General features: G+C 42.8%; 1 protein-coding gene and 1 long non-coding RNA gene across 4 annotated transcripts; both read right to left on the bottom strand.

The window, feature by feature from the left end:
* Nucleotides 1-16,158: 16,158 nt before the first annotated feature.
* On the bottom strand, nt 16,159-17,040 carry LOC111250478 (uridine phosphorylase 2-like). Its single transcript, XM_022805809.2, has one exon. The coding sequence runs from the start codon at nt 17,038-17,040 to the stop codon at nt 16,159-16,161; it is 882 nt and encodes a 293-aa protein (XP_022661544.1).
* Nucleotides 17,041-30,284: 13,244 nt separating this feature from the next.
* On the bottom strand, nt 30,285-43,907 carry LOC147758785 (uncharacterized). Of its 3 annotated transcripts, none has more exons than XR_015318451.1 (3): nt 42,731-43,907; nt 39,757-39,869; nt 30,285-30,860 (listed from the first exon to the last, which is right to left on the bottom strand). It is a non-coding gene; the product is annotated as an uncharacterized LOC147758785 (long non-coding RNA). The 3 variants fall into 3 exon arrangements; XR_015318450.1 differs by having other exon boundaries at nt 39,757-39,874; nt 42,731-43,905; XR_015318449.1 differs by having other exon boundaries at nt 39,757-39,874; nt 42,959-43,892.
* Nucleotides 43,908-70,455: the final 26,548 nt, after the last annotated feature.

The following is a 70,455-nucleotide window of genomic DNA, read 5'->3' as shown; positions in this document are numbered from 1 at the left end:
TGCCAGATGCTCGACACAGGCCCGGACTGCTCAACGGTTTGCTTTAAAAAAATAGTTGCATTTTCGAAAATGTAGCATTCGGGCGTATTCGCTTTTCTTTGACCCCTACGAAAATTCACTATAAATGCAATAAAGCGATGAAGGTTTGTCGTATTTTGCGAGAAAGATTTCAAATAATAGAAGAGAGCAAAACTATAAAATGAAGAGAGAGAGAGAGAGAGACTGAAAAATTCGATCTGTCGGACAAAGCATTTCAGAACAGTTAGCGATATCCTCCAACAGTAAATCGGCGGTTAAACGTGTCAAAATCGCTAGAAAACTGTTGCAATTGAAAAACATCAAATGAAGAATGAAACACACAGCAGTCATTTTCACCAGTTACACCATATACCATAAAATATGATACACGCTACAGTAAACATCCCTAGAATAACGGAAACCGACCATAACGCCAGACAAAATAGATTGTCCTGTATATATGGACTCGTAGATGTCAAATGGTAGTGGACAGGAATCTTCACAGGCCTTTGTTCTGGAAAAAAGAAAAAGGGAAGAAGCAACAGATTCTGAACATAGTAGTGCCACCTGTGGCCACAGCGCGAAGCTGACGTACGCCATACACGGCCAAGACTGCTAGCGCCAGCTGGTGGCACTCAAAGGAAAGTGTATAGGTAAAACCAACTAAATGAGACTAGCGTGGAAAAGAAAGGCGCGTAAATATTTTTGTTAGGAATTATGTGATATTTAGGGTCAGTTGAAACAGCACTTAGCTATGGAGACTGTTTGAACGAACGTGTAAGCTTCATAAAGGTATTCGTGGATTATTAACATCAGATGAATGAGGCTAATAAAAACCCTTTCACAAGGCTTAGCATCACTTTATGAGCCAGATGAAATTCTCTTGTTGGAATATTAATTGACCCTAAAAATTTTCTCTCCCATAGGGTTCACATTCACACGATGGTATTATATATACAGTACTATATATATATGTAACATCACTTGTCCTCCCTTTCGCCGGCCCGCATTTTCCAGAGCGACTAGTTCTGTTGAAGGCATTCGAAACAGAAACTTTAGTGCAATGGCTTACTCGTACGACGCGACATGCACGAATACGTACTCACCTATCTGACTGAGACATTTACTATGCAGCTAAAGCCGGATTTTAACTCTAATTTTTATTTATTCTAACTTAACCTTAGCATATAAGCACACGAAGACCATTGTACACATCGTATTGTAAGTTGTCGTATTTGCTGTTCCAAAATCCGTCGAGGTGATCAACAGGAGGTCGAATCACTCGAACAGTAACAGGGGGGTGTGTTTAAACATACGGATCAAACCTTTTGTGTTATGGGGTCACACATTCAGCGCGTAACCGATAAGCTCAACAGACAAAGTAACCGCCCTATTCAAGCAATGTCGGCGGTATCGCACGACCATTTCTATTGCCGTCTACATTTGTCTTCAAAAAAAGGTGCTTGGAACACTCGCCAGTCCTTCCTCCTCTGGCAATAGAGTGCTAATTTAACTTGATGGTATCCCCCGCACTAACGGCTTGCCGTCTCCTGAGCAAGCGGCTATAGAAAGTCGACTAAGGCGTAGCCTCCCTGATTTTCTCGCTCCCAACCAGGTTCGACAGTCTAGCAGACCCGCGTATAGGCAGGACAATCAGAATCCTCTTCTCGTAAGTCAAACATACCTGGGCCTAAATAGAGACCCGAAACCAGCCTCTATGTCTGGCTGCCGGCCGACAAGCTCGCAGAAAAGTAACGAATCTCAATGTGTAAAACCGCATAGTCACCATTGCGAGCAAAGATCGAACGTAAGAGCCATTGCTCTAGTTGAATACAGCGAGCCGGTAGCGCATGTCTCCCCAGACCACGGATCGGTCCACTTTCTCTTGCCCCTTCAACCCACCCATGCATCTCAGGGAGTATCGAGCCTCGGTTTGCCAACGAACAACGAAAAACCACGAACGAAAGACTGGGGGAAAGAACGAAAGAAAATATGACTTAGGTAAGGCTCCTCGGGCGTTACTTCGCGTGGAGCAATTCAGCCGTCGCGCGCAGCACTATTCATTGCCAGGTAGTGATCGCGGGTACAATTCGTATCCCATTGCTCTTTTCTAGTAAGACTACTACAAGTAAAAGGCGTTCCGCGAGCGTAAGCCAGTGTGCGAGATAGCCACTGAGGACAGACGATCACCACAGCCACTGCTATCGCTGCTGTTGCTACTGATTTTGCTGCAGCTAGAACAAAAGTAAAGTACTGCCGTTTCATAAGCGATAAGATGAGACTGAGCTGAGGGTGAGGGCGAAGCTATGTGAAAATAAAAAATTACTAGTTATTTATGGGCTTTTGTCCCACTAGTGGTAAGCGGCGGCAAAGTTTTGGTGTTGGCGCTCAAGCGCCGGGTGCCTGCAGAAGCTGTTCCTCCTATTGGGGAGAGCTGCGCTGCGCACCATTATCTTTACGACCAAAGCATGTGCCACAGAGCACTGACTCTCTGGTCCGTAGTCAAGTAAAGCTAAAGGCAAAGAATCTGAAGACCAAGAACCATTGAGGCATCAGTAGCAGTAACAACAGCAACAGCTTCAACAGTACCGCTATGGTCTTAACTTTGCTTTTGAGTACTTCATGTACCCACCCTGCTGGCCAGTCGGCGTCCGTACCGATGTAACCTTGCTTACACCTCCGCGCTGCTGTACCTCGTAGGAGCTAGAAGGTTCAGGGCACGCGTGGCTTTGATGTTCACTCCTCAGCCCATAGTAGATTGATGTCAGCCACCACAACACTGTAACGAATAGGCCGATCTGCAACCCCTTTATTTACACCGTTACGCCAGTTTAGTCCACCCCCGATCTGAAGGCAAGGTAAGAATTCTGAGGAGGACACGGCGTTTGATGGTTGATGGTCGTCAGTATCGTTAGTATGGTGGTGGGAGTGAGCGAACACAAAACCACTCTATGACCACAACAGTCATCCAGTAAAAGCATGACTACTAGGGGGTTAGCTTCGCAATCAGAAACTGCCACTGCTAGACGATTTAGAGTGTAGACGTGATACGACCATACACTGCTTCGTGCACAATGAAAACGTTACGGTTATGCTATAATACCAGAAAAACAATTCAAATAGGAGCTTTATCTGCATTTAATGGGTAAATGGACTAAGAAAAAGTTTTTGCATTAAATCGAGCAAACTTATTAGAATGCTTGATTCAAAGCACCTGCATGGATAAAAAAAATCATGTAATTGTGCCCTTCACAAAATGTTATTAACAAATAAACATTTATATGACCTTACATGCATGATGTACACGTAACATACCTTGGCTTCAATTTAAATTAAAAAATGACAAGCCGTCAAGCTGCTTATAGCATGGATTGTTATACTACCTGAGTATCAGTCGGAGCAGATTCACTATATTAATAATTTATGAAGTTGAGTTAATAAGCATGCTTTATAAAAATTAAAAAAATTAATTTTATAAAAAATATTAAATTAATAAGTAATATTTGCATAGATATAAGCAGCATTCATTAACGCAAAACATGCCAAGAGAGACTTCTTAAATAGACACTATAAGATATATACCACTTAAGGAAAAGACTCTCGCGTTGATAATCTACAGTCTGTGTACCTTGTTATCCAATGGGCTCCTGTTTCGTTCTAGAGACTACTCTTCGCTGACTTGCATCTCTCAAGGCGGCAAAAAAACACGTTCCATACAATGTTACAGCCCACTTAAATTGACTCTTTGTAGCTACTTTCATCATCGTAACCTCGACCAATCTTTAACTTCATCATAGTTCACACACGCACATTCGCCTAAGTCCTTTTAATCTATAACGTATGTAACTATATGACTTCCAGAGCAATACAACAGCGACCTCGTACGTTTAAAGTATCCCTGTGAATGATTTTTGGTTGTCTGTGTGACTGCTCCGATAGTTCAGCTGCTCAACGCGTCCTTGATGAAATTCGCTCTCCTCCTATCTATCGTCTCAGCCGCAGTAAAATTATAGGGATCCACCATCCTGTACTGGGGGTTGAAGAACGTGATGTCTATGTTAGGCAAACAACCCACAAACATGAAGCTCCGCTTGTTTCAACCAACGATGGGTTAGTGCGCAACTAGCTTCCCGTTTTTCTTCATTCTCCTAGCTATACGCGTAGAAGCGCTGATTGCATTGGCGCGCGCCGCGAGCGATCACAGTCTGCGTCCTTGACTAGCGCGTGCTCTACTTGTTCCTTTAAAACTTCGTTTCGGTCTGTCTGTTCGGCGCGGCCTTTGCCTCACCCGTCGACTCGTTGCAGTCCCTTCATCACTACATGTAGCCATTTTATACATATGAATGTAGCTCATTCTAGTCAGAGCGAGAGGTGAGAGGTTAAGCGGGAACGAGAAAAAGAAGTGATCGCTAGTAATTTCGTACGAGATCAGCTCATTCAATTCATTTTTTGTGGGTCTTCAGAGCGGCGTTTTCCTCTGCGGCTATTATAGGGTATGGCTTAGCGAAGCCTGTAACCACGAAGCGCGCGAATTTTGTTGTTCGTTGATAAGTTCCGTTTTTGCCAAAACTAATCCATACTAGTAAGCCATTCTTTCATTTAGAGTACCGATGCTGTAATTAGCGAATAATCGATCCGTTGCCGACGAGTGTAACTACGTCATTGTACAGCCCGATAAACTCTAGACCTTCAGATTTTCGAAGTTATTCCCCATAATAGAAACAAGTCACGAATTTTCGTCTACTTAGCCTTCTATCTTGTGGAAGAAATCAGTGAATGAGAATCAAGGGGGTGCAAAACTGGCACAAGCAAGCTAAACAAATCTAGCAAAATATCGAGGTCGGCTGCACAGCCATATATCGCCGATAGTACATAAAAAAAAAAAAAAAACTTGATCCGCTGGTTATACCGATGGAATTCGTTCACGTGCTCTGCCATTCTTCGCAACCTCTTTTTGCATTGGACCACTTCTGATGCGCCATCTATCGGCCCACGCATATTCGCTGCGTCCGGATTTTTCTTTATCAGCGATGAAGTGCTCTCGCAAGAGAGTATTGTCCACTCGAAACGGGACAATGCGTTCAACTGAAGCGTAAATAAATACAGTGTTTTTGATGAATGGCTAAGTATGATCCAACACGATCGATAGGAACTGATAGAGGTTAGCAAAGATAGTCTGCTAGCGATGGCAAGACGCTGAGGGAAAGGCGGACGCGAGCAGGTATCACACATGTAGCGTGAGAGCGTTCATGGTACCAAACTCCTCGTTTGATTCTCCACCATCGGAAGGAGCTCGACACTATCACTAGTATTTGCTATTGTTGCTACTTGGGTAAAACAGTGTGCTCTTGTCATTGTGGCGGATGCTTCTATATGCATAGCTATTCTGGAACGAAATAATTAAAAATTTTTTTTTTGAAAAAAGCAAACCACTATTTTCCGCCGAAAATTAAAGCTGTTTATCTAGGAGTAAGTGAATGGCCAATTTCGAACTTATCGATCCCAAAAAAAGTGCCTTCATCGTAAAGTAACTATTCCACAACTTGTTTTCCAGTACGTCTTCGGCGTTGGCCTTTGTGACTCATCGCGATTTTCGAAGGTTTATTAGGTGAAGCATTTTATTGGCTACCCTCCGGATCAGTAGTTTCTGAACTAATCATTCGTCCATCCATTCCAACGTGCCCCAACGGGCGCCTTTGTCTACCTATGATTATGGCTTGACCAATTAATAAAAGGATAACTTATTCGATAGAAAAAAATCTTGCCTATTGTGCTATTTAATAAGCGACCTATTACTACCGTGAATTTTTTCTCGTCTCAGATAGCCGCAGCTTTCGAGCGCCACGACCACTGGCATCGTCACCGTTCGAGTCACATGGTTCAGAGCTTAAACACGAGGCAGTCGAGAACTTGGCTAATACTTCGGCTGTTACTGCTACTAGCTAGCATGACGACACCCACCGGCACCACGACCAGCCGATGCTCTAATCATGCCCTGTGTTTCTACCAGCGTATAGCCCTCCCAACGACACCAATACTGTGAAGCTGTTGGCTGGGCTGTTGCCGCAGTAGCCCAGTACCGATGAGTGGTGTCGCGGTTGTAGTCCGGAATCGAATCAGAGCGCTTAGTACGAACACATACATTAATATAGTGGACTAGTAACAGCAGACAACCGCGACGCTTCACACAATCGGCAACTGGCTAGCGCCAATCGTCAGCGACACACCAACAGATCGAGTTCCGCCATAAGTCTGCTGTGGCTGGCTGCAGTCATCGGATCGACTGGCCAACGTTCTCATCCTACAGTGTAAAGCATAACACCGCTCTCAGCTGTGTCTAGATAAGTACTATACAGCGGAATCTCGTCGGCCAACCTTGCAGCCGGATAGATTGCCACGAGTTATTCAGCGAGCTCAACATTAGCTGCAGTAGCGTTGGCAAGAAGAGCTTGGCCCGGTGCTAGGTGAGGAGGCTATGGCCAGCTGAGGAGGTAGCAGTGACTGACTCATCTAATGAATTTAGCCTCAATACAGTGCAGCCATCGATGATGCTTAGGCATCGACGACGCCGATGCCACCGCCACTTCGCCTGAAGCTTCTACGACGCCACGGCACCACTATTCGATAGGTAGAAATGACGAGCGGGCCGATGGTGAGGCCAGTGAGAAATAGTGCAAGCACAACGCGCGGCCGGCTGGCGCCTGTTTGTTATCCTACTCCATCCAAACCCTCACTCAGTACCACCGTTTCCCCTCCCCTTCCCATAACCTAACCACTCTTAGCTCTGTTTCTCTCCAATTGGTTACGACGGGAAGTTCCTCTCTACTGCAGAGGACTATGAATCCCCCACGCCCCACATACACACACGTTCCGTGCCCGACGATCCCCATGACTGCTGAGGGCCGGAGAGCTGCGTCTATGTTGTGGAAATATGGATGCAATACAGACTAAAGAAGGCTACTAAATTTCTGAGCCGTAGCACGAGTGCGACATGACTATGGCGGGATGAAAAGTACCCCGCCGGCCGATTATTGTCGCTTGCGCAGTTATGTTTCAGTATAACCGATGTGTTTGTTTGTATGGATGGTCGTAGGAAAAAGACTCTGGGTACGACGGAGTATTGCAGCTACGCTTCCGTCAAAAGGTTTTTGTATTTCTGCCCCTAGAGAAAGATCTACCGTTGACCAGCGCTACGACTGCTATCACCGTTACCGATGATGCTAATCTGCAAAAACGCATTGGAGAAAATGTGCGCATCCTAATCAAACATATTTTGCAGAGAAATGTAGTAATCATAACTTTATTATACGATGAGTCAGCAAATGGCTAATTATTATATAATATATTATATAATAATAAATTATTCTATTATGGTTCACTGATTTTTTTGGTTAGCGACTTTTGTGTTAGGAAACACACAAACCGAATAACATTACCGACGGGCAGCCACTAAAATGCAAGTAGATTTATGTTTTTCTAGCAAGTTGTAAGTAAACCCGCGCTGACCGCTGACGTTGAAACCAATTTTCTAAAGATTCTCATACGGCTTTCTTGTGTCAGTGAGGGTCTATGACTTAATCAAAGATGTCGGCGCATATATTTCAATAGTCTTTAATGCTTTCTAAAGGCACAGAACGACCCAATGGAAGAAAAAAACACCGATACTGCGTACGGTGCTGTTATGCCAGCATTTGTACGATTACCCACCGGCAGTTGTTGCGACGCTTACATTACGCCCAAGCGGAGTTAAACGCTAAGCACAAGATGACAAAGAAAAAGAGCTCGGCGGAATCTTTCGCAAGTGATTCATCGTCAGCGGTTCATACAACCTACACACGTATTTTCTTTCGCTCGACGGTCTCGGCTTGCGTCGGCCATTATATGAGCGATGTTGTAGGTAACACAACGCCTCCATATTAAAAGCAATGCATTATCATTTATTTTTGCCTTTCTTTTGAATCTCTAAATACGCCAGTAGCTTCAATCGCTGCTAGAACGTCGAACGAAATAACGTATTCAATTAGAACATGCTGTGATTTAAGCTAGCTTTTCCTCCATTACGTACCCACCATGAAGTTAATTACTACGAACAGTAATATAGAATCGGCGACCTAAGGTGTCCGATAATAGTCAACAACATAAAGTATAAATAATAATTATGGCGACGACGATGATGATCACAGTTTAGCAAAAGCCTTAGTCTGATGTTCAAGTGGCTGGTTCCTAAATATCCAAAGCGAAGAAATGCGTGTGGACATGTAACTTATACAAGAGACATGACAGCTGAACAGCACGCCAACATTAGTAACTTGACGATATTTCGTCAACATGTACACGGTCTGCCTGAGACATGTCAACACAATTTGATTGCATTTCCCGTTGTCTGACATAAGCTGAAGTTATCCATGACCTGGAGAAAGGCTCAGATGAGCAAGAGCTTCATGTGTACATTAACAGTACGGCCCACTGGGGATCCTCTCAGAGGTTTTGGGTCCGCTCACAACGCTGCGACGGCCAGAAGAGCACAATGAGCAAGTCTTACTTGCTTGCTTTTGCAGACAATTCCTCGACAGCCAACTCACACGAAGCCGACGTTACGACGGTCGTTCTTCGTCTTTCTTAGCGGCAGTAGCAGCTAGACAGGCGGTGGCGCCCGCTCCGTTCGCTGCTTTAATTCTCCACTAGCAACCCACTCCTCTGATCCTCCTTTAGTTCCCAGGAATCGCCTAAACCCCTTTAAAGCTTGTCCCCTGAAGCGGCCCTTTGCCTCTCTTCCTCATTTGCCCCTATGGTTTATCTACCCTTATCCATGCCGCTTCCCCACCCGCCGGCACAAGATTCCCTCGCCATCCATGAGTACCAGTCGTGTCTGGGAACATCGTGCTATGGGGGCCCTGGTTTCCGAAGTCGCCACCGCTGAGTTGGGCTGCTGTACGTCAGCCGCAGTCGTCTTCCTGCCGACTTCACCGTCACCACCACTGGGGACCAAACTAGCGGACGGGGGTTGTGGACTAACGCAACCGCCAAGCGCTCACTACTCTCAAAGACTCAACTCAACTCCCACTCGCTTTAGCTTGTGCCCTTCAAAGTCTCCGCGCTGTGCTGTTCCCCGACCTATTCTGTTGTCAAGTTTCCCCGGTCCGGTAAAGACCAGCGGGTTTCATTTCGCGCTTGCAGCGCCACCTGGTGAATCATTAGCGAAGCTTGTTAATTTGTGTCACTTAACTCTATGCGCCGACTCCAATAGCGGAGGTGGCGCCCTCTCGCGTCTAATTACGTAGCCATTAACACCCCCTTCTAAACCCGCCCGCCCTGGGCCAGCTAGCACACTGCAGACAGATAGTGGCGCCATCTGGCCTTAATTAGTGCTAACCCATTTGCTAATTGACACCCGTGCATAATCGAGGAGAACCGAATGAACAACACGCCATTGTCTGATCCCGGGGACAACATGGTCGCAAGATAAAAGCTAACAATTTTTTACGAATGTTTACATCTAATTAATTGTGTCGACCAAAACGTTAGCAAGCGTGTACTGAGTATAAATATATGTTATATCACAACTCAAACTGCAAAAAAAATGACTGCAGTATCCCTCCGGTTGGCTACGATACGCCTTTTATTCCCTTTTATTTAATAGGACGACTAAGAGAACAACGAGGAGCAAAATCTGTGTGAGGCGCCAACCCCAGCAGGGCGACCTTGTTCGTAGTGTGTTTGCCTAATGCAGCTATTGAGTGGCGAAGCTTTCCGTGTTCCTCGGTTCCCTCAGCTAAAGCGGCCCGGAGTCTCCTTGCTGCTCCCACTGTGGGCGGAGGAGGAAGGATCGATCCCTCCGTCCGTCCGTATGCTCTCGCTGACACACTCACTTACTCATTCGGTCGGTTACACTCGGAACAGCCGAGTTCTCGCTGTGACGGCAGCGGGCAGGGCAAGCCAACGAGTGCATCCTCTTTCAACCTCCGCTACTACTACTGCTACTGGCACTCTTCTGTGGCTAATTCCAACGTCATCTCCCCACCCGCCTCTTGACACTGCCATCAGTGATGTTCTTGAATATTAGTACTTGGGGCAAAATCGAGCCGACTTTTTTTTCGCCGTCATCGTCTTCATTTCCTTCATCATTTTTTGTCGTATGCCTCTATTCACGTTGCTTGTAAGCCAACAGTCAGGAGGCCGCATGACTCCATCTCTATAATTCCTCCGGCCATCCCCGACCCCTTTACTGTTCCTTTTCCCAAAGACTGCTCTACTCCGTAGCTTCCAAGATCAAAGCCCCTCACCTCCTGTCGCCCCCACACTTCTACCCCATAGGCACTATCGCCATGTCGCCCAGCTGTTCATTCCCTCTCCCCACCCGGCCACAAGTGACGTCACGCGCCAACACGTGGTCCTCACCATAGATTAACCAAACCATCCGCCGAGAGGCGACCGCCATTCGGAAATCCCCACGCGTCCACCGCACTTACCGGCAACGCAAGAAGTATTTGCCGTATAATAGATCTCTCAGGCTGTTGGAAACCTTGCAGCTGTCTGCAGCTAAACGAAGGAAAGCCGGAAAGCGGCATGCTCGACAGGTCTGCCCGCTATAAATGCTTTGACCTTCCACATGAATGAAGTGCTCGTAGATCACGTTCGGTATGTGGCTATGAAGCTGTCATAAATTTAATCATTCGCTTGCAATGATGTTGTTTTCCGTGCCCATCTCATCTCGAGTCATTGAACAAAAAGGCCATCATTGCGCTGACCAACTGGTGCATATCTTCCTTATAGCAGTCACAAGAATTACGAATAACAAGTCATTTTTGTGCTCCTGCTGTATGACTGTTTCTCGCTGCAGAATTACTTTACATTTCTGGAGCAACAATCTCGTGTTGTTTTCTAATGACGATTGATCCATCTTTTGTCCTGCTTATCAGATACGAGTGAATAGTTTACTGCGCAAAGTAGTCGAAAGAGGCGCCAATGAGGGTCACACGCCTTTGCTTTGGTTAATTCAAAGTGAAACGCCTGGGTTTAAGGCAGGACACCCTGTACACTTTTGGGGGAGAGCAGACCACGCGATGGTTGCTTGTACTCGCGCACGGTGGCGCCCCCTGGTTCTAATTAGTGAACTAAATCTCTCACCCTCATACTATGGTGCTTAATTCGCACCCGAACATGAGAAAAATAGACGACGAACCCACAATAACTGATACATACGGATTACGTTATTAACGCACAATCCTATAGATGACAAAAGTAGCAATATTAAAAAAAGTAATTTTTGAAAACATTTTCCAATGAGCTTGTTCTAGGATTAAATTTTAAACAAAGCCACACACACAAAAGGTATTGCAGACATCGTGAGTACATGTGAGCATTAAAAAGTCGGCGACCTTATGTTTGATAATACGGTTTGCCGGAGAGAACCGCATTCTGCTGGCGTAGTATGCCAGTATTTTTAGATCTTAACATTTCGAGACTTTTTCTTTGCTTACTTATGGACCGATAATGAATGTACGTAATATGAGAGGATGGACAGACCAAAATGAGCTACTATTGCCCCCTATAAACTAGATTAGGTTAAACTTTCGAAGAACATCTATTAAAGGTAGTGACTTTGGGGATGAAAAACGATCATATAGCCCAGTACTTGAAACTAAAGTTGTGGTGCATTTAAATAGTTTCAATGAAAGATCAATGGTGCGTCGCGTCTGGTCACCCGATTTTTGAAAAATACTCCTTAACAGAGCCTTCATTTGAATAAGCGCTATATTCGAAAATGCTCGAAACACACTTAACTTCGGAGCTATTCGAAGGCGGGTGCAAACTCGTAAAAACACGGCGACCGTTCGTGTTTTATTAAGAAGTCGTCATACGACAATACAGGCCTATGCCAAGACTTCGTCAAATTTTACTGCCATGTTTACGTGAACGATCCTTTAATTGAAATAGTTTTTGTGAATAGTACTGAAACCTGCATCAGATCCAGAGATCTTCAAAATGTTTAAACGTGACTTCTATCGGAAGTCTTATAAAACTTCGCATTTATGATCTATTCGTATCTTTTCTTCATCATAAGGTACTTAGGCAAGACAATTTTCATAATACTAAGTTTACTTAAATATTTTAATTAAGAAAAAAAAAAGAAAGAAAGAAAGCAAAGTTATTTGTAACTCTTCTATTATTGTTTATTTAAGTATGAATTTTGTTAAGCAAGATATAACGACTAAATATGTATGCAAAAATATTATAAGGAATATGTTATTTATTCAGGAAGCTAAATACCGTGGCCAGGTTCTGCAATACGGCGTTATATTGCCAGTCTTGTAGATATGGTATACATACCTAAAAACGTATGTATAGGCATAACTCAAGGACAGCAATGAAATTGCCCTGAGGGGCAAATGTGAAATTTATGTTGACAACTAAGAAAAACAATAATTAAGAAAGATAAAAAAAATAGGCATCTCATTTTATGGAAAAATCTTAGACAATTAGGCGTACGACCAGTAGGTTAACTGGAACAGATGTTGCTTAGTTTATAATAGCACCTTTTCTAGCTGTAAACCGGTATTTTTTTTATAATCCCATATTTTTTACCTGTGTTATAAGTATGATTTTTCCCTCTTCCCTACTGAACAGAGCAAATGTATCAGACAAATCTTAAAGCATCCAACATGAATTAAAACATGAATCACTACTTCATAATAAGCTACAGCGGTACAATACTCAGGGTACCTTAACCGGTCGCGTGCTGAAGGCGGCCTGCTCATCTATAATGCCCAGGTGAAAGAAATTGTTTAAAAAAATAAGCTCAGCAGATACTTAGCTTAAAAAACATGGTGAAAACACAAACATGGTTTCGAAGCAAACATTATGCACGTACACAGATACTTCAGCTACTGAACTTTGTTCAGTCGTATGTTAATGTGTTTCTACTTTCTACCTTCTAATTTAGAGATCTAGTCACTGATTATATCCGACTGCGTTTTGTTTAAAATGTGATAAACCACTGAATAAGACTATGCATTTCTGCATGCATTATTATTTTACAATCGATGCCACGGTATTTATATGAGCTTTTTCTTGATTTTGTTAACAGTACCTGGTGTGGTATTTGACGAATGAAGAGATAACAACAAAGCCCTTGGGTTTTTAGCATTCCTGCTAAAGCTTGGTTCAATAGCATCATTTTATCAGTTAACTCGAAGTAGATCAGTTGAATCAATTGAAAACTGGTATAAATACACCCGTGACAGGTTAGAGGGATAACGTACTTAATCGCTAACCTTAGGAACAGTAGGATGATCTAGGTTCAAATCCGAGCATAGGAACACTTCGTTTCGCGCCTAGAGCCAGCCGTCTGATGAAACGATTCACGACGATGCCAGACGTAAAACTCGAGACGAAGAAAGGTATATTGTAGATGCATCTACAGTTTTGATTCATTTGTCAGTCATTGGCCTATTTCAATTTGCATGCGTTTGGATAGTCTGTAAAAAAAGCGCCACTGAAGTAGTGTCCTAATACGTGGGCATAGCTACTGACACAGACAGACGAACAATTAAAGACGGGAGTACTCTAAAGAGAAGATTAGTAGATCAGATGATAAATATCAGGCCAGTTCAACGGTGTTTTTTTCGTATGTGCAGAGCCTTTGACAATATGGCAGTACAGATTATGATTAGATCAAATCTAACTGATAGAAAGCATCGCTGAGAGGTAACTTTGCTTTGCAAAAAAGCCCCCACATCTGGTGCTCCCGTTACTGTCTTAGCACACATACATGAATTTCATTAACATACTAACGGCTGACGGAAATTGCTAGATATTTCCTAATTACAGATAAATATATGACAAGTGATTACAAACCATTACACTGACGGACTGCCGGCTCGAGTTGCGTTATATCGCAATACCTTTTAGTAATAAAAATGTTTTTATTTCTTCCGCTTAGCACGCCATTTATCAATGTCAAGTTTGATAACAGCGCAAATATATTTAGCTGGCCATACGATGCCTCATCTGTAGGTAACCTATCCTGTAGGTAGTGTTATTTATTGTGAAAGACGGATGACACTTTTGGAGTCCTGTTCCTTTTTACCTTAGATATCCTATGAACCTGGTTTAACGTGATTGGCAAAGCAGCCAGAATAGACGTTAGTAGGTACGTTCGTTTAACGTGCCGTGACCAATAAAATCGAGCTGCCTTACAGCTTCGTTTTCGTATGGGTTCGTTCAAGTCTTCTTTTTCTTAGCTCACCTTCTCGATTACTTTGCTTCACTTACCTCCCTACTTTTAACTTCCCCTGATCTCTCAAATGCAAATCACCCGGGTGGTAGCGCCGATTACAACAACAGATGAGACGCGTTCGAACTACGATAATAAAGCGGAACATCGATACTTTACGCAGTTTCATCTGCGAAGAGTGTATACGAACCTATGTTACTGTACCGTAGCAAGCGCATAGGTGCAAGAGCGCACGTAATTATGGTTAAACGTTAGTTACGGTACAGCCAAACGCATTCTTCAAAGCACGTCGACGCATTGGCTGCCACCACTCGGAAGCATTCGCTCCAAATGGGGCCGACTAACTGTCGGCTACCGGCCGGGTTATCTCTGTATTCTCAACACGAACAACCAGTTTCTCCTTACTGCCTGACGCTGCCGCCGCCATAGTTATGTACGAACTTCCAATAACGCTCGTGGGTCATGGGTTCAGCCGCGAGGTGCGGCTGCCATTGCCTAATCCGTGGTGAAGGTCCAAAGCCCCGGCGCCTCGTATCCCCTGCAGTACTCAGCGCCGAGTAGCATACCAGCGCACACGCAGTTATCACAAGCCTTAACGTCAATGAATCGCTGCTGTGCCGCTTACTAGGGCTGGGCCTTTTTGCCTATTCGTCTATTCCTAGATACCTCCTGCTTTAACAGCGATAGCTAGGCAAATGGGCTAGCGTTTGCTGGGCTTGCCGGAAGGACGGCTGACCCTTTACCTGCCGATGGAGTGCAGTGGCAGCAATATGAGCAACGGCGCTATCTGTGATATTGAGAGCCGCTACCGCCACTGCGGAGTCCGTGGTTCGCTCATTCCCCCATTCTCGTGTTCGCTTCAGGGCCTTTAACCGCGGCAAACCCCGCTCCCCAGCGCTGAGTTAACCTCGGCTGCTTGGCTGGTCCCGAAACTGGCGACTTGCGCGCTCTAACTCCGCCCTGTTTCGCCGTCCAGCAGCCCCTGGAGTTAGCGGTAGTCGGCAGCAAGGCGGCGATGGTGTTCAGCAACGACACCGGTAACAACGGCAATAATAATAATGATGATGATCATCCTGATGATGTTGGTGATAACATGACGATGACAACGACGCAAGCAGATAAGTTTTATCGTAGAAATTACGCGATTATAGTTCGTCCATTGTCGTCATCGAACTGATGGACACACCTACCAAACAAGCTGGCGGATGAGCTTCGTCGAACCCCGCTGAATCTGACTGGATATCTAGCTTTCTGCGTCTGTCTACTTTGTAGATGAGCGAGCTTCCTGGATAGCGCTGCACGCGGTGCCAAACATGGCATACGACAGCTCGCCTGATGCTATGACAGCTATGCCTGAGTTGTAGAGCAACTACGTGCAGAAAGTGGCGACCCTTTAGAAAATGGGAACGAGCGAGAGGTTTACCTTACGATCAAACCCCTATCGCTCCCCTTGAATTAACCTATTCCATTGGGGGTAAGCGCTGCTGAAGAATGTATGCGTTTGAACATTGTGTTAGTTTAGAATGGCCTATAGACAGCTCACCATAAAAGCCGAAAGGAATCTAAAGCGTAGCTCACAATCATTGGCTAAATTGTGATAATAACAAAAGGCCAGGAAGTGATCACCAATTACGTACATCGTAATAAAAGCTAGAAGGGGTGAAAATTGGGGTAGAACTATGTTCGTGATTTCAAGTTGGTGTTTTATTCCCAGAGATGCCTATTACTTGATGTGCAATGAAGAAAGAGTAAGTTTCACTGAACAGAGCAATTCACATATTTATTATGACTATTAACATGGCTGGCAGTGATTTCGTATATGAATAGATGTATTAACGGCGTTTTTTTTCGCTATACTTGATAGGGCTGTATAGCACCCAGTCCATGTCACTAACCCACACACTTCAATTTCCGCGTAAAACCTTCGAAATATACCCGCCAACTACTTTTAAAGGTCTGTCCTGCCACTGAAGATGTAATTTCTCGTCTCCAGGCATTTGATCAGACTCCAACCTGTTTAACATTGTAACACAAACCAGGGCAGCCGGGACTCTGGCATGAGCACACATTGCCGCGAATAAAGAGGCCTCCATTTCGATATTACGCACACCGAGAGCCTGTAGCTTCTGTAAAAACTGAATCTTTCTTGAGTAATCGTAGTGACAGAAGGCACCATCAAGACGACCCTGAGATTCATAGAAATCTGTTGCACACATCGTTTTTCCGTTGATTATGGGAATGTCAGGGAACATTTCAAGGCCATGGGTTGTAATGGTTTCCGCAAGTTTTTCGTCAAGGGTACAGGGCCTGGCAACAACTTCGCCCAGAATATGAAAGTGATGATTCTCCCTTAAAAGATCATCGACTACCCCTGTGCTCACCACAACCGTTCCTCCGGCGACACCGACACCCCCGCTTGTGCCCAGTCTTATCATCGTTATGTTTCGACACTTCGCGTACTTGAGCAGTTTGAGTAACTCGTGCAGAAGGATACTAAACGACGGACAACCCATTCCATGACTTGCGGAAAGCACAGGACCGATTTTAAATATGGAAAATCGACTGCCGTGTCCGGTAAGGTCTTGCACTTTATGGTTGACATTTAGCAGTCTCTTCATATGCTCGGCGAATCTCAGCATTCTTTGCGAGGTTCCACCCATACAGACGAAACGCACATCCGAAAAGAGTTTTTCAAGATCATCTTTTGTGGACAAGCCGAGGTGGTACAAATAGTCTGTTTCCAAATAGTCAAGATGCGGGTTTTGCAATTCTACCCCATCAGCCATCTTCACCGTCCGATGCCTCGATCTATTTAACTGACCTTACAACTGGCGGTATAACGACAAATTACCCTTTCTTTAGTGGCAAGAAGAATAATCGACTTTGTCAGAAATCTCGATATACCTAAAAACTGTTGTACGGGCATATACATCGCAGGTAGGTTAGCTGAACGAAAAGGAACTGTTGTGTTCGACTCTTTTTTTAACAACATTTGTATGGATTTGCAGTATTCTATAGGTTACTTTTACTATTTAGAACGAACTTGCGGAGCGAATTCAAGCACCAGTGACTAGATTAGCAAAATTAAAGATTTTCTATTTCGTATAAATAAAAGCCACACCCTCCATTGTGTATGCTTTGAACACAGCGCTTGGAAGTATTCCTAATAATTATTTAACATTTTGCCTTTTTGTAGCCATTTGGTTATTTGTTGCTCATTTGGAGATGCCTTTGCCTATGAATTGTTCTAGTCAAGACATCGAAGGAAAACGTAGTTTCTCAATGTCCAGTGTAGAGGGTTTTTAGCTATCAGAAAATCTTTAGCCAGTTTTTGCTTAAATAGTCCAACAAGATTATTTCATATAGGATATTTGACAGGAACAAACTGGGTGACAGATAGACCTACAGCTATATATATATATATATATATATATATAGGTGTACGGTACGGTTTATTGACGAATCAAGCTTTTCCAATTTCGAAGAAAGTGAATCAATTCAAATTCATAGTGCTAAAGCAATCTTGCAACCAATGCGGTAATGGGTCACTGGCATTATGGAACGGGGATACGCATGCTGAACATCGGAAACTCCAGCGTGCAAAAAGGTCACGTAAGCAGCTGATTTGCTATTGTTGTCTCCGCGATGAATATTTACAATTTGACAGAGATCGAACACAGGATATGGCGTTTAGTGCGGCGCATTTGGAAAGTATTATATACATACTGAGCAAACAGTTGATACCTAAGAATGGAGTACGATTCATTGAAAATACTGCCATCTTTCGCCATGGCAAAAGGTCTCCAGTTAAGATGGCCACCCTGACAGGTTTTGGTTTCAGTTCCGCTTTAAGACACAAGCCCGCCAAAGTTCTCGATTCATAGCGTTGATGCTAATAAATGAAATACAAAAGAGTACAGGTCTGTTTACAAACTTTTGTAGATTTTTACTTCTACATAACCTTCACTAGGACATTATTAATCTTTGCGTCTAAAGGAACGCTAGGCCACGACCGAACGCATCGTTTTTGTCGACTTAAATGTGTCGTGTTTAGCTGAATCTAGTATTATTTTAACGACAAGACTCATACACGCGTCAAACCGCACACCTCGAATCAAGTTCCTGGAAAAAGTAATTTCCATGTACAGTCATTAGGTGGCGCCAAGACACTTCGTGGAAGTGTCCGGTAAAAGAGGGCAGTCTTTGTATGATTCGACTCCTGCAGATAAAGCATACAAACAAGCGCAACGTCTCCACTTCTTGTGGACGATCTAAAGCTCACCTCCAAACAGTCCCTGTAAGAATATTATAGTCATTATCTGTTAGCTATTCATCCTTTTGTCTTTCCATTCGAAGCGAACTTCACTCAAAAGCCACTCGACAGCTAGCGACAAGAATAACCCCTTTCTATTGCGGGAGGAGTGAAACGATTATCGACGATACCCCTACCACCCGTACGTTGTTAAAGTAATTTAGTCTTTAAGCGTCAACAATGATTTTTTTCATACGCGGAGAAAAAAACAGCTCGATTTACAGGCGTTTCGAGCCGCTGTCACTATGGCAAACGAAAGCAAATTAACTATACTAATTAGACCTACGTCACTGGACAGTGATGAAATGCAGAACCTGCACGTCATGTCGAGTCACACGATTGCAGTATACGTTGTCTTATGTTCGGTGCAGAAACGAAGCCTGACTAGATCCTTTTTTCATATTGCCGCAGGAAAACTTCGACGAAATAGATAAGTATAGCGCTCTTGTCTATTATTCACGTTCCGTTTTCTACTGTTCACGAGTAGAACGAAACGCTTTGAAAAAGCGCGAGTTTATACTGAAATTGGCCTTCTTACCGTCTAAGTGAACTTTATTCTCGCCTAGATCGATAGGCAACCAATTTTAGCACTAATATATATATATATATATTCGTCAACGACCGTGGAAACTAATAAAACCAGAAAAGCTACCATCGAGATGCTTTAGGTCATATTGTTCGTGCTGTCGGGATCAAATGGCTTTCATTAGTCGGCCTACAGCGACAAAAAACTGCAAACAGCTAATGTTGGCGGGCAAATTTTTTAAGCATTAAACTCATTCTATTCAGACCAGTAACTATCACTATGATTCTCTCTTACTATGCCTGATCTTAATTTCCTGAACATGACTAACGCAAGTTCCTGATTTCTGTTTATTGGTCTTCCTTTTAACTCCTAAAACTTGCATATTAATGCTATCCAGATCCCGGGTGCTTGAAAACCGTGTTATTTGGGCCCCGTTAAAACGTCCACTTACGGTAGTATCGACGCATGTACATGCGAGCTGACGTGGGCCCAAATGCAATTGTTCCTGTCCGAGGGCTAGCATAGACACGTTGTTAGGACAACGAGATACACCTTATTGTGGCTACATCCAGAAGTTACCCTTGAGAAATAAAGACTTTAAAACCGCGATATAAACGTTGGATTGCGCTGACGGTACTTAACTGCGCAATAACTAGGAAGGACGCCATCGCGCCGCCTATCTTCATATCGAGCAGGGAGGGCGATGGATGGAGACAGTGAAAAGCGCTTGATTTAAAAGGATTATTATCCGAATTATATATCGTTTAGTAGATCTGGGAACTACTTAGCAAAAAGACTCCTGGTAGCTGGAACCAGTTCGATCTACCAAAAGAATATTGCTATCACCATCCTTTTATATTCTGAAGGTTGCCACAAATAGAAAAACCTATTATTCGAAAAAGGGTTGGGATCTTATTCGAGATTAACAATTGTGCTACAAACTGCGTACCTTAGCGCCGTGCTGACATCCATAGATGAACTAGATAAAGGGGGTTATGCCCAGTTGTCCTCATCGGTTGTGTTTGGAGCCTATTGGCAGGGTCAAATTTAAATGTGGGGACTGCAATCGGCCAAATGTGTCTACTAGCCTTCGACTATTAATTAGATACGTCTGATGCAGAAGTGGAAAAGCGTGAGCTTAGGCTATGGTTTTTTGTCAACTTCCCATGATTCGTGTGTGATATAGCTTAAGACAAATACAACACCAAAGAAGATATCTTGTCGAGAGAGATTTAGTGAGCCTGAGATAATCAGAAAATTTTCGTGCCTTCAAAGTGTTGGTAAGACAGAGACTCTCATCGAACTGACCGTCTCACAGGTCACTGACTCGGCGTCATCAACCCCCATGCTATTTCTAGAATTACTTTTAAATGTTACATCATGGAGGCCCTAAAACGCGACTCCGTACGCAGAACTCGAAATACTTTATTTAAATTGTGCATTACATTCAAGTATAAAGCAGGGCTAAATACCCTCTCTGAACTATAATGGAAAGACGGCCATGACATTTCAAGCAACTTCGATTGTATGTCTTAAACCGACGTTGTTTTGTACCATTGCATCAATTCAAACTGAGTAGTCAGAGAAGGCACTGACCCAGTACAGCATCGTTTGCTGCTATTTTATAAGCATATGAATTGTCAATATATAAGGCAGACAGTGACTGGTAGGCTTGTGAAGACCTATGGCGACACGTGGACCAAATCATCATCCATCGAATTAAACCATAGTGATCTGAGCAGACGCGTAGATTGTACACCTGTTGCTAACGGTTTGGGGGTATGGCCTGTTGATGGAACATCCAATAACCCAGCGATTCAATTCATAAGGCGTTGTACTGGACTTCTCAATATTTCCTTATTTTCTCGGAACTGACAATTAAGAAGTATGCTAACAAGTGCGTGTACGAGCTTGTCAGCAGCATCTGTTTACAAACTTTTTTTTTCGGTAGTGTGTTTCTATAGTCGTCAATTGTACGTAAGTGCAAGCAGCTGAGTTCTATAAGTCATATGTATATATATATATAGCACAGCTTCAAAACCCGAGCAAGTGATTGTGCGCCAAACAATAAAGAAAAAGCGGTAGCGTGTTTTTAAGTAATGCTCATTAACTAGGAGTGACGAACCAGCTAGATGTATCATTTATCGAAAGCCATTTTTAATAAACATAAAATACGGTGCTTATCATGACAGTTTTTTGGTCCCTAGCAAACAACTATACGGCTAAGGAACGTTCATTCTCACGGCTAGAATTTAATGTTTCTCAACATATGTATTTTATTGCTTTATATATACTTAGAGATTATTTACTAACGTACATTTAAAGGTGCAGCTATTTCGATAACAGTGTAACCCCAGTTTTCCTGGATCTGACCGTAACAAGAAAATGGAAGTGTTTTTTTCTAAACGTGGCGCAAAGTATCGCGGATAAACTGTATTGTAGAACCTCTTTTGTACTCTGATTACTTGCAAAATATATTTCAAACGCTCTTCATGATTTGATATTTGCGATCGTTACTGTCCGAAATTAACTCTGAGCAGTTCCAATATGGAGAGAAGACGCTATATTACTGCTTGAAAGACGCATCTTCTTCATCAAAAGGAACGAAAATTATCGTGTTTGAACAAGTATAGAGCTATTGGGGATATCACTATGAAGAGCGATCAGTCTGATCGTATTTACTGAATTCTTCGTGTACAGCACATCAAGCCATGGTATATAATCAAGGCTGTATCTGCGTATAGACATATAATGCATCTTCGTATCGTTTAGCCTAGTATTTGGGTACGGACCAAAAAAAATGTCTGCTGATGATCTTAATTGGCTCGTGCATTACTGGATTCGTACCCCTTAGGGCTACAAAGGACTATTCCAGCACAGCATACGTATTACCTACACGTAGGTTATCTGCTTGACATTGTCTTTTTATATATTTAAACCTGAACCTATTTAGCCTATCATTGAATGTGAGAAAAAATGAGAACGGACATGTGGTTTTCATAGAATATATACGATCCAGCGGAGGAAATTACATTTTTCGGTGTTAAATTTTACTTTGGTACTCAGAACGGACGAACGCGACTTTATAATTAACGTGGCATATATTAATTGGTTAGATACAGGGAGAATAGCCCATTCTAAACTATGTACTATGTATTTTTGCCCGATTCACTATCGCTCGTATGGTAACGTAAAAGCTATTATGCTGACACGTCTTTTCGTTCTATTTCCGCGTGTCTTTAGCACTGTTTGACAACGTAAACTGAGGACTGACTTTGAAGTCCATCTAGCTGACGTTGTCAATGATTCTGGCCTTCGGCGCATAGTTTTTTCGAATTCACGAACAAGGCCATTCCCGATCTATCGTTTGAATAGAGATCCTTTGAGTGAACGAGCTGTTTCGCTTGCACTGCCACTTAACGGCCTTAAACGTAAACACGCATATATTGAGCAGTACGCCTTAGATAGTTGAAATTGAGGCTTTTTCGAAACTCAATTGAGAAAGTGATAGAACTGCAGCTATCTGAAGCGAGGGGTCGAATTTAAGTAATATAAATGACGGTGTAGTATATTTTTAAATAAATAGACATGGTGGCAATATACAACTCGCAAAGATACTGCAGTATTTAGTCACGATGTCAGAATCAGCGTGTGCAAGCCAGGTAGAAACATGCACCCTATATAAGGACAGATCTATAATTTCTAGTAGGATAAGGTACATGAATAGAAATATTTGCAGTAGGTATTTAGTTCTACAACGTCCCGTGACAGCGCAGTGGTAGCGTTTCTGGGCTTGAGAACGGGCGCAGATATAGTGCACTCCGTCATGGTTCTGAAGGCAGCATTCACGAGTCAATGGTCAGTATCTGCCTACGTAGAGTACAATACGTTATCATTGTAGCGTGGGTTAAAACTCATGCATGGTCAACAGTAGTTATCTATGGTGCCTAACAGCGGTACAAAACGCAAAATTTAGTACTGATCTATATGAGCGCTCAACGTTTCATTCTTCATTGTCATTAATTCATTGGATGTATTAAATTTTCATGTAATTTTGTGTGTCTTGGGCAGCTATAGTGAGTAGCTATAGAGAAAAATATTCATAGGCGGTTTGGATATTGGTATCGTAACTATTTATTTATATATCTATAACATACATGTGTTTACACAAAACATATATAACATAAATAACAAAAACAGACATATCTGACCGTGAAGCACAAACGACACTCAACGACAGTTGTGAGTTCATTAAGCTATATTATTGCAACGATTTCGGGCGAACGCTTAGGAGGGCCTTCTCTTAGGTATATAAAGTATATTAATAAAATGAACAAATGTACGAGTATAGTTTTCATGTATACAACGAGGTAAGAACGAAGAAAAGAAACGACCAGGCGGCCATTGGCCATTTTTTATTATTTTTAGTCAGCAATCTTGTTATTCCAACAGTGCACGACCCGAGTCATTACCTCAGCCGATGATGTCGCCGAAACAACAACTCAGTAAGGATTGTCTTTATGATAAGATGAAGTGACGGAAGGTAACGATGGAATGGTCTTAATGTAACTGATCAAGTTACCGTAATTTTATCATAACTATACATAAGTTATTTCTATCTATCTACGTTTAGCATTCGAATCATAGCTGCGACTTTACGCGTTCGTTTTGGTACGCCCAGCTTCCGACAGAGATTTAATACTGAAGACGGCTAGGTTATCAGTGTTTTTGTCAGTACTTACGTACTGGCATGGCAAAGCCATCTTGAAATCGGAAATAATATAACGCGGAAACATGAGCAGTAACCATAGTGATAAATAATTATATCTGAAAGCCTACAAACTGTGTCAACAACAAGTAACGACCGGTTCTCCTCAGCTAAAGGCTACCCTGTAGCCGAACTTGAGTTGTCACGTTCGCCTCTTTATGTGCTATTAATAAAAAAAAAAAAACATTTCAGACCAACACGCCGCGTGCTTTCTTTGTATTTTCAAAGCATTTTTCATAGCTTTTCAGAGTCATTCTTCTGTATGGCAATTGTCAAACAAAGGCCGGTACAGCCGTCCTGCGCGAGTTTGAGAGGGAAGTCCTTTTGCACTTAGCATATCCTCTAAACCTCGCGCCAACAGACTGCAACTTTTCCTGATTACTACCAAATTAACTTAAAAAACAGTGGACCTATATGTGTTTTTCTCCAGTATACATGGCCATAGCAACGCTCAAAATTGGATCAACGACAATTGCCCGTTTATACTTGCTATGACAACAACTTAAAAAGATGCTCATTAGCCATTTAGAGCACGCCGCCCCTTAAAAGTACATTTAACAATAAGGAAGTCCTGAAAAACTGAGATCAGACTTAAACATTTCCAGCAAGGTGGAATGAAAAAAATTGCTTAAGAAGTGGAAAATCGTTGTAGAAGTTTGCGAGGAATACATAAAAAGCTAATTTGCTGGAAGAATTTCACTCAAATGCGGTTTTTTTTTGTGCTTCAAGGAAAAACCGTTATTCCATGTGTCCAGTAAGTGTGTAAGTTACCGAGTATATCTTATTTTGTTTCTGTGGTATGGCGCTAGGGAGCTTTCTCTTTGCTCTACAAGGGTACTGGTCGTCCTTTTGTTCGCGCATATTTTCCGATGAGTCTAAACTGTAAAAAAGGGTACTGCTTGTAAAGAAAATGTGCACTTTTGGCACAGGCTTTATTCTGGCGTCAACAAACTGTCAAAACGCTTCTACAGCTGGGAGATATAGACCTACGTAACAGTTATTTTTGTGAAAAAAAAAAAGTCTAAGTTGATTCTATATAACTCTGAAAGTTGGATAGGATGCGTTGATTAAGTCAATTAGAAAAGGGAAGGAATAAACACTAGCGCCACATGTATTCGTCGAACTTCCATATACACTTAGGTATAATATAGCTAAACTTGCACAAACGTCCGCAAGTATCGGTACGAACCTTGTTGTTGTGAGGCTGCTTGCAACACTGCTCCTGTCTACTTTGTTAAGATGTCGAATCACTCTCGTAGACTGCCCCGTTGGCGTGGTAGCGCGCCATATTCCTACCTAAGAAGCTCCAAAGGAGCTGAGGACCAGTAATTCTTTCAAATTACTTTATGAGGGGAAGGTAGAAGTAGTCCTAACGTTAAAGCGGGAGTGGAAATAGGTATGCCAACGCTCATCTACGAGTAAGAAGCGCATACAAAAGTATTTTTATTAAATGTGTTTATTATTTGACAATAACGATGTCATAGCATTGAAGATGAATAGTATCTTTTGGTACTAATTAAGGCAACATATCTTTGATTGGGTAACATTTTATTTTTATAATACCAATAGCATAGTTATACTCTGTTTCGGCTTTGCAAATCTGACTCAGAAGTTGAAGTCATTCACCTGCGGCATTTTGAATTCCGTTGGCGCTTCGAACACACGAAATTTTTAAAAACATTCATATCGAAAAGGGAATTGCGTAGATCAGCAAAGTACGTGTGAGCTCAAATATAAAGTCCTGCCTCCTATTGTGTACGGTGCTACCTCACCATAACTAACCATAAGTTTTTGGGCGTGCGAACGTGCATTTTCAAATTTGGGTCTCATAGTCGCTGTCTGCAGAACTAATAGAGTGTAAGACAGAAATTGCGAAAAATGCCTGACTGCTTTGGTAAAGGGTCGAATAGGAAAGATGTCATACGATGTAATGCAGTAGTGGGCTGGAGCAAAAACAAAAAAGCTGAAATGTATCCATTTAACGTTCGCCATAACTAAAAATGGCCGCTTAGGAAAACTCGTTAGTCAAGATATAGTGGTGGTCTTTCACTGATGAGTGCTCTAGGCCCTAGGCCTATTCAGGAGTTCGGTGGGCTGTTCACACCCTTTTATACGGGTGTTTTCGAGGACGTGTTTAAGGGTCACTCGCTGTGGTGTGGCTGGTTTATTTGCCGAAAAGGTTGTACTCAAAAGGGGGACCATTTGCAATGCAGACAGCGACTGGCCACAGTGTCGTTGTTTTTTTCGACTATGATGTGATCGATCCAAAGCCTACACACCTACCATTATTACTAGAATGACGATTTTTTAAAAAAAAACTTGCTTCTCTGACGAGAAGCTTCTACTCACGAAGAAGAGAATAAATTACAATGTCTTCGAAAACAATTTTGCAGTGATCTTACTGCACCAGGAATGTTCGGAACCCACATCAGTCGCTGAGACTTTATTTTGCATCAAGAGAAAAGTTAACTGCCAAGGCAGTAGCGATCATTAAGTTAACAGTAACGTACATCAGTGCGTCACAAGGATAACGGGAAAAAAGTCACTTATCGAAGACGTTCTCAAAGAAAGAGAAAGCCTTGAGAGCGAGCGGATGGCAAGGCTGATACGGAACACAAATCTCGCTGCTTTGAACGGACTACCGGACTCACAGATTGCACGAGCCTCCACCCTTGCGGGACTGAGCATTTATCTAATAAGGCCAAGCGCTTGGTTTAAGTGTGACCTTTACTATTTGAATGTCCTTCTAGCCGCTACATCTCCTATTCCTCTATAAAACTATATGAATGCTGATAGAGACACAAGAATGCCCTTAAGGCAGGGTTCCAAGCTTGCTGGGCTATTCTCTGCGAAGCGAATTCAACCATTGGAAGTGAGGCTCTAGGATGCGTTTGAAGAGTTGTCCTATTTCGCAGCGATAATGCATTAACGCCCCATTTTACCTTTCTGAAGAAAAAGAAAGAATCCAAGCATATAATGTTCACTCTTCTAGCTATCGCCTCTGCCTAACATTAGTGGACTATCCGCATAATCTTGACTGGAATTGTCTATAACAAAGGAACATATTTCATATAATGGTAATGAAAACAGTATCGTTGTTTTACTCGTCAGTTTGATAGCTCAGCCAGAGCCAATTTAATTGTAGCACGCAGTTGAGCAAGTGTCTTTCATGGTACTGATGGCATCATTGGCCTCTTAGCACCATTCTTGAAAACACACGTTGACAGAGGAAACTGTGTAGATTAGCAAAAAAAACACACATGAGCTAAAATTTAAAGCCCTGTTTATTGCTGCCTTCCTGCTTCGAGGAAGGTTAGGCAGTTACCAGTGTAAATAGATGCTATACCTAAAAGGATAGTTTCATTTATAGTGCCCGCTTGGGAACGTACTCTCGATCGAGCCAGGCCGGTCCGAAACAATGCTCTCTATACCAATAGTGTGTCCTGATGTTTTTGCTCTGCCATCATTTTGGAACTTTGATCATCTACTAGAGTTCGACATAGGCTGTTTCCATATGTGACGCATGTGTACTGTACAAGGTTAACTTCAAAGCAATAAAAAATAAATTTTATAAAAAAATAAAGTTTCTTCAAATTAATGATGTTATCGTTAAGACGTCGATGTCCGTACATCTGTTTTTTTTTACTGGACTAAGGTAGAAAGTTTACAACTCTATTGCATTATGTGGTTAATCATAGATCGACTATGCACACTAAGGTTGCCACATATGTATATTTCATGGTAATTTGTATGCCCAGCCGATTTAACTAGATTTAATGTGATTATCTTTTACGGGATTAGTAGTTTAACTTGATTCAAAATTAGTCAGACATCCCTGTTGATGTCGGAAGCTATGTGAATGAGTGAAGCACGTGCGGCTTATAATCTACGACGCCATCTCATCATAGTTATATGTTCATCTTTTTATGCATCAATATGTTGGCTGGCTGACCGTGTGTTCTTCAGTCTATCGGACGGAACGTTTTGCTTGTTCGATTGGGGAAGTGTTAGATAAACGCTATAACGTAAGCCGTAATCTTGACCGCAAAAAGAAGTGTCCGTATGATAGAACTTTTCTCTCAGTGAATACTGCCGTTTCAAAGAGGTCACTACTCAACGAGTACTTGTCGTTAAGTATCGAAAGTGTCGAAAAGTATCCATTAATGCAGCGTATCGTTGACAACGACTATGGGGATGTTCTTAAGAACATCTTGAAGTATTATAGCCTGTGATGTGAATGGTACGTCGAGTCAGAAAGTTGCATTCAAAAATATACCGTTGACAATACAGCCGACAGTTGGTTAGATTTCTTCCTTTTGACTACAACAGTTGTTGGATCAAACCCGACAACCCTGTCTTGACTAGAATTTCTTAAACGCGACGTTAACCAGAAGCCTTCACTTAGGAAAATATATTATAGACCTCTAGCGAAACAAACTCATCAGGATTTTCGGTAAATGTTTATGTATGTCAGGTTTCATTGACAGACGTTCTCCGATTGTCCGAAAACTGATACAGTATCGCCTGTGGCGCCGATGTCCATCGCCAAGATATTGCCTAGCACAGAAAACGCATTGCACAGGTAGCAATGGCTATTGGGTTAACAGAACCAAACTGTAGGTACAAATGAAATCGCATAAATGCTCCAACTTGTAACGCTATCCTGCACCATAGCTATACTCGAAACAGGGATCAGAATAAGCACAGACAGGCAGGTATCTGATCTTGTGAAGTAGAGAGGTTACGGGAAGAAGGGGAGGGATGCTTTCTTGTATATAGGGTCGCTAGATAAATTGGCCTAGTGCTAATAACGTGTCATTCTAGCAAGCCTTCATTCGCTCGAAGAGATGGTAAAACTGTGTTTTTACCACAGGTCTCTCTCTGATGTAAAGAATTTGTGGCTTACTTAACTTACTTTTTCCGCAACCTCAGCTGAGTGTTTATTTTATGTTTATACTCCCTGTAACACCAAAGGCTATTTTTAATAAATTCGGCCTTGTGCGCTTCATTTTGCTGACTTCCGTATATATAGTCCTATGTAAGGCCGATTGAAAGGTACAGTGAATAAAAGATTGACGTCGAGGCACATAGGGCTATTGATATATTCTATTCTTTCTTCGGAAATTTGGAGTTTCCGTTAAAAGAAAGCAAACCCTTCGAAGCATTCGCTTCTGGAATAACAGTATTTGCCTAAACAACTCTGACAAGCAGGTTTAGGTTTTCTGGTTCAACTCCAACATCCACTAGAGCGTTCGAAAGTACATGACTGTGCTATCTAATCTATTTTCTAACGCCAATAGAACATTGACAATGACCGCGTTTGCTTTTCCCGGGACTTCACATAATTATACAGAGCCTTATAGACTGGAAAGAAAGAAAATGAGAAATACTGCACTGTCGAGGTTCTAACTAGTGGAATATAGCTGCCCTCTGCATTGAGGGCTTTGCTATTAGCCGATCAGCTAATGAGATATACTTTTGAAAAGTCCTATGGGGACGTTTTAGGGAATATGTTTGGAAGTCATTGACGATCGTGTTGCTGAATAACTCCTATTTCAACGTTCAAGCGGCGTTTGGCCTTGCCACTGCAAGCAGTAGGTGCCGAAGCGGAAAAGTGACTTTTGTATCATAACTAAATGTTTATCAGTAATGCATCCATCCATTCAAAACTGATCGTGGCTCCCCACAGGGAAAGCTCGTGACCGCGGGCTATCCGGCAATATATTTGACGTTTGAATACTACTTATCTACATCATATACACTATAGCATCACATAATCAACACCATGTAAGCCAACAACAATTTCTCCGTCAAGCAGAAGACAATAATTGTTTTTGGGTTGAAACATGTTACACCATTACCTAAACACAGAACGCAGTTCAGCGGTCCTGACTATGCACTGACCTCGAAGTTTTGAAATACAGCAATGCTAGCCAGGCTTATCTCTACTGGAAGAAGTATTTTTGTTTTCCACTGTTTAATGGGTTGTTGCTCATACTTTACAGCTGTAGACAGAGATTCCTGAAGACTAAAAATATAGTTAGCTTACTTCGTTACCCGGAACAGAATGGATCGTCATAACAGTATCAGAAGCAAAGCTTCCGATCTATTTAGAGTGATACTGAAGATTTTGACAAGCAACAAATTGCCGGCAAACATGCTAATATATGTTTTTTCCAGATTATCTAAAAAAGTGTTCTTAACCGTCAAAAATTGTAACTTGCGTTTTCATGCAGAATACTCGGTTCATATTTTCAATATGATGCTCAGTCAATATCCTCGTATCTGGGAGTCTGCGGTACAGCAGAACTTCAAGGCCGCTAGCAAGTCTTCCTGTCTTGTCGCCGATTAGCGGACTTCACAAAATATGCTGTAAGCTGCTAATCTCACTCTCCTCACCAAGGACAAAAAAATTCTCTCTCCATTTTCTCCAAAATCTCCATTTTATTTAACTACTAACGGGAGCAATTGATGATGGGCGACAGGGAGCGATTGATTGACATCACAATGGGCTACTGCTATGGTACACGAACATGGACAAAGTTGCTGTCATGACGGCCCTGGCGAAACCCATGAATCTATTTCAAACGACGTGCGCGGCCTATGCACTAGGTCTTACGTTCAAGGATACGCCTATCACGAAGTGTCGCGACAAAAAGTTTGCCATTGGGTTCATTAATTCAATGATTTTGTTATATATCGTAGATCACTAGGCACTGTCTCCGAAGTCGCACTACCGTCGAAACTATCAGTAATCTCACAGGAAGGTCTTCGCGCACTTGTCATGATGTAGACCGTTATCTTCGACGGTAGAAAAAGATGGCTGCTGTACTTATGGTATATCTGGAACAGCACGCCGCGATACAACAGATAAAATTCGATAATCTCTCTGATGAGCAAACAGATGGGCTCAACTAACTAAAAACTGGCACGCAGGTATTTTCCAAGAGCTGTTAACATTCTTCAAGGAGCAGCGGTCGTTGAAATTCTTTCAAAGCATCTAAGAGAGAGAGAGAAATTTACGTTTCCTGTTATTAGAAGCTTGAGCTTTGACAAAAGCTGCCACGCTTGCAAGTGTAATACTGTTACTATGACACTTTATACCTATTTACAGTTTCTAGGGAGAGTTCCAGCATTGTTCCTCAGAGATCCCACTACTGTTAGAGAGAACCAGCAATAAAATTCTAGATTTACTAAGAAAATTGGTATCGATACCGAAATCTGCCGATGTCTAGATGTCCACGTATCTTGACAAAGACTGTCCGAAAGAAGCACGCAGAAGCACAGAAAAGCAAAAAAACGTGTACATCCCACTCAGAAGAACTAAACTAGAGTGAAGGTAGCAATGACGGAAAGGTATACTCAGGTAACGATCCTGCCTTTGGCTTACATCAAACAGAATAAAGCTGACATTGCTGCGTTCGGGGCAAATAGCAATTGAAGTCCACTACTGGCAGGGGCTTACGGGTTCCCTGTATGCTAACTAGGTGGATTTTTGAGAGCGAGGAAACATTCAGTATTACGCAAGAAAACGATGTATGACCTTCAAATTAAATATTCATAGTTTAAAAACGAAAGAATTATTCCATAGTCCACAGGAAATTAAAGAGCACAATTTTAGCTGTTGTGCCGAGAAGGAATCACTGGTCCAATTGACGACCCAGAAACGATAACTATATCAAATGTTACCGAAATTACGTAATGGTGTGTTCCTTGAAGCTTGGCGGTGTTAACAACTTCCTACCTCGTCAGATACGATAAGGTCGATTTTCAAAAACGCAGCTTATACATACAAATGGTATAGGTTGAATCCACCAGTTCTCGAGGTAATTAGAAAAGTTAACAGAATTCATGTTAAAGTTTTCGTCGGTAAATTCCAGCAAAACAGAAATTCGGTAAGTTTGCTGTTTCCCGCTTTTGCCATTCGCCGCGAACCTTTGGATATAATGCTATATGTCATTGAACGCTGAATTATTCAGCTCAAAGATGTTATTTTCTATAAATACAAAAGCTTTATTGTTATCATTATATAATGACATGGCTGATCAAAGTTTTATAACTGCAAAATCACATAGTCTGCAAACCAGTACAACGATGTTAGCCAAATCTAACGTAAGACACAAATGTCAGTCACACTTTTCTCTTGCCACATACAAGACAATAGGTTCACCGTCAGGAGCAGTGAATTTTGCTAGTTTTCTTTGGATCCGTTGAAAACGTGACCATCAAATGCGCTTCCTGCAGTGCACCTGTCCAATTATTCCAATACCTACATCGTCTATCGATTTATTAATACTATATGGCCATTTTTGTTATGTATTAATTTTTTCTAGTATCGGGTATTAGAAATAACCTGTTTCTTTCTTGGCTCCTCTTGTTCCTTTATGGCAAACAATAGCACAGATTGACACTTGCTTTGAATTTTCGTCTCAACGAACATACGGCGAACAAGTCAACAGTTCTTACAGCTTTCGTGGTTTCCTACTCGCCGTACCCACACCCAAACTATGGCGTCTCAGGCTTTGTGTGTTCGCTGCCATCTTTTCCAAAAACTGTCAACTCGTGGCATTCTTTCACCAAAAGGACCTCCTGCACAAATCTACGCTATAGTAAAGCACGAACGAGTATTATCAACCTCCTCTCCGCTATGTTCCTTAATAAGGGCAACTTCCATATTGCTGCTCCGAGCGTCGGAATCCATAAGCTCCCTAGTCGACCACCCCTTTCTGGTCGTTACCTCCGTTCGGAGTTCGGCTCTTCTTCCGTCGAACACAGTGCCCCACCTTTTGTAGTCCTAGTCACCGCTAACATCGCTGCGGCCGCTACTAGCTTTTAGACCAAATCTGATCGTGCAGCGGTTGCTGCCTTCAAAGACTACGACATAATCTTGCCGGTTTAGATCGGAGCCCTGAGGTCTCTGTGTGATCGTGAATGGATGCATTTTGTATCGAGCTAACACTGCCAGCTGGCTAGTCAGGGATGAACGAAGGGCCTTGCCTCACAGCGGCGGGAAACTCGCATAGTGATACTGGCAGCAGTCTTACGGCTGCTACTGAGAGAGACAGAGAGAGAATAGGGGAGAGGGTGTTGGGGAGTTTTAGACCGAGATGGACGGGAAAAGGGGAGGGGAAGGAACAAAGGGGGACGAGCTGCCTAACCGGAAGCGGCTTGGGTCGATAGTCGAAACTCGCGTACCACCAATGTTATCGCCCCTGCCTCCTCACGTCTTCGAATTTTCAAGGTTTGTCGCATAGGCCTAAATATAACGCATAGCTATTAACAGCGGGTTAGTCTTCTGCCCTACCACGTGCATACATGTATGGTGAAGCAAACAACACAAAAACAGATTTTGAACCAGGCCCAACACCAGCTGCCGCCACCATTGCTGGCTCATTGTTTCGATATATTGATGAAACAAATATATAAGCTAATTTAGAAAATACGTTTTCTGATGTTCTTGTACATGTACGTATGGTCCTTACATGTGTTCAACGTCAGCTACACTTTGCAGAGGCCTGCTTGTCTGATTTATCTGTTCATAGGTACAGTATGTAATCATATATGTTAGTGTACTAATTATCTTTAGACATTTTCAAAAGGACAACGTGACCTTTTTTATAACTAGCGCTTTTGGTTAACCGACTAGACGCATACATGCCCTGTTGAGAGCGTGGATATATGTGTATATATATTGTATGGATAATCTTTTTACGAGTCCGATATGTTTACTGTGATCAAGCGAAGATCGCACATCTCAACTGCGTATTCCATATTTGAACGTAACAATTCAAGCTTGTTCACACTCTTCTTCTTTTTTCACACTTCTGCCCTTCCGTTGAAAATTCTGGTATAAAGGTTCTTGCCAACAAATCGTAACGTGCTCTATCGGATTAGATTAAATCGTACAATGGTATCACTTAATGACTATAAAGAAATCTTGGCCTGATTTTCTGTTGGGGTCGTTGCCTGTGCGGACTAAATTTCTGTTGCCTATGTGATTCGTTTAGAGATACTAGCCTTTGAGCCCGCCCGCGCACTTTCTTCCCCTCAATGAGCCGACCGGCAACTCTTTCATCCTGACAAGTTCCCGGAGCCTATGGGCGTCTTAACTACGAAACTCCTGGTCATTTGCTTGTACGTGCTCTGTTAAAGGGGAACAGCGGCGGATTGGGCGAAGAGTCTCTACTTGACGGGGTGGGAAGGACTGCTCTGCGGTTTAAGCGTAGCGAGCATCGAGGAGTCCTTGGGTGGGCGATAATGTGATAAGGTTGGATATTAAAGGGTTGAATGCTGAAGGGCAGGCGGATGGGGACCCGCCCTAACTGGTCATACATGTATTCCTGTTAGGACCCACCTCCTTTTGCATAGCTCGAAAAGAACATAATTAACCGCAGTTCAGCATTGTGTGAGGGTGGAACGATCCTAATGGTTACAATGGCAACACAGCATAGGATGCTTATTTTGACATTGTGTAAAATTATCAAAGAAAACAATGGAAATTAAGACAGACATACACAACGAAGCTAATAAGATTTTATGCCATCTATTTTCATAAGAATACTACGAATTTATGATTCTGTAGGTGTTCTGTTAGCTGAATCAAGATCGTTGCACCAGTGACGATACCCATAGATAAGTTAGATTAATATAGCATGTATGCATTTCAAACGGTTCAAACTTCTACGTATGGAAATAATTATGAGCTATATACATTAAACTGTTTCTATTAGATTCCTACGACTAAACGAGTATCACAAGTCAGTAAGAATGGAGCAGTTTATCAAATTCTACCTTATATATTAGCAGTAAACTATGATTTCAACAACGAAAGACTAATTACTGGACACCGTTACTGAAACAGGAAATCTTGGTTTTAGCGACACCATTGACGTGTGAGCATGTTATCAACGCCCGTGAGTCTCAACTAACTCCCGTGTGTATATACTGCGGCAAAGGAACCACCTATCCTTACGCCGTCGCCCGGCGCCGCTTCGCCCCATTCCCGCTTTTGCCCCCCCTCCCCCCGCGCGTACGTAGGGTGCTTCCGAAGCCTCTTTCACTATCACTGAGACCGCTAGAGCTTCTTCCCTGAAGCTAAACAGGGTCCCTTGCAGGAATTGTCCTTGCTGGCAGGGTCCACGGGGCTGGACTGGGTCAGGGGCAAGGAGGTGGGAATTCAACTAATGAGTTGAGGAAGACTCTAGGCGCCGCCTCATTTTAACGATCTCTCGCAAGCGAGAAACAGTAAAAGGAAAAGGGAGAAGGAAAATTAGGAAAAGAATGTCAAGCCAAGGAAAGCGGACAGAAAGGACGCCAAAGGGTCAGGTCAGAGATCGAGTAAGCAAGAAGGGAAGGACGCTGTGCCTTCAAGAAGACGAAGAGGAAGCTTCTGCAAGCAACAACGGGGCTGTGGCATCATCCCTTAGGGAACTGAAAAAAGGAGGCGCGACGACGAAAGAATAACACTAATGTGTCTCCTTTATTTCGCGTGCATTTACTTCAGACTGGGCTGGCAGTGCTGACAGCGGCAAACGCATTCCCGTCTGCTATAGGGGGGCTGAAGCTGTAGCAGGATACGACAGCCCTGGGAACGCGAGATAGAAATAAGAGAACCTTACTTTTCTAGCTAGCTAGTTTACCAACGTGCTGACACAAAATTCAGAAAACGTCCTATACTACCACATTGCAGGAACGCCGGACTAACTTCCACTAATTATTAATACAGTATATATTTGTCGATCAGAAATGTGTAGAGTTGTTCAATAATGTTTGCTTCCAAGGGGCTCGATGGGTAATTAGTTTATTTACGTGATAAGACTTGTGACATGCATTCTTATACGATAAACTGCACAGAACGCATGAGACACAAGATGGAGACTCAACATGATGTAACATGTTGTTTCAGATAATTATTATTGTATGTTGTTATAAATTATTATATATATAGGTTCAGGCCAAAAGAATCTAGACAGTAGAAGAGATGTCTGTGAGCACAAAACAAATGCTATCTTAATAGGCAAAGCAGTAGAATACCATCGTTTGATGCTAAAGAGATGAGCTTGAATACGTGTCTCAATGTGCACATGTCGTCTTGTTCATGCAAAGCACAAATGAACCAACCAATGGGTTGCTACCGGCCATTAGTCGGCCTATAACGATTAGTAGTAGCAATAAGGGCGCACGAATATGACCTTCTTTTAATTATTACAGCCGATTAACCTAATACGAAACCTTTCAGGATTTCTTGGAGCTTCGGCTGTCTGGGACACCGCGAAGTGTTGTGAATGAACATTGTTAACTCGGGAGCAATGATACCTTCAATGATCAACTTTACTAAATTTATAGATTTGAGTCGTTACATTCACCCCCATGGACTTCTTTAAAACCATTAACTGGATTGTCTTTATTGATTGCTAGCTGTTTCGTCTGGTGTTAGTAATATACCAGCGTATTTTCCAGCACCGAAGTCAGCAGCAACAACTTTTTACTAGGCCTCCTGTAACTACTTTCAGAATATCAGTTAATAGTTGTTGGACCAACGTTTAATAAATAAACCCTATATATCATATGCACCATAACGTAAGTAATAGAAAGTTCGAATCATAGTAATCAATGAGGTACCTTTTCGCTGTAGCAGTCCTATCTGTACCTATAATAAAGAAGTGCTACGTTAATTTGCAATATTATTTTAGCCGGATGGAAAGTATAACCTTGTTTCGTATTCCACTCATATCACGATCTATACAGGGACTTATTCAAGTAAACTATAGTATATTCTTCTTCTTCTTTGATACTTACCTAAACGTGTCCTGTTCTAGTTAGCCTAGGAGCGTTTCCTAGTCTTTAATTTGACATATTTCCATAGGATCAAGAAATTCGTCTTTGAATTGCCGTTTGGTAAGGACACTGCTTCTTTTTCCCGATAATTACTGTATTTTCTTTTTCTTTTTGGTGACGTCGGTCGACCAGATAAATGTTATTAGGTGATACTCAAGGCGGCAGAATTTCGAACTAAAGGCCTTCTAGCTTTTTCCTTTTTCTTCACAAGCTTATTGTTGTACAAGAGGCATTGACTGGAAACTGACAACTTACACAAATTTCCCAGACGTTGCAGCTAGAAAGTGTTGCAGAGGCAAGAATCTCACGTTAAGTTTAACCTGACCCTAACTTTTACCTAGAGTATCTATAGTAACTCCGTAGTCATTCTAGTAATAAATTGCGATTTAGAGGCAACGTATGCATATGCAAATCAATGATATGAACATTAAGGAAAAGGACATTTCTCCTACACATGCAAATTGTTTTTTAGCCTTAGAACCTACGATTAGGTACTAGTTTTTACAGCGGTTTGACAGTTTCAAGAAGTGTCATTGTTTCTTGGTGAAGGAACCTGCCTCGACAATTGAAGGCAGCCATTTTTGCTGTAAATAAAAGTTGCTGTCTCTCTATAACTTTAACAATTATTTATCCGGCCCAGTTTTTGATTTTTTCGGTTCTTAAAACACACTGGAAACTGTTGAATTTGCATGAGATGTCTCTTTCGTCGCTTCGTACTATGCAATTCTTTTTAAGGTTTGCTACTTCATCCCTGAGTGGTTGCTCCCACTGTTACTGCCGCTGAAGAGAAATGCGTCGAGGCGCATGATCTGAACAGACATTTTCTTTGCTCTTCTGCAGTCAGTGTAAAGTAAACTTAGAAAGATGTTTCATTGTCAGTGCGCTGAAGTTTGGACGCGTCAAGAACAAAGGGGGATGCATGCCTCAAAGCATAGCCCAGCCTGGGATGTATCGCGGCCTTTCCGTTGTCTTTGTCAAATTTCACGCTGCATTCATTCTACTGGAATGAGTTTGTCCGACAGAACAGATACGTACGTTGGCCATAGAGGATGAATGAATGTCTAAACTTCAATGCATTGTCAACATGAAATTGCTAAACTAGTCCAATTACGAAGTTAGTAGATTAGCTAGACTTGGGTCATTTTAGATATTATATTAAATTTACTGTGGCCTGATGGGGCAGCTGGTTATTATTATTATTACTATTATGAGTAAACGGATGACGCTTGCGTTGATCCTGCTGTCATCGAAGAGAATTATGTCAGTTTGCTGAGAGTTTCTCTGAAGCAACTAAAACATTCAGGTGAGGAAATCGTGCTTTGATCTGATGCTATGATTGGATGGTCAGCAATCAAAGGAAGTAGCTTGAAAAGTATCAGGACAAACACAGAAGAGTCACCCGGTGATATTACAGCTGGTACTTGCGATCGAAAAAGAACGCTCAGGTAGCGTGTTATACAATATAGCTAAACACATTCATGCTAGTTTGATCTAGCTATATAAGCCATTCTTAAAAAATGTGCTAACAAACTGGGCTTACAATCGGCCCCTCGATTCATTCAGTCTCAAAAAGCTTACACCCGTGGCCAGCTGTAAACTCACGCAGATACTTTTATACGAGTTCGTGGATTGCAGAACAACACATTAACATTTACAACTAGCGGTTACCAAATGTTTTAATTCGCATATGCGTATTCGCCTTTCTATCTGAAAATGGCCTTGAAATTGTTTTTTTTTTTTGGTTTCTGAGGTTTTCTATCCCAAATTCTGTATAGATGGCCACGAGAAAGTAATAAGGGTTAATGTAAACTAGGCTATTTATATAGAGGCTTATGTGAGTGGAATATTCTTTAGTAGCAATTAAAGGTTCTTCAATAGCTGACATGCCTCTTGAAGAGGGAAAATTTAACCTCGTGCTCTATGAAAGAAGGTTTTTCTCACACCATAGATTTCAACGGACTGAGTAAAACTGCTGTACATATCCCTATGATTCAAATGAACATTTTGGCATAAAAACCAAATATAGCATCAACCACCTTCTATGTCGTAAAAATAAGTTCTAAGCTACTTTTGAGTGCTATTCGGAGCGACTGTATAATAAATTTCACTTGAAAAATAATCGCGGCTGATGTGGCGTAGATTTTGGCGCAAACTTTTGAATTCATTTTTCACTGGAATTGCTAAAATGTTGAAAACAACATGTTCCGTACAGCATATTCGTTTTTGAAGCCAATCAATGAATCTTCATAGATATCAACGATTTTCCAGGTAAGCTTACACTACACATCTTTACAGCTAAAATTAATATTATTACAGGGTGAGAATGGCAAATAGTCAAACATGGCGTCCGTTTCTTCCGCGCACACACTAGTGGGAACGAAAATACGTTTTGCGTTTTTGCTATTGAATGCTTTACAGAGTTAATTTCTAATAGATATCAATTGTCGTAGCAGTTTATATAGGAGCAATCAATTTTTTGTTATAAAACGTATTCTGAGGGATTGTTTGAGAGAAATAACATACATTTTTTGATAGCGAAAATGGATAAAAAAAAAACCCAAACCCACCTATAACAACTGTTTCATTAATGCCACACGGAAATAAGCGTTTTTTTTTACATGGAAGTCGACCTAATGGGGTCGTTCTCGTCGAATCGAAACGCTATACATATTTATATACCGAAAATTTCAATTTTTCGGTTGAAAATAACGCTTAAAAAGGACAAAGTTAACATGGTGTTTTATATAAGCGGGGTATTTCTTTGCACCCAATGACAGATCGTAATGAGCCGAGCATACTCCAAATACATATTTCTTTACCTAAGATTAATATTTAACTATATTAATAATAAAGAAAAAAACGGCAGTGTTTTTTAAAATAAAAGATTATTTTAAAATTAGATTAGTTTTCGACAGTAACTTTTGGCGACTGGGCTCATTCTCGATATCTTTCTCAAAGAGACAAGTGATATGCAGCAGTCGCTGTTACACCTTTAAGTTAGTCACCTTCAATCTTTAGAAAAAAAAAAGTGCCGTAATATGGTTGGGAATCATACTGACCACGATGATATGTACAGTGTACATCTATCGTTGTATACGATGACGCACATTGTCGCATTAGCCAAACGGTGCGGCACGACCCAGCTACGACGAAGCACCATACGCTGTTAATTCTATGCTGAAATGTAGCCATATTTCTTGGTTTTAAGGAGGTTAAAGAGAGCTTAAAAATAAAAACTGTCCCTTATAAAAAAATTAATAATTATCAACCCAAAAATGACGGATATATAAACCTAAAACAATCGCTACTGCCTCTGATTCGCTACGGAGACGTTAACCCAACTACTAATTAAACCCATGCACAAGACCTTAAAACAAGTCCCAGAGCTTAGCACCCTCGTGAATCGGTATCCTAAGCAAAGTTATACAACTGTTACTATGTTCGAAGTTAACTTCTCAAGTGGTTTCAGTTAGGCTAAATATTTCTATATACATTTAGGTCGAAACAGTTATCACAGGTTGCAGTGGTATGTATATATGCAAAAGCTACTACTAATACTAGAGTTATGAAAACTTAGCCTGTATGATCTAGACACCTGTGCTTCCAAGTAAGTGCTTTGAGAGAAGTGGAACTTAGTCGATACATGAGCTAAGCATTGTGGCTGTATTGTACAGGAAGACCATTCATTTAGGAACTCCGTGACCCCTTAACTAGATAGAAAGTTACTCAGCAAAGGGAAGCATGTAAATCGTAGTTGACTGATGCAATAACTATAGCGAGAAACTTGAAGTTAACATGCAGCACAGTACGGCTAGGCAATGAAATAATGATTATATTCTAGACTACGACCAAATGAACAACTCAATAATAAAGAAAAATCGTAGCGAAATTGTTACCATTACGGTAAATCAGGTCACGCACCTCAAATATGTCAATGTTGGATTTCTTCACTATCCTTCTCAAATGCCCCCTGATTGTTATGTATGCCTGTTCAAGGATCTCATGCGTTCAAATTACGGGGAGCAAAGTCGTATCGCAATAGTATGTAGATTGAAAAAAAAACTTTGCCTCAAAAAAGGTTACCACAACCAGCAAATCGACCCATTGAACGTATGTCTGACGCTTTGACGCTATTGACGTATTTAGACGCTTTTTTATAAACTCTCACACACAGAAGCACAGATGATATAGGAACGAATGCATTAACAATGCCCGTAGTATTTCCATTAAGAAATCCCTGACATTCACGGCTTTTCGGTTCACACACCGGATCTGAAAGGCCAATGATCAGTCGACACAACAGTGTCCTTAACGTGAGAGTCAAGCATCAAAATTTAGAAAGTCATATTTACGGGATAATCCGGACTTAACTTTTTTGTGAATCACCCTCTGAAAATATTTTTTATAAAGAACACCGACACCGACATTGACCACTGACATCTAGAGCTACCATTATATGAAAATAAATTAAAATTCGTAAAAAAGGTAACTGGCCTTCTTGGTAAGTTGGAAAAACTACAGCACCTAGAATCGGTAAGTTATCAGATAGTTTTGCTGTTAATGTACATTTTCGTGACAAACCAACGACATTATTTGGCAAAACAAGGCAAGTCCCATATGCATCGAAAAATTAGGCTTATCGAGCAGTACAGAGGTACACAAACGCAGGGACAATGGAACACGTAACGGACAGTGACTGGTTTCGTTTGGTTGATTACCAAAAAAAATAAAATAGCATTGTCTATCTGTGCACCAATTTCCCGCCAGGAATTAATTAATGTCTTCCTAGACATGCAGTCACTTTTGGGACTATGCAAATACTAGATAGAGTGAAGCACTACAGCAAATTAGATCTTCAAGCTGCATCATTCCGCAAAGGAAACAGGCCGTTAGTACCTCATAATTAACATCCATAGAGGCATGTTCCATTCTACAATGATGCCCAATGAGACACTTATGATCAGCCTCCAGTTGGTGAAAGACCGTAGACACTATCCTATCCGAAATTCCAAGACTGATCGGTTATCAGGACGATATTCCAATGGCTAAAAATACGTGGTAGGATTATCTACGTCGTTTAAAAGTTACGCGTCAGGAAAAGTAAAATTCTCTGGTTTCAAGTGTTCAGCAAACCGAATCACAGAATACTAAGTAAGTTGCTGTTAAAAGCCAGAAACATTAGTGAACTACGTTTCATTTAGGGGATTCTGTAACTTTACGTTAGTTTTGTACCATGTTTAGCTGATGTATCAAAGCTACTCCATGGCTTTCTCAGATAGAGACACTTTAATTGGAACGAAGAAAGCAGTGAATTCTTCGAAAGAAATGACAAACATAATAACATCGAGTTAGGCACTCGTATCTTACGATCCAAATCAATCGGTCATATCGGCCACGGATATAACATATCTGTTACCCTATATCATCGTTATCTAAATCGAACGGAAAAACCTACATTTTTCTACTCAGGAAAACTAGAATCGTAAAATAAAATAACAATAAGCTCATGGTTGTATTCGACTGAGGTTGATTAAGTGCTATATCTGCATGATTTAGATATTCAAAGATCAGATAACGATAGAGCAATACGTTCAAAAGGTTTCTAATAGATAAAGCCATAATTTGAAATACTCTTGAATCTAGAGAAGTTACTGAAAGAGGTGCAACGAACACCAAGAAACATCGAAGAAAAATAATGAAAAAATCCGGAGTTGACATATTTGAGACACTAGCAGAACTACTACCAAGACCCCAAAAGCCAAACAACTAGGTCAGTATTAATAGGCACGCTATTTATAAATATGAAATATCTGTTCACTGCTCGTAATGGTAAGAAAATTGAAATAAGAACTGCAACATTAAGTAAACGCCGATCATTTACTAATTAGCCTTTAGCGCTAACTATGGATGCGGTACGTCCTAAATGGCATCACTGAACGTATACAATTTTTCCCCCTCAGTTTAACTGAAAACGGTTTTTCTAATGTACTCGCACCGCTGAATTAGTGAAATGCATCACGAAAAAGTTCTCACCTTTGAATACTTATTAAAAATGCGCAATGCTTGAATATGGAATAAGTCAAGGTTAACAGACGAACGAATATGGTCGATCCATGGGAATTTTGTTCTGAGCCATGAACATTTCGCTTTGTGTCCCCAATAATCAAAATCAACGAAGTCCTCAACAAATTAATTGATACGCTACAGCAAAAAAACACAGTAAAGTACTGACTTGCATGCCAAACATATCCAGGCACCGACCTTCAATGATCTTTCCGGTTCACTTTCCATTCGACGAGTCACACCCGGTGTTCCACATGAGTTCTTCGTATGTACATTAGCATTCACCGCCAACAGTGATGATGATGATGATGATCCTTAGATGCATATCTGGACGCTAAAAGCGGCGGAAAATTCAAACGCAAGTTTCTGCAAAGTTTGTTTTGCAAGCACACAGTGCCCATGGACACTGGCTATCTGATATACCGATGACGTGCTAACATGGCCGCAGTCGTAATTGTTCGAGACGACTAGACAATACAGGTTGCTATCAACACACGCAAATATACATGCACCGACGCCACGTACTGCGCCAAACGAGTTGGCTATGCATAAGTCGCGTATACAGAAATTGGGTAGCTCCTTGATCCGAGAAAAGATGTACAACCGTCCGTTACGTTTGCTATTCGGCTAAAATTAAACCAACGGGTGAGTAGAATCAAATTTTTAAAAGATGGCCTAGATAACTCAGGCCCATTTTCAAAGAAATAGATCGTATTTGCCCCCAACACAATTCAGCGAGAGCGCTATTGCTTTCGGCTCGTGCGGTTACACGTTCGCGTGCTACGGTCGATGATCGAATTCTGCACCGCTGAAAGTCACATAGAGGGCAGTTATGCAGAGGTCGCAATAGCATTACGGGATTGTTCCGTAATCCCTTACACTTCGTAAAATGCAATAGAACAAGCTATAAGAAATGTGTAAATCACTGGGCCTTGTCGTTACTAACTCAGACGATCCTGAATCGGCATGTCCGTTGTGCGGAATGTTCAACGGCCAAATTATGTGGGAACGTTACCCGTCGTGATGTTGTGCACATCAAATGGGTCTTCATCGTGCTGAACATTTGCTAAAAACACTTGACAGACACTTGAGCGATGTTAGTCCTTTGCCCCAACGCCCGGCGCTGAAGTGCGTTGGAGTATCCAGCTACGTTCACTTCGCAAAACAGTCGTGAAGACAGCGGTAAAATCTGAAAGACGAGCAAAGTGTCGTTTTTGAAAAGTCATAACAAACATCCGAGCAAATAAAGGGCGCCTATTTCTTGCTAATTGAACGGGCGAAACGTGTTTATATGTTACTTTATGCGCCCAATTGTATCATGGGCGCCGTTACTTTGTGGCCGCCGCCTCTGTTGTTGTTGTTCAATTGTTACCTGCCGTTCAAACGGCATTCTCGATTTCTGCGCTTCGATTTCTACTTCAAAAGAAGAATTTGAAATACAATAGAGCAGAATCAGATCATTGGGGTTTTGGCTATTCAAAGCGTTCGTCCTGTTAGCGAGATCATTAATAATCATAAGCGTATTTTGCGCACAATTGATAAATCGATCCAACTATTAATAAACTCCTATATTTTTTTTTTGGTGGAAAATTATCGTTTTCGGAAACAATTTTTTTTTCGCAAACTGCGACAAATTAACGTCGAAGCCGGTGCTCGGTTGATGCGTCACATCGTCCTCTATCTGAAATGAGATCGCCATATGAATATCTCAAACTCCAGAGCGAAAACATGGCCTCGTCTAGGGAATAATAGTCGTTGCGAGATACTGATACAGGTACAGTTTCTTTCCGCTAATTATACGAAGCATTTTTCGAAGGTAGGTGTACGGCACTGAACAGCAAACGCCCGTATAATCGAACACTTATACGTTGTTTGGCCAATGGGTTTTCTACGTCTACTGATGTGAATCAACTCTTTAATCGTATGATCTTGACCCCCCGGTATGTGACTGTTCCAAAACCTAACGATAACATATGGCATAACCACAAATATCCTTTAAGGAGAGCTGTGTTTGTATATAATTATCTAGCAGGAACTAATTATTTCGGAAAGAGAACACTAATCAGCAATAATCAATGTCGAATTGCTTAACACTTTTAGTCCATGAGGGGTTACTCAAGACAAACTACGTCTAAAACCTACGTGGGGTTTCATGTAACAAGGGTATTTCTTGACGGCAACGACGAGCTTACTGAAAGTGTAACATATGTTCTTACAGCGAAAACGGGTGTTCGGCCTCCGAAAAAAAGCAGTATAATCTCTGTTTCCCAGCCTACGCGCTCCCAGACGATTTTCTGAGCGAGTTTCCAGTTATACATAGCTTCTTATATCTTTATTTAGTATATTACGAGAACAAAATCAATAAACAACACATAAATATTCCTGAATTAAAATGAAACGAATGAATTAACACAGTACATTCTGTTTTGATGTCACAATCAATAAACTAGGGTAAAATAAAAGGTATATTTAAAACATCTTCATTTGACATAATCTGTATAGATATTTATTAATAATTCCCTCAAATTGAAAAATTCTTAAGTTCTTATGGTGTTTTGAAAACAGAGTTAATGGAATGAATCCTTATATGAAACTCGTTATAATCTAGAGACAACATGAAGTAGCTGAGCGGAATGAGGGTTAGTGTCGTCCGTCCGTCACCCGCCCGTAGAGGAATGCAGGCGATGACACGAATATCGCATCGTGGTCATACTCTGAACTTTCGGCGTTAGAGAGTTCCGTGAGAAAGTAGCGGAGTTTGCGAGGCCCCCAAAATCGGGGGCGAGGATTGGTTCTGATGGGGAACTTTTAGGGTTTCTGAGTTCGGTTATTTGCCCACTCTTCGTCATTGTCGTTACTATCATAACAGTGAGAAAAGGCGAGCGCGTTGAGGGACTGGAATCGCGACGTGACTATTGGCCCATGCTCAGCTAATAGCATGCGAACTATCAAGCATCAACTGGTCGTTGTCTAAAGCAGAATATAGCTTCTATATATAATAGAACAGCAAACCCCCACTCCCCTTCCCCGACCCTCTACGTTCTCGTTGCATTCAGCTCCTCTTGTGCCTCTCTCTATCTTTTGCTTTGCTGGCTCGTTAACCCCCCGGCCGACCCGTCTCGCCGCTTCCCCCGTCTTAATGTCGACAATCAATGTCGTTGGCGAAATGTCCAAATAGATCATTATCAGCATCATCGATGCCCGAATGACGGATCTCGTTGAGTTCACGGCAGTCGTGGCAGAGCCTTAATCGTAACCGCTATAGCAAGGGCGACGGCGGCGGAGGCAGCGGTTCAGAGCAAGTTGAATAGAGTGGGTATGAACCTTTAACAGTTCCAGGCAGATCTATACATGACGAGCAAGCGGGCAGGCCGAGTAGTAAAAAGAGCGGCAGGGCACGAATCGATTCCGTAATGAACTCGGCGATTGCCAACGACTTCACTGGCTATTATTACCTACTTACACAGTGAGGCGTACGCTGGATATGGTTTTGAACTGAACGCGCGCATTTGGGTGGGGACAATGTGGGTAAGAGTATGAGGAGCAGTGCCGGACACCGGACGGCCCAAAGGAGTTGGCCACCGCAGTCTAAATGATAGGACGCTACGGGAGGTAAGAACAATGGGGTCGAGTTAAGCGCTACGTGCCTTACTACTCTGAACCTTTTACTCTCTCCCTTTTTTGCTTCGCAGGGCAAAAGGCATCGAACGAGCTTCCCTTATTCACAAATTTATGTGACTGAGGGCATTCACTAATATGCAGATGGGGCGCAGCGTACGCACATTCAGGATGGATATGTAGGAATATACGATGATTTTATGATTGTCTCTAAACTGCTATGCTTATGTATTGTAATATAACGTTGTTTTAAAGGATATGTCTAAGTTTTTTTTGAATTTTATATAAGAAAGTCTCAGACCCGCCTCAGACCTATATCTAATCCGGCATTTCCTTAAATGTTTCTCAAAGTCCCTGTGCTTTCATTCATCCACTTCTCTTTGCATGAGATAATATTTGTGTATTAAAATTTATCGAATGCAATAAAACAATGAAATGAATCGCGAAGTGAACAGTTTAAGGATTTTGTTATGAAGTGAGAATCTTTAGAAGTTCAGATTTTCACTTCATTCAAGAATTAGACACCCGTCACGTTATGAGCCTAGGTTAGTGTCCATCAATTGTTAAAGAACTAACTAGTGTGGTATCAAAAAAAAAAATAATGATAGCTTAATACAGGATATACACTTAAAGTAAAGCTACATGTTATATGGAACACTGGGGAGTCTCTTTATTATATATCGAAGGTGCATCCAACGCCTATTTGCTACGCATTGCCTTGACCTAACTGCTCCTGAAGTCCAGTTTGCTGGCCCTAGTTCTCTTAGAATGAAGCCTTAATGCTATATGGTGAATACCAGTAGAGATTTAGTAAATATCAGGCATTTCTTTGAAACTTCGCCACATATTCTACGTGTATGTAATACTTTCAACATCAACTAGACTAGTCTGATGCATGCAAGATGTTAATCGGACTACCTTTCCACATGCAATCAACAACAAAGCAACATTTACTGGTACGAGCTTATACCTTCTATGTCCTAGACAGGTACAAAATCAGTTAACTTCTACAATATAATATCTGGAATCAAATGAGAAAGGTCAAATTATAACGAAAGCAATACGATAGGCTCGAAAATTGTTTCCTAACAAGCACTAAAGTTAATGGCATTGTTTCCACCTGTTAAGTCAAGCTAGCTTGATCTTCATTTTCCGCCAACCCTAAGTGTTTATTTTGTCGCCTTTGAGCTCTATGTCAGTAGTGCTTACAGTTATTGCCGCTGCTGCTAGCGTCGCTTGTGGTCGTTCTAGCCTTACTGGCGATGATGGCTGTAGTAGGGTGTCCTTTTTTCCTCGTTGCCTCGTCCTCTTCTTCGTCTTTCTCCTTGGGGCAACAGATGCGCGGCATTGCACTAATTCAGACATGGCGGGTGTTGCCGTCGCCTTCATCCACCCAGCCCCAGCGGCAGTCACCAAGCGACAGTAGTCGCTGCCTCTGCCACCCCCTCAGAGCCATAACCTCGACTCGTGGTACTCTTCTCTTTTTTGCTCTGGTTTCCAACTGTTGTCCCATCTCGCTGTTCCTGCGACCCGTTTTCCCGGTGCTCCCCTGCGTCGTCCCAGACTGAGACTTCATGGGCCCACCAGGATGACGGCGCGCGGTGTGCCCAGGAGGCGGTTTTAATAACTTGCTTTTGTACTTTCTCGCACCCTTTGCGCCAGTCAAAGCGATGGCAGCGACGACGGTGGCGACTTTGGACGGCAACAAGGGCAGCATCACCCGCTGCAGCGATGGCTGCAACCGTGGTAACAGCCGCAGCAAGCAAGCAAGCAAGCAGCCGGGTGGCATGGCGGCACTGGCGTGGCTGTACTGGTAATGGTCGTGACAGAGGCGGCCACAGGCTCCAGCAGAAGTAGTAACAGTGGTGGTGGCAGCAACAGCAGCCGAAGAACGGAATCAGGGACAGACCCTAGCCTGGGTTGCTTTTGTCAAAAGTGGGAGATGGGGGCGCCGGGGGTGAAGATATTTTCGTTGACGCCATCACCACCTCCGCCAGTGGCAATGCTAGCGCCGAATTGTTGCCAAAGCAGCGTTCAGTTTCTCGCACTTCCTTGGGTTCTTAGCGTCCTTCCCGAACTCCCCCAGCATTTTGGCCCAGCCGAATCACCACTCGCTAGCAACTTCTTCATCGTTCCTTCCTTAATTAGAACCAGGAAGAAACGAAATACGCTTCTTGATTTAGTCGCCAAAAATGGTGAGAGCAGCACAACGGCTGCCAGCTTGGCCTCGATTTGCCTTGACTTGCCCAGTCCGCTTTGGCTTGGACGACGGTCCTCGCTGTAAGGCCGGCGTGAAGTTCTGTCGGCATTGTAATAAGGCGTAGAAACTACCCTCAAAGACTCTACATGCAACTGCCATTACCGACGCAAAGGGCAAGATCAACTTTCGCTCGCTGATCTGTCATGCAGACATATCGGAAAATTTAAGCGAAGCCTTAATTGTTACTGCCATCGGCATAGTCGCAAAATAATATAGTACAGCCTCAGCTAGTTCAATTAACTTCACATCATCAGCTATATCTTAGCATTGCAAAAACATGTGAGAATCTTTATTCAGCCACAGTTCATGATGCGTAGTAGCATTTCAATTGCCTATAGAGAGTGTTACTGAGGTTACTTGTTATGCGTCTTTGAAGAAAGCGGAAAATCTTAGTTTTTGATGATTCTGAGTTAAGCCAACTAGCAGACTTGATATCAAAACTTTGGTTGCTTGCTCCTTCGCCCGCCACTGAGAGCGCTCATTGCGACTAATATACCCTCGCAAACGCGCACGACTGTAGCAACTGTAGTTACGTCGGCATCGATGGCAGCAGCGGCAGCATAATCCATATAAAAAGAGAAGCAAATCGGTCGTAAAAGTCACTTTAGTTTCCTTAAGTGGGCCTTTGCCTTGGTCTATTCGACTTTACTGCAGTAAGGATTAGATGAAGCATTTAAAAACTCAGTGAAGCGCCTGCTGCCGTTGGCCTTCTAGGCTCTGACGGTTTGCCGACCGCTGTATCGGTCGCGTCGCTCGCCTTCTAGCCACCGTAGTACAAATCTGTAGAAGCTGCAATGGTTCCAATGAAATCTCAACTAAGATAGGCTACACTATCTGTTACCTTATGGATTTATCACACCGGCACCTCCTACATCTACGATTACTACTACTACCGCTACAACACGCTTTTGCTTCTGCCCACACGGACCTTTGCTTCACCTTAAGCTACAGTGATCTGCTTAAAGGGCCCTTTCTTCAGAATAGTGGGTAGTGTAACGAGCTTGAGTGCGCAAACGCTTCGCTTCAGACACGGACGATGGTTGGTCTTGAAAAGCCAGAGCTTACCATCAGTACCCGGCCTTTTTTTATCTATCAAGAGGCCATTCTTAGTTCCCGCGACCCTCGTTTTGATGCTGACCCCTACTTTTTTGCGTGTGTTGGGGATGTGCTGCCACCCCGTTAATGTTCCACACTGGCAGTACAGTATAGAGGTCTGGGGTGATAGAGGACACGGTTTGGCCTAACTGTGCAGCCAAGAAATTGTGTGAGGGGGTACCCGAGCCCCTGGCGGGGGTTCAATGGGGACACTTCGGAGGTTAGCCAGGGGTTAGCTGTTATAGGGTTCGGTCGGGTAGCAGCGGCGGCGGCGACGACGACAACAACAACGACAACGCGAAGGGAACGACTAGCAAATCACAGCGGCGTTAAAACTCCACCCAGGAACTCATTAGCATAACAACCAAGGAAGGCAGGGCCGACGCAGGACAGCGATAAAAGCCAGTTCGCCTTGTGCTATTCGCTGCTGGGGTCCGGCGAGATTAAAATATCGTTAAAAGATATCATTACCCCTCTCACTCTATGTCTCACACATGGGGCTAGCTGGCCGACTTAGGCTTTTTCTTCTTCTTCTTCTTTTTTGGCCAGCTGGTTGGTTGGCCGTTCCCTCTTACATTGGCCTGCGGGCTAGCAGCAGCAGCAGCAGTGAACTGGCGCGCGAGCGGCCCTTTCCACAGCGACGCGCATATAACCGGCTCCTCCCACCCTAACGTGCTGCTTCCTTGGCTTTTCCCTTTTCTCATTGGAGAAGGGAGCCAAACTCCAGCCCGTTTGAGCGGGAACTCAAATGGGTGTTAGGATGGGGAGTAAACGGGGGTGGAAAAGCAGCCGAGATTTAAGCTGCTCCGGGCGACGACGGAGGCCGGCCGGATCTGCCTCGACGTGGAACCACGAATGATTAAAAATTCCTTTATTTGGACCCGATCCATAGTCAGCCAGGGATTTTGCCCTCCTTGCACTAGTAGTGGGTGGCAATGGCCTGGGTAGTAATGTTCGTAAAACAGATAGAAACAGAAAGGCTAACAGGATCGCAGGCAACGGAAGTAAAGAGTAACTTCTTCTAATCGATACGTGAAGGATAAATACCTTGATGTATATGCATCCATAGCATAATTTACTGATGTAATATAACGACAAAAATACAAAAGTGGTGGCTATAGGATAAGTTTTATTGTTCCCGTCATAACACACCTGTATCAACAAAAGAAGGTTCAGCTGAACTTAAAGATCCCGCATCGTCATCTTACTAGCCCTGGGATAAAATTGGCTGGAAAAGGGAGTATCGTTGAAGTTGCGCTCAGTCAAGCTGTGGATTATCAATGATCATCAACGATGTTTTTTTGTTCGTTCATGACGGCTGCTGCGCCAATAGAGGCCACACATGTACTATGCTAAAGCCGTAGTAAGGCACGAGGGTGGAGTGTGTTAGCTATAGAATAGGCTGCGTCCCGTCGAATAACTGTTGCTCGAAATAATGCAGTGGCAACGATTCAAGTCGTGCAAGCCCTGAGTTCTTAAGAGGTCCAGCTTTATTCAAAGTTCAGAGAATATGATCACCTAAAAACACCTTATCACTTCGCGAATGGTGATCACTGCCCCGTCTTACATTGCCCCCGACGCTACTAGGTCTCCCTTCCCGCCTCAGTCTTGTTGAATCCCGACACATGCGAGATGTCGGTTGGTCTGCGCGCTACAACGCGCTCGTTTACTGGATCCTATCACCGTTTACCCATCTGACTATATATATATATACCACCAGCATGCATCACCTCCTATTGGACGGTTGGCCTTTTCTTGCAAGGTCTGGCTACGTGGCGGTCAGGTATTGTCCGAGCTGCCTACCTGTTAATTTCTCTCTTACTTAATCAAGTTCCATACCTTTGGCTTGACAGAATAGAAGGTAAAACCGGACAGTGGAGGAGGACAGAGGACAAGGAACCTACTCCGCGTCTTTGCTCTAGGGCGGGCTATACTTTAGTCACTTTATCGATTAGATGAAAATTACCGCTGCGTCATCTCCGACCAATTCTCAAGTCACGGAGGCGACTGCTTCTTGCCTCCATTGACGCCGACCGCTACAATATCTCTCGTATAATTATCAATAATGTACTTTCGTGAAGCCTACGTCCAGATTTCCCTTAGATACTTAGGTACCACTGTATACATGTGTTATGCTATCGATTATATCTCAAACGCTCGTACTTGCACTACAAATTTTATAGAGTGGTGTCTTACGTAAATGCATATTTCTAAACTTGTAACACACGCCTTTATTGCTGAAATCGTGTAGGTGTAGAGTAATATAGAATACAGACTTATTGGTATATTGCAGAAATATTCTCGTTCATTTGTACTACATACTAAGGCGAAAAAAGTAAGATAAATATACCGGTAGTGGCGGTAATTATCTTCAGAGTGGAAATCTAATATTGTGTACAGTATGTAGAGAAATTAATGCGCTACACAACGGATTCTCGCATGTCGACAAGAACTTTGAGCAGCTCCTTTAATCCCTCTTAACAAATGTCGCAATTTTTTTTTATCCCATACCAATAGATGAACCCAAGCCCATCTAGCTCTTAGGAATCTTTACATAAAAAATACTTCTATGCCATTGTTTGCCACAGCCTCCAGCCTGAAGTCTAAAAATGTCTTGAGAGAAATACGCCCAGGATTCTCTCTAGCGCCACCCGCCGTTTGACACGCTTCTAGTTCCCCTTTGAATGTGTCTTTAGAAACATAAACCCGTTGTAGTAGCTCTAAGGCGCAAGTAGCGAATACGGTTGACGTTTGTTATTCGTTCAGTTAGGGACGTTAGGTTATCGGAAGCAGACAATAACTTCCTTCTCTAAGCCTTATCGCCTGTTTTAAGACATTCATTCAGCACGTTGTCAGCCGCGTACCGCGTTAACGTCGGCAAATTTCGTTGATAGAACACGCATCTTTCCGACTATATAGCCACGTTTGCCGTCCTCTTATTGGATTATTTGCACGCATCTATGGCTTGCCTGAATCGCATCGGAAAAATCACCAGCTAAGACACCACATAAAAGCGGGTTAAGTATATTTTCTCGCACGATCTCTGCAGTTCACTTAAACAATGGATGCCTCGCCGCGGCACTGTCAAATACGGCAAAGCTTGTACGTCTACCCACAAGGGAAAATTCCGAAGGGGGCTCCGTGTTTTCTAGAACTCTGTCACGCAAAGCCGCGTCGAACACAGCCTTAAAATCCATAAAGGTCGGGAAAACCGAGGTGACGATCTTTTTTGATGTCATCAAATAAAATCTGGCAGATTGATAGTGGATGTCTGAAACCATACTGTTTAGGCGACAGTAATCTTTATAGCATTAAAAAAAAAACTTCAAGCCGCTTCTTTTAATGAAGCCTTTTCGCAAGGTAGTTAGAACTAATTTTTTATGCCTTCAGGAATAACAGCTGTGATGCCTTACATAATCCTTCTAGTATCGTGCCCGGAACATGATACCTGTGAAGCAAACACGTGATTGATAGAAATAGAATAAGTGTCTATTTCAGGTAATTGTTGCCCGGTCCTGATGCCTTACCATTGTTAAGGCTCATAATTGGTAAATTGAATTTAAAATCAGTAGCGAACATTCTTTCCTAATATAATAAATAAAATTATATACATATATAGAATAAAAAAAAAGCTTGATGTGGTGACGATGTGAGTAGGTTTTGGAATAAACAATAGAAAAAATCATATTTTAGAAACTTTGGAGCTTTCTGGTTGGCTCTCGTTTTGTCACTTCAATAAAATGGAGTTTACACAATTGAAAATACTTTATGGTATCTTATAGTAAATTCTGCGTCGGTCAATGAGCCTATTTATATACTGCTATTTAGGAATAGCTTCGATAAGCTACAATTTTACCTGGAAACGAATGGATAAATAAGATTTAGCTCCAGAAGCAGTAAGACTTTCCTTCGTATCTGCAATATAAAAACACAGTGGCGTTGACGATTGTTCTGAACAAATCTGAGAGCGAAATTTTTTGGTGGCCCCTAAGGACGTGCCCTATTGGATGTTTCGTCATCCAGATGCCAGAGTGTAGTCAAGATTGCCACAACTCCGTCATTGAGTTTCTGGTTGTTCTTTTTACAAGAATACTTTATGTATTAGCAGGCGCTCTTTTAACGTATGACACCTGTTTTTCCAGTAATTGCAAGCGATGAATTCTGCAACCCTAAATTTTTTAAAATTGTCAGCTAAGATTTCGATATGAATTTTCGGTCTCCAGTGAATTTACGTGTTTGCTTGTTATTGGAATGCGATTACCCCCTTCTCTTTATAAAATCTAACTTCTTTTAACTATTATTTCACTTAGTTAATGGTGATAGCACATCGTCACCCTTACGTAGGGTGACCCCTGCCTTCAGTTGAGCAAGCAAGGCCGCTTCCAGAGGAAAAGCCGTCGAAATAAGTCTTGTTTATTAATGTCTCTGTTGGCACGATCTGGTTGGACTCACGGAAAGTTCTTGTGTGATCATCCTCGCAGCTTCGTTGGAGTATAGTTCATTGTGGCTCGAGGCGTATGGTGAAGTGAAGGGAGATGCAAAAGACGTTTCGTGCTTGATCTACATGTATCAATCCTACCGTTTAGAACTGTTGACTCCCCACTACCGACGCCATTGGTACGGGTTCTAAAATCGCGATGATTACGAATTCTGCTAGTATAGCGATCTGCATCATAATCTGTATACTGCCATTTCTGCGGAGGATCAAACAGAACGCGTCAGTGCAGCCCCACGTTACTTGATCTCGAAAATCCTGAGACGCACCGCCAGAGGCTGGTCGCCTTTTTCTAGTTTCTTCTGAGATTTTGGGATATGTAATCCTTTGATGGTCTTGTCTCTAACCCTCAAACGTGTACTTGTTGCAATTACACTACTGATAAAGTAAGCTTTTCCTAGATGCCTTATATTGTATATAAGATTAAATATAATGTAGTTTATACATAACTTTCTCTAGAAATAGACGAAATTATTTTTAATCAACTTACCTAATTGGGACACGAATTAGCAAACTATGAAATTAGTGTTCTGCCCTTAGCCACGCGGTACGGTACAATGACGCTCTTATTACTCATTGTCCAGCGTTTGGGTCTAACCTGAATTTACGTCGTTCACTCAAAATACGTCTGATATTAGTAAATAATAAATGCCATTTTAAATATGTTACGTTTAAAACACTGTGGTGATTCAATGCAAGATCTACTTTTAATCAGTTCTATGCGCTTATTCATATACCAATAGAATTGCGCTTGGGACGTATTAGGTAATTTCTGGATAGGATTTAAAAAAAGGAAACTCTCAAAAACATCACTCAGCTAAACGTATTCATACAAAGTTTACCATCCATGCTCACACAAACGAAATCTGCTTCTGTCTTTCTCGGGATTATAAATCTATTTATGTTCTAGATTTAAAGAAAAATTTAGAAGTGTGAACTGTACTGCCCACCGTAGTATTTAGCGGCTCCTTATTCCATCTCCCAAAATGTAATCCTAGGGACTAGAAATACTCTAACATACCTATTTATATAAAAAAAAAAATAACAGTTGCTTAAGATGAACATATATATATATATAAGCTAAACATGTAATTTTACGCTTTTATATAAAGACCATACAAGGTAAGGCTACTAGACTTAAGATGCTCTTAAACCCCTAACAGAACTTCTACTTACGGTACGTCTTCGTAAGCCTCATAAGAAATTAACTCGAACTTATCCGCTTTTATCGAAGTTCAAGCCAGCATTGCTTTGATCGGACTCATTCTGCTTTATCATTAGGTCGCACCGCCAGGTTGGTGAATGGAAAGCAGTTAACCACTGGTAGCGAAGTAACTGCGCAATGCAACCGTGAATGACTAGGGCAAAAAACAAACCATGAAAAAGCCCCAACAGCAGCTACAACAGCGGTCTGAGCAAGGACCTCATCGTTCTATTTAGCTGTTGCTGTTCATTTGGGGTGCATTAGAAAAGGTCTTCCGACACGGCGGAGATTGTATGTCCAGCTTCTGGGTCCAACCTACAAACAAACGCCGCTTTCATGGTCCCCATCGCTTTTGCTCGCGCTTTCGTCGGCAGTTCCTACATAAGGGCGGTCGACCGTTTGGCCATGCCGTTAAAAAGAGCATAACACATCAAAAATGAACAACCGTAAGTCCGTCTTTCCTTTCTGGTGATGGCTTGTATTGAGGGCTGTGCGCCTATGTCCAAATCTGTAAAGAACGGCAGAACGACATACTGGTGCTCATTGGCACTTCTGCCCCTCTTGCTTTTCTTGCTTCTACTGGAGGGGCGATAGAACCTCAGCAGAACATTTTCTCGAAATTATAGAGGTGGTGGGCGCGCTCTCAAGCTGTCCATCCCCCCAGTTCCTTTCATTTTTCCCCGTCGATCCACACCTCAAGCCTATTTTTTTCCTGACGTTTCACCAAATTGAGATAGTTGGCCGTGAGTTGGTCTTTCTCCGTTCCTTTCTTCGTGTAGAGTGAGGACAGAGACGGGACGAAAGGCTGACGAAGTCCAGCTTCGACGGCGGAGCGGCAGCATCGAGCGGGGGTGGAAGCGTACCCGGCGAAACACATAACCAAGACTAGCGATGCTTGGCCGTACGACCCTACAAACCTTTGAACCATCCGCAGCTACCATGGACCATGAAGCGGAGGGGGTCAAGCGGCGCCCGACGCCCAGCGCTCGCCTACGTCCGACTGCAGCGACTCTTTGGTCCACTAGTCTTCACTGTCTGTTTAGTTTTCTCAATCTTCTTTTTCTTCTCGTCTTCGCCCTGCCTAACCTACCACCTTTTATTCCTTTTTCTATCGAGAACGGCACGATCTCAAATTGGATGAGTGAACCATCTAGTCCCGAAACCTGGCGCCTGCTTGCCTTGTAAAACATGCCCAACCAATATGTGATGAGAGCAGAGAGAGAGAAAGAGAGAGGGAGAGAAAGCGAAGTTTAGGGGCAATGGGCCGAATGGCCCCGGTAAGCTGGGGATAAAAGGGGTGTTAAAATGAAGAGAAACAAGCAGCAATGACGACTCAATTATTCAAAGTTTTTTTTTTTCGTTTTAGTTGTCGTCTCTTTTTTCTGCGATGCTCTCACAGTGTGCTTGGCGCGTAGAGGTTTTCTCCGTGTTACCCTTTCATGCTACCTGCCGCTGCCTCATTGTTAGTCTAGATAGACCAAATCTATCTTTTTATTAGGTCGCCGGACTTAGTTCTTCTTTCTTTTAAATTGTACCTCGTTATATACATAGGGTTGACATCATCTAGCAAGTATGAATAGAACCTAACACATTATAGACTGCGGATTCACTATGAACATGACGTAAAAAAGGCGAATTCATTCGCTCATTATATAAATCATCGGTTCTTGTCGAGAATATCAATGCGCAATAGGCCATTTAGGAAATAGTTTGTTGATTTAGCGAAAACCTGAAGGGGTTTGACGGCACGCTTCAGCTAGGCCTACCCGTGAAAAAGACGTGGATACTTTTTGTGTGCTTGTTTTACAGTAGTGTGACTTTACTCAACCCAAATACAAAAAAAATATCGATACAAACCTAAAAAACGGTAATGTGCTTTTTTGTGAGTTCGGTTCTTAATGTTGCTCGTTCTATATTAGCCTAAAAAGTACCTGTTAAAGTATATGTAGTATCTATTATACTAACCAAGCCGGCAGCAAGACTCTCTTTCCACTTAAGAGCTTTTTCATGTCAGACACACCTTTCCTTTTCTCCATCAACAAGAGTTAGAGATGCCTCGAGTGCACGGGAAAAACACCGCGTGTCAATAGATTTCGATGATTTACAGCAACACGTTAGTCATTATTAAAAAGCTATGACGGCAGATAATAGACAGGGATGTTCTTCTTATGACGAAGCCTCAAACAAGAACAAACACACACACTCGCCCAGACAGATACCCGCGCGATACACGGACACACACGAAAACACACACATATACGAACACGCTCACACTCACAAACATACGTACACACACACATACACAAATAGACGCACAGATATAGATCTACAGTCGGGAACCACATAACGCTAGTCGCGAGGGGCGTTGCTCCAGCAGCGCTCTTCCCCTATGGACGGCTACAAAGCAACTATAATGTTTTAATCAAAATTTATAACTCTGACGACTCTCTGATTTCGCTCCCTCTGCTTCCACACCTTCGGGCTTCTTTCTTTCTCCCACCTAGAAGCTCACTACTATTCGTTTGCCGCTTAGGGCCAGCAGCAGCAGCAGCAGCACCGACAATGCCCGCGCGAGCTTTCGGTCTTGAAGGCACCCCGCCCCCAGCTCATCGTTGGCGTTGTCGTCGTAGCCGTTGCCGTTGGGACCGCACCGGCAACACACATTGCCAGCCATGCCAATGGGGGAAGACACATTATGACCCCTTTAACAGCAACCGCCACCGCCACAGCCTGTCGGACTTCAATGCGTTGCTGCCGCTGCCACCTCGACCGGTAGCGTCACCGTCACCGCCTCTACTGGCCGAGAAGCTAAAGCGCGCTAGCGAGGAACGGCTTTAAAAACGAAAGAGAAGAGACCGACCGACCAACTATACACCCACTCACCCTCAAGCGTCAGCCAACGTTAGCTACCGAACCCGCCAGGCAGACAGACCCTTTAGCACTGCGGATGCTACAGCCTAATGCATTTTAATGAAAATTTATTACCAAAACCTCAACGGCGGGCGGTGCCGCAACGGTTGAGCGGCCAGAGAATTTAGCTTCAGGAAAGCCGTCTGTTCCCAGCCCTCCGTATTTTCCTTGCCCTTTTATTCTTTCCTATGTCCTCGTTTGGCAGCCCATTCAGCAAGCAAAACCCCCCTTTGCACAGCTTGGATAGCATGGTTGGGTTTTGGAAGTTTTTGGGGGGAAAGCACTAAAGAGATCTCGGGTTATCCTCTTTACCCCATCGTCATCGGCTAACTCTTTTCCATTCGTATCATTACCTTTCATTTCTACCTTTTTGTCCCGCAACGCCTCTCCTCCCGCCACTTTGTTTACTTCTCATTCATGTTGACGACGACGATTATGTTAATGATGATGACGTCGTCGTCGTTGTTGTTACTGCCATACTTGGTTTAATTTTTACACGTTCTCCGCTTGTATTTCTATCCATTCCCTATAGTTTACTTTATTTCATGCCCATGCATCTCCAAGTTTACGCTCGGCCGCTCGCCCTACTCACACTCACGAATATAAACATTAACAAAATATGTCTGTCTATTAAATTTTTTTTTTTACTCCAACCCTTCGTTCTCATATTGTCACGTATTCTTCTTCCGGCCTTTATCGTCGCTCTCTTTCCAGCATGTTTTACGTCTGTGTATCTGTCCATGTGTATACTTTTTTACAAATTTATCTAAAAGTGCCAAAATCGTCCTCCTCTTATGTCTCTCGCGTCCACAGCTCTCTTTGTCACTTTCTTTTTTCGTCTTCTTCTCGTTGAAGAAAAACTTGTGAAAGATTGCGAGCAGCGAGAACGACTGGTATTCCGTCGACATGAGACAATTTTTATGGGATCCACTCGCCAGCTGCTGGAGATTTACTCATTCGCTAAGCTACGAATGGTAGTTCAAGCAGTAACGTAACCAACTGATGGCAGGGACGAAGACCTGTACGGTGACACCCGTAATACGGTACGTATACTCCAGCTCGGTCTGTTGGATCTAGTATGGTGACTGGGTCTAGCCGGTTCTAGCTTGCTTAGCGGTTGCGACGAGGCTTGAGAGCGCAGGAGTTCGCGGGGAGACTTAGCTACAGTTGGACGGTAGTAGCAGATCCCCGCTCCAGCTACGCAGTACCCAAATGACTCTAAAAATGAGTCGTCGGCGTAGCGGAGGTCCCTTTAAAAAACGGCTAACATTTTTCGTTTTTTGCCAGTGCCGGCAGCAGCTGCTGCTGTCGTTCTGTGGGAGCGTCATCGCCCGTCTTTTTCTTCATTTCCTATGTGTGTCATCTTAATGGCGACAGAAAAAGACAACAAAGAAATGGTGAAGCGCCAGCTCGGTAGTAAAGCGAACAGAAAGCAATGAGTTTGAGGGCCGTTTGCCATAAAATAGAAGATAAAGTCGGTCGGACTCAGACAGAGACTTGTTTTCCCGCTCATTTTTTCCCGTTTGCTTTCTTCTAAACTCATCGCTATTGCCGGTTGCTCGTCCATTGATGAGTGCAAGGCCAGCAAGGTACCAGTGGCAGCAAAGCGTGTCGATACGCGTGGCCCGTAGAGCAACTTTATAGGAAGTTGTCGACTTGTCCTTCAGACACAGCTGGATAAATAAAGTTAATGAATCTACTATAACATAAACGAAATAAAAAAGGGCACAAAATCTTAATTTATGTCGTCATCTGAAGGAGGCTTTAATTGTTAGCCACGTCCGTGACTATACCATTCTATTTTAGCAGTGTCCAATTTTATGCAAAAAAAAAATTTATATAATCTAGTTTTAGAGACTAGAATTGAGTACTGACTTTAAATACTATGATAATGGTACTATATGAAATTATTAAAAACAACGCTAAACATTTGATCAATATCTTGTTGATTGAATTGAAGCCAGTTGATTTTTTGTAAAATTGACATTTCTAAATGGCCTTAGATTCAGCGAAATGTTGTCTAATGAGAAGTTTCTGCATAGCATTTAAGTTACTCTTCGTATTTATGAGGCCGTAAAAGCCGATAGACCTGTTTTTCTTACTCAATATTTCATTCATATAAATGAAGCTTTTTCGTCGTGAAGTTAGAATATGTTTTGCATCGTCGTATACAGGGCAACTCCATCAGAAGCCACGGCTAAAAAAATAAAAACTATAGGTACATAGCATGTAGCTCGTGCTAGTGATCCATAATTAAGCATTATTGACCCTCGAAATTCGGTTAACGTTAGGTCGATTTTCAGCCTCGTCGATTTTCGGATGAGGTGATAATTTTACTGTAATTTACACAAAGCAAGCAAGTCCGCTTTTTTCCTGCTTGTTTTTTTTTTATTTTGCTCACGAGACTTAAAAGTACGTCAAACTTTACTTCGGAACCTGTGTTTCATAGCCACTTTACTATGAAGATGGTGGGCAGGGATATCTGAAAGTATGGGCTTGAAATCGGGCTGACTGCTAGCGGATGGTGACGGGAAGATGCCGACATACGCTCGGACCGCAATTCTCCTTGAGGGGCCAGGCGAACTAGTCTGACTCAGAAGTCTGTCGAGGAGTGAGAGCTGCCCTTAAGGCCTTCATTGCCGAGGCAAAGTTTCATCCTCAATTTTGGCTCTCTCTCTCATCCCGATCTTGGCAGGCGATCTTTTCTGTCGACCGCTGCCGCTGCTTCTGCTCGGCTATCCCGTCACTTGGTCTGCGTATGTCAGTGGGCGGCTCCCCCAATAAGCGGCGGTCTTCCAACAGCTTCCATCCAACCTGTTTAGGTCATAATTTTCACATCAATACCCTCTCGTGGTGGCCTTCAACGAAAGTGGGTCGCCGGCATGGTGTATATATCCCGTAGTTAGGCGGCTTGAAGCGATAGCGTCAGCAGACACGGACCGAACCAACTTCAGGCTTCTGCCCGTGGCCTGACCCACCTCTGTTCCCCAGTGCTTTACAATGGATAAGTTGAACGACGACGGCAGAAGGTCTGAATAAGTGAAGGAAAAAAGAAAGGGGCTAAATTGTGGCAAAAGCGATACACATACAATAGCAGACTAACCGCCTACGAAAAGCTAAGTTAAAATCATTTCCATAAGCGTATGGCCAAAATCCGGTCGCCGAACTGTTTCAACTCGACTATAATACCTACATACGCACAAAGGATGCGGAAAGGTCGTTTAGGTAAAGGAAAAGGAGTAATGGGCAATAGAACATTGCGTGCGGGCGAATCATTGTAGGTGCTCTTAAATCTTTCTGATCTGATCCGGTTTGGTCGCTGGGGCGTAAAGTGCTCTTATTTTTGCTCAAAGTTCTGTAAACAGATAATTACAAATTGAAAAATTGGTTTGTAGGATTTTTCAGCTCCTTGTGACGGATAAAGATTATAATATATTGTATAATGTCATAGTATACATATAAAATAGCGGCAACAATATTCAGCTATTTACCACCTGTATAATATGTTCGGTATTGGTCAAACGTCATACTGACGCAATGAGACCTCCAATAGACTTTGCGTTTAGATGTTGGGCATGTAAGTTTACTATTTCACATGCATACTAACGAGCCTAATAAGCGGCTACAATTCATGCCGGGTACCCTAGTTGGTTTGAGCTTCAATATAAGGTACATCGTGCGTCGATATAAACAACAGTTGCCATTGTGTCTATCTGTTAGAATTGGTGATCGTATTTTTATTAGTCCTAGTTCTCGTGAAGTCTTACGATTGACACGCCAGTTGGCAATGGTTCTTTATCGAATGAATGGACTAAATTAGTTAAAAGACATTATGACCATGAAAATCATTGAAGGAAATTGCACGTGTGAAGAAATCGGTACCCCCCAACCGCCTTTATTTAATATATGTTCATCATGCCCGTTGTATGACCATTTGTATATATGGTTTTTGTTTCTGATCGACTAATTTATTGATCATCGTCTCACTTTCATAATCACTTGCGCCTACATAATTAATTATTGTGTACTAATAGTTTTTCCTGTTCGCGAATTTTGTCGTAGAAATGCTCTTGTAATTGTTATACTGTTTCAGCCGATCTGCTGTTCAACAACATAGTTTGCCATGCTCTGCATCGTTATCAAAATTTAAAAGTCTTACATGGGTCCACGACCAAATATTCGAATTCTCATAGACCTGCTCGGCATATGGCCAGATATGTGACCTACCCGCGCGTGGCCCCAGAATGGCCGCCACCACCAGCGAAGACTGTTAGGGGTTCTGACGCTGAGTTCGAAGTGTTTTGGCGGCGTAGGGAAGCGCAGCGGGCGCAGGCATAGCCACCATTCAGTTGGAGGTAGCAGTTGATAGCTGAGACTAGCTAAAAACCTGGTAGGTAGGCAGGCAGGCAGGCAGCTGCTAAAGTTTCACTTGTGGGGTGAAATGGGGTGGAGGAGAGGGCTTGGATCGTTGAATGCTGCTACAGCTGTGGCTGTAAATCAATACAACTAGTTCGACTTCTCTATCCCCCTTATTCTACTGGCCCCGCTACCATCAGCTTGTACAAAACGACAGGGCCTTGGCAACTCACCTAAAGTCACTCCGATCCTCAGAGAACCTCTAGACTCTGCGTCGTCTCATAACTTTGAGTGGTAGCTGACTTCGCATTCCGCTGGCTTCCTGCCTGCAAGAAACACAAAATCTTAGTTTAGCATAGAGTGACGCTGGGTTGAAGAAGGGCGTTGGGGGAGCTCCGGGAACGTTAATGGCCGTAACGAAGGCAGGAAAGGAAACGTTAGTGGAGAACCGCGCCAAAGCAGACATTGCGGGAGCTTGCGGGAAGGGCAGAGGGCTAGTTTAAGGGGCAAAAGCAAAAAGACGCTCCTCTGCCCTTCCAAAGCTCCACGAAAGGTCTGGCTCTACATGAATTTTTCATGATCTTTGAGAGGCGGGTGGAAGGCGAAACAATTGTTATTATGGTTGTTCTCTCTCTATCTCTCTCGCACCAACGAGCCCCTAGTGACAGGATTGGCTACGAGAAGGATATGGACCAGGTCATACGGATGAACTCATGGAGCAGGAAAACTCCAACAGTTATAACAGACATTGCATATCGATGATAGTAATAATATACATATGTATCATATGTCCCATATTCATCCTTTCACACAGGCTGGGCACGTCACTACGTTCTATGGATATATGTTTGCCTTAATTTTATCATATTGGATAGAATATGATGTGATAGCCCTTATTAACGCTAGTCATCGCAGATATCCTAGACATAGTTTTTTTTACTTAATATCATCTTACTTTGGTCCGTAGTGTGGCATCGTGATAATATCCATATGTGTTTCGTGCAAAAACAGTAACTGTCGGCCTCGTTCTTGTTCTACGGCTTCGATCAGCGATAATAACGTTGAAGTATTTTGGTACTACGACATTTCTCTCATCATGACAATAGCTGATGATAATATAGTCACAGTAGTAGATTAATTTTCCAGCTCCACGGCTCTTTATTCATTGAGTATTATTTCGCCCCCATACGAATATACGCTTGATAATTTTTGAAAACTTCATTATTGCTTAACGAGCTCGAAGTACCTACTGCTCTCGGAAAGGCTAAAATGTCTGTGAAGAAATTAAAAATACATAAGCGTGCCTCGTAGATATGTTTAAAATCAAATTTTCGAAAATGAGCTAACTGTAAATATATTGAATAACTTTGTCGCCAGCGTTTATATATGCATAAACTCAATGAGAAGCTAATAGTTCATGGGGTTTAGAACAAAAGATCTAAAATGCGGAGACTTTATTTCTACAGAAAATGTACTTTCATTCGCACCGCATAATTCTGAGGCTTCTCTGCCCGAAGTAATCCAATTCCAGCAACTTCCACTTCCAATACGTGCGCTTCCCGGGAGTTGCAGCTTCCTATCCTGTGCGTGTCCTCTATATTATGCCTGCCGATCTCATTATCGTAATTGTAACGGGAATTGGGAAGTAGGTGCGATTAAAGCCGGTCGAACCCGCTGCTTCCCTTCATCTCTGCGGACCCTACTCACTCTCTGGTTTAAGTAGCACCTTTAGGCCGTCATCTTCTAGAGAAATAGACAGGCAAAGTACAGGTGTACAAACGCGTATCCATCCGTGTCTTTCTCGATCGGTCTGTCGGGCTCGCTCGCTGGTTCTTTGTATCCCTTTGGTGTGTCCCTGCGTGAGTGCGTGTGTGTGATATTATTTTACCTGTCGTCATTAAGGCGGGCCGCAAGCTAGCGCCCGGCAGGCTCCTGTCCTCTGTCTGCTACGCCCCGTATGCTGTGCTGCAGGTGGTAGTCGCGACTTCTTTAGCATGAGCCTGGGTAGGTAGGCCCTGCGCCCCTCCCTTTCTCTTCTTTTTTCGGCTGCTTCTTTGCTACTACCAACTTCGTCGCCTCTGCTAGCTCGCTTTCGCTTGCTAGGATATTCTCTCGTTGCTGACACCGTCTCCAGCGGTCGCGGTCCCCTGGTTCGCCCAGATCCGGCCCCTAACCCAGACCCTCAGTCGTCATCATCCTCTTCATCCTCATCGTCGTTCTTTCTCTAACAACGTATAATCCACTCCTTTCTCTGGGCGTTGAGCGCGTCCCTTTTTAGTTCGCTTTTTACTGGACTCTGCTTTTTTTCTCTCTCAGAGTATCTCTCGATGTCTAACACTTTCTCGTCCACTTGCTCCGTTCTTGTTGCGGCCTGTCTTTGCTCCGATTCTAGCCAAGCCGACTGCCACTTCTGCTGTTGCGGTACCCGCTTGTGTGCAAAAGCAGCACTCACTAGGAACTGCCATTATTCGTAACGAGGTTCCACCTCCAGCCCCTCAGGTCCAACTTCTTCCTTCTGCAAACTCTGAATACAGAGGTGCGGTGGATCTCGAGACGTCGGTATGGTTCCTTCTGCCGTTCCCACTACTCAGAAAATCGACTCTGCTGCCGCAAGGAAAGTAAGCGGGCGGACTCATCGCCGCGTATAGCATACTCCCACTACCAACCACCTCCTTTGCTTTCCCGTTTCAGCCGTTTTTGTTTCTAGGGCCTCGCCCACACCCAGCTTAGTTTGAGTCCGTTGTTTCATTCCGATGCCGATATTGTTAACTCTACTTCGTATATGTCTGTATTTAGAAATGTTCACCTTTATTTCTTAACGGACGCCTTGAAGTTTGGGAATCAAATGGGCACGCTTTGGTTTCCATTCGCCGCCTAGCTACATTGTATCCCCAGCCCCAGATCTCTATGGCGTCTATCTTCAGACAGGTTCCCTGATAATTCGGAACCGCCACCATCATCACTGCTCACAGCGCGTCGTTTCACCGCGAGCCGCAATACTATCCTTTGTTAGTTAGAGCAGACGTTAGCCCATGAGTGAGGCTTCAACATGCGGGCGATCGGTCTTTACGTAGGAGACCCTCGGAGCGCCTTTACAGAGCGTTTCAACCTTCTTCCTATCTTTTACCTACCCCGCCGCCATGTACGCATCTCTTAAAAAGTCCACATCTTTGTGTCACACCTGAGAACTTCATCATAGTCGAGGGCGCTCTCCGTCGTTATCATCACCTATTCTCACGACAACAGCTTACCCACGTGTCCTGATAGGAATGCGACCCAGAGCTCAGTTTAACAGCAGCTATATTTTGAACGTGCACCGTCTCGTTTTCTGTGGCAGACGGCGGCAGTACTTAAAACGACGAAATAACACGTTCGCTTGGCTTCTCGTTGCATGTCTCACATATTATTGTAGCAGCCGTGATAAACGTAACAGCAGTTAGAGGGTCGAAACAATGAAGCCGCACTTACCTAACGAGAACTTAACTTAGAATGTAATATGCGCCAGCTTCTTCGCAAGTTGTTTATTATTCTCAAATGTGCGCTGTAATTTGGAAGAGTATCACATCTATGGTTTGAATAGGCAAAGCGTTTGTCGCCTAGGTCAGGTTGTGCATTTACATTAAAACGATATATTCACTGGCATTTATAATAGTTATTACCTTATTGGCTAAAAAGCTGGACTGTATATGTTCTATAATTATAAATTACATAGCTTTACATATATGTTATCTGGTATCTAATCCCATTCTATAAGCCAATTGACGGCACGTCTAGGATGACTGAGTATATATAATTGTTTCAGATGTTAGAAGAGAATGAGCACGATATTGTCATAACAGCTCCGAGCAGTGCGCGTTAAACCTGCAGTCTTGAAATCTAGACAGAATCGTAACTTAGAACTTAGCCAAAGGTTTTTTCATGTAACTTACAAAGACCGTGGACGTAAATTACTTAATACGTGGAGCTGCCATAATAGGATGGAAACGAAAATGTGTCTTCTAGTAGTTCTATCAACTCTCGTTTCAGCTCCTATTAACGCCTATATAGGTGAGCTGACTAAAAGTATTTATTTAAAGATTCTCATTTTATCTTTAAATGCGCCATGGTAACAATCCTAAGCTAAATATACTTAAACAGTTGAGAAAAATACTCTCGTTAAATAGGGCGGTACTGCAATTTTAGGAAGTTGAAGTTTTAAAGTGTTTGTTAGCTCAGTTATTCTATGATCCCTTATTGTTGTTTTGAGCAACAACAGTTGGCGTGACTTGAAACTTATTAATAAAAATAAGTTATTTCGAACAGCTAGGATTCAATACAGATCACTGTTATTGGATTAAAAGGTAAACTTGTACAATAATTCCCTCTGGAAAAAGGCTCCCCAGTCCACAATATCGCGCACGATAAAACCGCAGTAATTTTATTTCGGAAATCATCCCGAGAAACTCTTATTTACATCCCGAGAAAGCTTACTTAACGCATACAAAATTTATATCGCTTTTGGAATACGTCTAATAAGTTGACATTGTACAGAATGTAAGGTTTTAGTGTGCTTAGTTAAGGACGCGCATTGTTGATGATGAATGATAACAAACTTCAGCAGACTCCACAATGCGGGTAGCTTATCAACCTTAATAAGAGTTACTGTAACGTTGAAATATATGAGAGAATTCAAATTAAATATAGATACGTATACTTATTCATGCACACGTGCCTGCATACATGCTATAACATGTCTCCTGATTTGTGTCCCCTAATAATTTTTGCTCATCGTTTCCGCCGCGGTTCAGGCAGCGGCCGAAGAAAAACACAGTCATCAACTGAGTGAGCGACCGACCAACCGATCATCGAATTCCAAATTTCAAACGTGCAGGATTATGAAGCGTCGGTACTATTTCCCGAGATAATGATACATTCGAGGTTACCATTCATAGGAGTGACAGGATGGGTAGCGGCAGCAGCAGCAGTCGTCTTGCAGAAGTAACGGCAGAGGCGGCCATCGCGGGCGCAGCAGTCGGATGAAAACTCAACCTAGCACTGAGAGTGGAACAGCAGAGACGACCTGGCGATGGGAGCTTATACCACAGGTATACAGGGAAATAAAAGCGAATGCGAGAGATCGACAGGGAAGAAGAGACAGCATCAGCAGTGAACGAACAAAAGAACGAGTAGAATAGAGAGAGATCGGTGCACCGGTGGCCATGTACTTAGGGTAGCGTAATCGTGCCATCTACATGGAGCGTAGAGTCTTGGTGGGCACTAGTCGTCGTAGCGTTGGGTTCGTGCTGAGTGCGTGCTATAGTGTTGGCCATGTACAGTACCAATACTGTAGACACTGGAGAACCCGGTTGTCTGTGAGATAGTGAATGATGATGGGACAGTGTAGGTGATGGTTGTGACGATTCTTGGGGGTAGCAAAAGTGAGAGAAAATGCAGGAAACGTCTAGCTAGCGAGAATTGGTTCTAAGCTAACAACAATCCAGGCACGGCTGCAGCTGTAGCGGGTTAGATTGTCACTACTGCAGGCACCCAAACAGCCTGCGGATGTGAAATGAAACTCCTAACGGATTTCAATGAAAATGCAAAGGATTTAGACAATCCCACCTCTTTCTGCCTGCTCCTCCTCATCCCCCTTCAACGTACACTCCCTACAACAATGAAATGTACTCATACAGAGACATGCTTAGAAAAAGAGAGACCGAAGTGCCAACACCCCGCGACAAAGAAACGTAACTCTTTGTATAAGACGTTTGGTCAGAATTACGGCTACGAGTAAAATTATGATTATTTATTCTGTTAGACATTTGCGTTTAACATTATATAACGTGCATTGCATGAAAACGACCATAGTTTGTCTCTCCATAGCCAGAACAATCTCGATCAATGTGATGGTGGCCAATATTTTGAACAAGCGTGATTACACCGATCGCAATGTAATTTCTTTTGAATTTTTTCTCCAAAGAATTATTTTGTCTAGTTATTGATTCATGAGTTAGTAGTTCTGCGCGATCAAAGCAACATTCTGCATGGTATCGTTTGCAGATGACGGCGTTCCATAAAAACAGTCAGCCAATTTGTTTAATATTTGGCTGGCCAAGCTTCGATGATTTTTATGGGAATGGACTCTGCTGTTTGGATTCGACACCTTCATGGGTCGACTTCATAGTCAATCGTCTGCCGCTGCTATTTCGGGCCGACTGCTCAACGTGGATGCCTCTGTACGGACACCGCTGCCGCTGCCGCTGCCGCCGTATCCATCCTAATAACCTTATCTTGCTTGCCAAAGCACTCCTATTCGACCGGTCTTTCCTTCTTTATAGTTGATAGTGGCTGCTTGATAAGAACGACGAAGGACCAGCCGAAGCAACGCGGTGCGCCTTGTCTGCTATGGGTCTGGGTCCGTGTGGGAGTAGAAGCAAGGGAAAAGCGAATCCAAAGACTCATAGAAGGTTCAATGGTGCGTGACTTTAGCAATTAAAGACTGCCGCCAGTTTCCATACCATGACGGCAAACCAAAGTTATACGCCCTAACCCTGTAGACCTCGCAACTACCCCCGTGAGCCCCGTGCCCCTAGTGAGGACATTTCCTTCGCTACTTCTTCTCGTTCCTCTGCTGCTTGACTTCGTTCTTCTTGGAAGAGCGAACGAAGCAAAGTAAAGAAGAAACGTCGAAAGATAGTCATTGTACCAAAACTCCGTACAGGCATCTGGTCTCAATACCTCTTTCAGTGACGTTGGCGGACGCCGCCGAAGCAGCTACTTCTGTTGTTGTTACTGAGCTGAAGTCGCTGATCAGACCATTGCCCGCCCTTCCTGGTCGTAGTGTTATGCCCGATCGTCGAAAGGAGGCAGAGTAGACAAAGAAGTAACCGTTGTTGTTGACGACGACAACGATAAGTCCGTTTGTTGTGAAATCCGGCTTGCTTCCTCGGGGGGTTGCGAAGAAGAGGGAGAGAGTGGGGAAAAGCAAGTGCCAGACAACGAACAGAATTAGGAAAAGGAAATATTGTGCTTGCCTGAGGACGCGGTGGCGGTGGTGAGCGAAGACGTTAGAGGTAACTAACTATAAAGGAATGAGGCACTGGATGAAGAAAAAGGGAAGGGCGGACAAAACAGGGCGTCCGCGGGACACGCAGCTCAGTAGCAGACCACTTTGATAATTCAGAATCGTAGGACGGCCCGAGCCCTCTTCAGGATTAGATCAACCTCTTGCAGGAGCTCCATCAGCAGGTGCATAGAGCTGAATCGATGGAAAAAGATGAAATGCTGTGGATGGAAAGTCACGCAGAGCCTTCCTGACGTGAACAAGCTTGACAAACCTTTTATAAGAGAAAAAAGAATCGCCAGACCTTAGGGCTGGCTTTGATGGATTCAAGAAAGAAAAGTTAGTACTAGCGCAAGTACTCTCCTACGTAAAGCAACAGGGCCGTTTGCTTTTACAATTGATTCGCCGAATCGATATTACGAAAAAGGTATTAAAGCACAATTTTATTTCCTAACTAGTCATAAATAGAGTTACACAGACAACGTTCAAGGTCACTTCTCTTTGAAGATCGGAGTAGTCAGTTTGAACCGCATAAACTAGCGCAACGGTAGTACCCAAAGCGAACTGTTAGTTCTGTAGCTCCTTGAGGCTTTTTTGAAGCTTTCTTAGCCTAACGTAAGCACTGTAGTCCATAAGGATAGACGAAACACAAATACGCAATTTGTGTTACGCAGGCCCAGGTACTGGGTTTTCATGATATTAGCCTTCTGGAGCA

This window comes from Varroa destructor, unplaced genomic scaffold (genome assembly GCF_002443255.2).
Source record: "Varroa destructor unplaced genomic scaffold, Vdes_3.0 BEIS01000001.1, whole genome shotgun sequence".
Classification (NCBI taxonomy): domain Eukaryota; kingdom Metazoa; phylum Arthropoda; class Arachnida; order Mesostigmata; family Varroidae; genus Varroa; species Varroa destructor.
Note: the sequence above shows the minus strand (reverse complement) of the source record. Positions and strands in the feature narration are given on the sequence as shown.

What these genes read in the sequence shown, in the direction of transcription:
- LOC111250478 (XM_022805809.2), bottom strand. Translation starts at nt 17,040, where the DNA reads ATGGCTGATGGGGTAGAATTGCAAAACCCGCATCTTGACTATTTGGAA.